The sequence below is a fragment of the Phacochoerus africanus genome, chromosome 4 (genome assembly GCF_016906955.1).
Source record: "Phacochoerus africanus isolate WHEZ1 chromosome 4, ROS_Pafr_v1, whole genome shotgun sequence".
Lineage (NCBI taxonomy): Eukaryota > Metazoa > Chordata > Mammalia > Artiodactyla > Suidae > Phacochoerus > Phacochoerus africanus.
Window position 1 is genome coordinate 119,306,041 of NC_062547.1, and position 69,146 is coordinate 119,375,186.

General features: G+C 40.4%; 1 protein-coding gene across 3 annotated transcripts; it reads right to left on the minus strand.

The window, feature by feature from the left end:
- Positions 1-3,591: 3,591 nt before the first annotated feature.
- TRIM36 (tripartite motif containing 36) lies at positions 3,592-48,880 on the minus strand. 3 transcript variants are annotated; one of them, XM_047778441.1, is made up of 10 exons: positions 37,296-37,587; positions 35,102-35,336; positions 28,149-28,474; positions 24,857-25,003; positions 20,084-20,179; positions 16,789-17,042; positions 16,426-16,550; positions 11,275-11,565; positions 7,370-7,667; positions 3,592-5,697 (listed from the first exon to the last, which is right to left on the minus strand). In XM_047778441.1, the coding sequence occupies exons 1-10, from the start codon at positions 37,320-37,322 to the stop codon at positions 5,343-5,345; spliced, it is 2,154 nt and encodes a 717-aa protein (XP_047634397.1). In that variant the 5' UTR covers positions 37,323-37,587; the 3' UTR covers positions 3,592-5,342. The 3 variants fall into 3 exon arrangements, with proteins under 3 accessions (XP_047634397.1, XP_047634399.1, XP_047634398.1); XM_047778443.1 differs by lacking the exon at positions 37,296-37,587 and adding an exon at positions 48,560-48,880 and having other exon boundaries at positions 3,638-5,697; XM_047778442.1 differs by lacking the exon at positions 35,102-35,336 and having other exon boundaries at positions 3,638-5,697.
- Positions 48,881-69,146: the final 20,266 nt, after the last annotated feature.

The following is a 69,146-nucleotide window of genomic DNA, read 5'->3' on the forward strand; positions in this document are numbered from 1 at the left end:
GGATACTTGCTGGAGAATACGTTTAACTGAAACGAGCATATAAACCAGGTAAAAGAAAAACATGGAATTCAGGAAATTGGGTTCAACTTAGAAGGATAGGTTATTCTTGGTGTAAGGGCACAGGGAAGCCCCCAGAGAGCTATGTAACAGGCCAAGGAACCAACCAGTCCATGTTGGAGCAGGAGGACAAAGAAGAGCCAGAGAAGAGATTCCCCAGGAAAAATAAAAATATAGAAATATGTTTCACCTATCAAAATGCCATATTAGAGGTATTTCAGAGAGGTTTTGGAAGATGTAGGACAACTTAGAGCACCAAAGATAACTAAGTAATGATATGGGCAAATTTTAACTCCAAGAAAAAAAAAAAAAACTTGTATAAGAAATGTCAACCTAACTGACCCACTTAACTGAATACTGAACAATATTTACTTAGAGTTAAAATCCTCATCAAGTTCCTGTTGTGGCTCAAGTCGGTGGTAACAAGCCCGACTAGTATCCATGAGGATACGGGTTCCATCCTTGGCCTTGTTCAGTGGGTTAAGTATCTGGCGTCGCCATGAGCTGTGGTGTCGTTTGCAGATGTGGCTTGGATCCAGCATTGCTGTGGCTGTGGAGTAGGCCAGCAGCTGTAGCTATGATTGGACCCATAGCCCAGGAACTTCCATATGCCACAGATGCGGCCCTATAAAGCCAAAAAAAAAAAATCCTCATTTAATACTACATAATGTCAGTAAGTAGGGTCTAATATTGTTAGAAGAAAATGACCATTAAAATAAGTACAGAAGAATCTAGTAAATGTACAGACTCTAGGGAACTGGAAGAGGTATAAGTGGGAGATTCCTCTGTTTTTTGTTATGCATCTTTTACCATTATTTGACTTTATAAACCCTGCACTTAGTCATTTGGAGATATGTAGGTATTACTTAGGAGAGAGAAAACATTTTTACAGCAGTACTCAGTCAGAAAACCAGTATTGCTCCAGTAGTCTTAAGATCACATGACAGGTATACTACTCCAAACAACATTAGCTCTGCGCCTAAGACCCATGTCTTAGGAGAACAAGACTTAGAAGAAAAGAAAGCAGATCTTCGGAAGCAGTCCTATTATCTGGCCAGTGAGCACAGACAGATTCAAACTACATTTGAATCACATCCCAATGTAAACAAAACCAAGCAACCCTTTTTAGGGGGGCTGCACTCAAGGCACACAGAAGTTCCTGGGCCAGGCAGTGACCTGAGGCACACACAGGAGTGACAATGCCAGATCCTTAACCTGCTGAGCCACCTCAGAATGCCCTAAGGAACTTTTTTAGGGCTTCTAAAAGCATGTCCTCTGGCATTTGAAAAACTAACAAGCCATTGAGTTCAGATAAGATAAACAAAAGAATCTAGGAAAAAGGGAAAAGAATTTTATTTAAAAGTATTGTTTATTATCCAACAGCAGTCAGACTATGGTCTCTGAATCACTTATGGCACATTTCCATTTATGGTGACAGTGAGTTACAGTCTTACTTCTAACATGCAGGTATCTGTCTGGCCAGAACTTTAAGGACAGTTTTTTCTTAACCATAGCACTGAATCATTCTTCTCCTTTCTCCATGAGACGGCAAACTCTGAAAAGAAGCCACTCCTTTAGTATCAGAGGTAATCTTAGCATAGAATGGCCAAGAGGGAAGAAAAAGACCAGAAAACTGAAAGGGAAAAGGCATTCAGCTTTCCAAGTCTTTAGGAACAAAAAGGATTGTTTTTTTGTGTGTTTTAACATTTTGGGATATTATCAATACCCTCATTTAAGCCCCCAGTGCAATGGCCAATAGCCTCCCTTCGTTTCCCTCAAATTTACCAAATTCCTCCCAATTGTGCCAGTTATTGTCCCTTTATGCCACCTCCAGATCCCTGCCTTCCAGCCTCTGATTATGATCCCCTGCTGTATGCATCCCTAGAGAGTGCTGGCTGGCTGGCTTGCTGCCAGGTGGTTTGGTCAACAGGCAACCCCAGCATATCAGGTGGAGGTTCTTTCTGACTCCTTCCATTCTTGGCACCACATCTTTGGCAACAGCTGCCTCCCAGAGCAACCCTCCCTTCATGTTCCCACTCTCCCTGAGATCGAATTCCCTGAGATCTCCCTGAGATGGAATTCCCGTGTCCTCCCTGCTCTAGAAGCAGTAATGGCTTCAGGCTGTGGTTAGTCCCTTGCAGCATCTCACCACTGCTTGTTTCTTCAAGGCTGCCTATATCTCTAAGCAACTTTCATTAACAACGTCTCACTTGAACCAGCTGGGATAATTCTAGTACCAATCACAGCTCAGATCAATTCATTATCTCCAGCATCCATCCACTTCGTGTTCGGTCTGCTAAGCATGCTCTTCACTTAGCCCTTTCTTTGTACACAGGCTCCAACTCAGAGGGGCTTCCCTGACCACCATATCCAGTATTAGCGCACATCTCAAGCACTCTTAGTCCCTTCCATTTTTATCATCTCTCCTTTCTAAAAATCAAGCTCTTTTAGGAGCTTTTAGGCAGGAACCTAACTAGCCTGTCTTGTTCACCTTTTACCCAGTGCAGAGCATGGAGTCGAACAACAGCAGGAGTTAAAAACTTGTTAAATGATGTAGTTCCAAATCAAACTGTAAAAAAACCTAAATTCCTTTCATTTTTAAAGCAGAAGAGTCCCAAGATAATCTCTGACCCTCGGGATGCCATTCCCATAAACAGGTAAAACATTTAAAATGAATATATATCTGCCTGGTAGAACATAATGTCTAAAGAGCATTCCTGCCTAAAACATTAGCTTTCATAGTAGCAATCCAATGTTTGACCATATTCCTGTATGGGATACACCCTCAGCGCCTATCAGAAGATGGGCTAGTCCAAAGATTTCACAGGCTCAGATTGCATTCAAGCCACAGACGGTAGCTCCAATTCCCACTCCTTTCAAGAAAGCAACTCCAAATATGAGAATTAAGGTATTATGCCCTATCACAGGGATATTTCTGAGTTTACTCTTACTTATTTTGCAATTAAGACCCATCCAACAGTAGTAACAATTCACTCTGATTCAAACATATCAACTACTAGAACCCCATTACCTAAGAGTATGAATATGAGCAAAAGGGCCATTCATCTGATCACAATCTGATCAATTATGGATCAGAAAAGAAATATTAGACAAATTGATCAACTGAAGTACAGTTGGTCCTTCAATAACCCAGGTTTGAGCTGCATGAGTCCACTTAGATGGGGATGCTTTTCAGTAAATAGGCTCCACAGTACCACACAATCCCCAGATGGTTGGATCCTTGCAGGTAGAACCGAGGACACACAGGACCAACTGGAAAGTTGTACTCGATTTTCAGCTGCATGGAGGGGGTCATCCTTAACCCCACAATATTCACGGGTCAATTTAAATTAGTTTATGTTAAGCTCTTCTAATGATCACTCCCACAAGAATTAAAGCTAGTAAATGCCCCCAATAATTTTATGTAAAACTTTAGCTCTAAGTTAATACACTCAGTCAAATATCTTTTCATAAACCGTTTCCATTTTCCATACAAACACAGTGAAAATTCCTGGAATGCAGATTTCAATAATTACACTTGACTTACTTTTAATTTTTATTAAAAATGAAAGAAGCCCAGAACAATTTATATGCAACTATACAACATTTTAAGCGGTTTTCCTACTCCTATTAAAGCTTTATACTTAAAATGTCTACATGATATGTGCTTCACAGGCTTAAGACTACCAAACTTTACCACACATGTGACTTGAGCAGCTTTATTGCACAATGATCCACAGAACACTGCATATGTGTTTAGTTCAGCCTATGTCATAAAGTGCTATTCAGAGGTGGGAAAGTAACAAAGCTTACTAAACACCAAAATTGTCCATGATATTTTCCTACTCAGGTCAGGTAAAAAAAAAAAAAGCTAATTTAGTGCTACCAGCCTAAATAACGGATTTCCATTTTAAAAAGTATATTTATAATGAAAAAGAAAAAAAAAAAACAAAGAGCTGAGGGTTTTGGTTAGTCAACTGAAATACATCAAAAACATTCAAAAGTGATTAATGCTAAATGCCTAACAATCTAGTTTCTGAATACCCAACTTCAAAAAAAACCTAACCAGCTTAAATAAAACCACCCAAGAAAGAACATCTTTCAAAAATGAAGATAAAATTTAGATAACATGTAATTCCACAAATTCAAAGAATCTGCAATTTTTAAAAGGGTACACACAGTCATTGTGATTTTAATTATTATCCCTAAACAATTAAATGTGTATTTTCACTTATCTTACAATGCTTACTACCAATGAGCCACAGAAAATGCCATACAGCTGATCAGACAGTTACTCCTTCACATTTTATAGTATATGTAATGACACTAAAAATAGATCATGAACTTTTCAAATTTGTAAACATAAACCAGGACAATCTGATATGTAATAATTGGGCCAAAAAAATGAAAATTACAAGACAAAAAAAGAGAGCAAAAGAATATGATAATTATTAGTACCTTCACTAATATTTATGAAAAATAATTATCTGTATAAGCTCAAATATTTTCATAGAGCAACTAACAAAAAAAATTTGAAGAAAAATATTTCCGAAAAAATCATATGAAGTGAAAAGCTTCATGTTTTAGCCAAGAATTTGGTGTTTCCTGCAAGAAACCATGTTTTCCACACATGCAGGTATGGGCATTACAGCTAAGAGAACTCTTAAAAATATCCTTAAGAATACAGTTTGTGGTCTTAAAAAAAAAAAAAAAAAAAAAGGTAGTATTCATTTTCCAGGCAATATATCCTTACTATTAAATACATAATTTTCCATTTAAATATACTACCTTTTCTATGGCCTTTTTCTTTTTAGCTATATCTATACCTTTGTTTTCCTATTAGAAACAAACACATGACACAATGCTTAGTACTAATTTCTATCCATAAGGCTTTTAAAAAATATCTTCTCTTAGGACATAAACATGATATTAAAAAAAAAAACACAAAAGAAGAATAAATATTCTTGCAGCCCTCTGTCCCCCACCCCACAAAAAGGAATGTAGTATCAGCAACACAAGCTGACATAAATAAATGGATTTCCCGTGCATAAAAAGACAATATCCAGTTAACCATTTCGGTGTTAACTAGCATAGAGTATCTTCTCCTCATCATTTGTGAAAGGCAGAAGGGCTGTTTAGGTTTGCTTTGTTTTAGGAAGAAACATACACAAAAAACAAGTGTGGTGACAGAACATTTAGATGACATGTAATTAGTTACGAAGGTTAACACCAAGGCATTATTTTGCTCACATTTTTTATCCTTAAGTCACATCAGATGCTTAAAACTACATGTTCTCTTGGTATTCTAGATATTTTGCTGTGATGGGTTCTTCAAGCTGGATTCCGCCACTGCCCATTAATGCAAATGCTGGATACATAGTATGCGAACAATCCACTTGGCGTTCGTAAAGGCATTTCATGTGATCCATATCATAAAAACCCACTTTGCCTTTATCATAGTCGAGGAAAACCCCTATACTTGTTGGCATGGGAAGAACTCTATTTTCAGGTTCATTAGAAGAAGTAGGTGACTTGGGTATAAAAAATTTCTTCATGCCTATAGTAACTAATGTAAAGGGTTGTGAAGAATCAAAACAGGCATCTTCACTGCCGCTGTCATGCCCACTGTCTTGCTCGTACCTAAAACACAAAGCAGAATCTTAGCTGTCTCATCATCCCCATGCCTTCAAGTAGCTTCAAAACATTTTCACAGTATACACTGAGTTAAAATGGAAATAATTTGTACATCAAAACCTTTCTGTTAAACTATAATCACTTAAAAACCTAAGGACTACACACTGCCACTTAGAATTACACCACAGATTCAGCCCCAAATTCTCATGAAGTATCCATTTTTACCTAGATATATATACAGATGAGAACCTTAAAAAATTAATAATTTTGGCATATCAAAAAATAAAGCAAGGGAGTTCCCATTGTGGCTCAGCAGTAACAAATCTGACCGTTTCCATGAGGATGCGTGTTCAATCCCTGGCGTTGCTCAGTGGTCTGAGGATCCAGCGTTGCCATGAGCTGTGGTGTAAATCGCAGATGTGGCTCAGATCCCACATTGATGTGGCTGTAGCTATGATTCAACCCCCAGCCTGGGAACTTCCATATGCCACGGGTTCAACCCTAAAAGGCAAAAAAAAATTTTTTAAATAAAAAAATAAAGCAGGGGGAAGAGAACTGAAGTGCCTTGATAAAGACTGAATATTTATTGCACAAAATCATATATGAAAAAATAAAAAATGAAGACAGGCCCCCTAATCCATGAAATTACCAGACTAAGTAAAATAAACGGACACTGCAAAATAACGCAGGAGAAAAAAGCATGTCTCCTTCTCCCCTCTAAGAATTGTATTTCCTGGTTGGAATTTCTGTGTAGATCTATGATGTAAGCAAGTATTATGAAGAGTCCCCCTCACCCCTTGATTATAAAACAGTAGCACCTTAAAAGAAAATTTTGATACAAAGTTTCTTCCACTGTTTTCTCTGTGCCTAGTTTGGTTCTTACATACTTGTGATTATACTACATGAACAATTTTAATCGGGTCTTTTCACTTCTAACATTTCTCATGTTATAAACTCTTTTAACATTATTAGTAATAATCTACCAAGTAGACGTACTAGTGTGTTTTAGTAACTATTTCCCTATTTCAATTTTCATTGTTAGTTCAACTTATCATCTTGGTGCTACAAGTTCTTCCTATCACTCAGATTGGTGATCTGGGATTTCTGTAGACATGAGTGGTCAAAAATGGTTTGTCTGGACTGGTTCACCCTACACCTTCTAACAAAACTGAACTGTACAGTCTCAACTAAGTGGTCAATCTCAAAAAAATGGAATTCTTCATCATGGAAACACACTGACCATGACCTAATTCTGTAAACACATACGGGACAGTTTAAAGTAACTGTATTCCTTAACAAAAGAGCAAGTTAATTATCACAGTCATGAAATATGGCATTTAGAGGCATTTCACTATTTACATAATTTTTAATCACATAATTAGGGTGACTGACGTCAAAGACTTCTAAATTCTAAATTGCAAAACTACAAGATAACCAAGAAGAACCTAAAACAGGCTCATGTCCTCACAGCATCCAAAATTAACTGCTGAATCTCATTATTCACTGACTCCTTTTCTTAGCCAGCCACACAAGCTTGGCCCAAACACCTGAAACTAAGAAATGCATATTCTAAAAACTAAATATTCTAAATGCAATAAGTAAACCCAGGTCTATTTTCTATGGTTAGTTTTGAAAGAATCAAAGAAGTATCAAGTTCCAGATCAATAAAAGAATCTACCTTGGACTAACTGCATCTCGGGGAGACCGAAGCCATTCTTGGAGTTTATCACTGGAAGCAACTCCCACTTTTACCAGGTAGGAATATGGTTCCACTCGGAAGGCCCAAAAGTGTTTTCCTTTTGTAATTCCAACATCTCCAATGATGTAGTCCAGAGTTGTGTAATAACCCACTTGGATCCGTTCTGCAGCAAGCAGAAGGTTAAATCCAGCTCTGCTCTCTACGCGGTCTCTCTTCAAGTTCAGCAAGAGGTGTTCATTATTATAGCCACATTTCTCATCAAAAAGGAAGCTGAAAACTGTTAAGAGAGTTCACAATTAGCCTGCAAATTATTTATTAGCATTTCTGCAGTTCATGGCTAAATTTGACAGGTTTTTCAGACAGAAATGATTAAAAAGAAACAAGAAGAGGACTACCCTAGGCAAACAATAACAAACCAAAACCCCAACTTAGAAATAATTTCCACTAAAGTACCTGAAAATCTTCAGAAATTTCCAAACAGAAGAAACATTTTAAATGTATGAGAAATTTATGAATGTAGCCCCTTGGAACAGATTCAGCAAATCTATCATATTTTACACAATTGAATCTGTCCTTTCATCTCTAATATAAGAGTTGTACACTTTCAAAAATATCTATATGTTTTCTTAAAGTTTTATTCCAAATTTTAGAAATCTAAAAAACACTGGCAATTTTAATAAGGTCTTTCCCTTACTAATTAAGATGGCAGACATGAGAAAGTGTAGAGCATTAAGAAAAAAAAAAAAAGCACAGGCTTTGGGTTCAGAGACTTGGGTTTGAGATGCCAGCTCAAGCATTTAATCAGGGTTGAACCTGAACTTTAATTATTATTATTTTTTTTTTTTGGTCTTTTGTCTATTTAGGGCTGCACCCGAAGCATATGGAGGTTCCAAGGCTAGGGGTTGAATCGGAGTTACAGCAGCTGGCCTACGCCACAGCCACAGCAACGCCAGATCCGAGCCACGTCTGCGACCTACACCACAGCTCACAGCAACACCGGATGCTTAACCCACTGAGAGAGGCCAGGGATCGAAGCCCCTTCCTCATGGATACTAGTCAGGTTTGTTAACCATTGAGCCATGATGGGAACTCCTGAACTTTAATTTCCTTAATTACAGAATGGCGATAACGACTTTCCTAAGTCTATCAACTCAAATTCATTAAGCCTAACATCTACGGATGTTAGCCCCAAAAGTAGAAATGATCCAAATGGCATCGACAGATGAACTGATAAAGAAAATGTTGTACATACATACCGTGAAATACTATTCAGCCTAAAAAAGTAAGGAAATTCTGATACATATACTACACGGGTGACCCTTAAACCATTCACAAAAGATCGTATTAATCCACTCACATGAGACACTTACAATAGGCAGATTCATAGAGGCAGAGGTAGAACAGAGGTTACCAGGTTCTGAGGGGGAGGGAGATGGGGAATTATTGCTCAAGGAGCATAGCATGTCAGGTTTGGAAACATGAAAATGTTCCAGAGATTATGAATGGTGATGGTTGCACAACACGGTTGAATGTAGTCAATGCCACTGATCTGTACACTTAAAAATGGTTCAAATGGAAAAATGTTAACTATATTATACCACAATTTTAAAAGACTGCTAACAAAGAACTCCCACTGTGGCGGAACGGGATTGGCAGCATCTTGGAAGTGCTGGGATGTTGTTAAATTCCTGGCCCAGCACTGTGGGTTAAGGATCTGGCATTGTCACAGCTTCAGCTTAGACTGAGACTGCAGCTAGGATATGATCTCTGGCCCGGAAGCTCCTTATGCCTCTAGGCAGCCGAAAAATAAACAGAAAAACTGCTAACAAGCTAAAACCATTCTCCATATGTGATGCTGAGATGTGACCATTCTTCCAGGTTATATCTATGGTCCTGGCATGGTAATTCATGCTTGCTTCCTTTCAATTTCAAAAGTCTTCCAGTTTGCAAAATAAGTTTAGATGGTCACCCTACTCATATGGCTTCTCTCAGAGAAAAGGCAGACAGCTTTTAACATTTCCTTTTCTCCTTCCCCCTCCACTTTGTCACTGAAAACAGCAGCTACTTCCAGATTTCTTTTTTCTTCCACTTCTAGTTCAGAGGGACTCAAAAAGAAAGCAGAAACTGCATAAGCTATAAAATATTTACTTAAGTCTTGCAAATGCATCCTGAAGCTCTCTTTTGGGTTTTATTAAAATTCAAGAAAAATAACTTTAGCCAACCCTATTAGTTTTTTTTTTTTTTTAATTAGCCACAATGTATATGAAAAACAAAGAGTTAATAGTACACTCTGGACCAAAAGAGAAGGAAGGGGAGAGCATACAAAATATAGGAACAGGGAGTTCTCTGATGGCCTAGCGGGTTGAGGCTCCTGCGTTCTCACCGCTGTGGCTCTGGTTGCTGCTGTGCGGCGTAGGTTCAATCCCTGGCCCAGGAATTCCCACATACTGCCTGTGTGGCAAAAAAGAAAAAAAAATACAAAAAAAAAAAACCCAAGAGAACCTGAAATAAACGTTGCAACTCTCATTAAAAAAAAAAAATATATATATATATATATATATATATATATAGAGAGAGAGAGAGAGAGAGAGAGAGAGAGAGAGAGAGAGAGAGAGAGAGAGAGAGAGGGAGGAACATAAGCCACTACAAACAGGTAGGAGCAACAGGGTCTAAAAGCCAAGTGCAGGGACCTCTAAGGCAGTGACCAACAGGGCAGAATGATTTTTCCACTCACCAGAATGAGCACAACTTTGGTTCTAAATGTCCCTTATCCATGGAAATAGCACAGTGAATATCAACTGGCCTGTTAAGTCTCTCATTCTATAAAAAAATCGGTAACATTCTATCAAAACAGACACTGTTGTTTTGTTTTATTTTTTTTTTGTCTTTTTGCCTTTTCGAGGGCCACTTCCTACGGCATATGGAGGTTCCCAGGCTAGGGGTCGAAGCAGAGCTGTAGCCGCTGGTCTACGCCAGAGCCATAGCAACTCAGGATCCGAGCTGCGTCTGCAACCTACACCACAGCTCACAGCAACACCAGACCTTTAACCCACTGAGCAAGGCCTGGGATCAAAGCCGCAACCTCATGGTTCCTAGTCGGATTCGTTAACCACTGCGCCACGACAGGAACTCCAAAACAGACACTGTTTAAGTAGCACCAGCGATTTCTAACTTGGAAAGGGAAAAACGAGGGTTGCTGGGCAGGAGCAGCTTTTAGTATGGGGAAAAAGCTATCTGTGTGGTTCTTTGTTTGATTGATTGATTGATTGATTTTTGCCACATCTGCACCATGTGGAACTTCCCATGCCAGGGATCGAACCCAAGCCACAGTAGCCACCCGAGCCACTGCAGTGACAACACCAGACCCTTAACCCACTACATCACAGGAGAGTCCCATGTGGTTCTAATACATGCCTTCCAACCCCATGAGCTAATCATCACTGACTTAGAAAAGCCAGACAAGTCAGAATTAGGTAGTTAGAACTATACTTCATGTTATTATACCATTTTTAAAATATCTGCTGAGATTCTATGTGAATAGAGATGTCTATAAAGTGATCAAAAAATAGAGAATTATACTAATTAAAACCTAAGGTAGCATTTGTTATTTCAACCCCAAATTAACAGCCCTGCTCATTCAAATGTCTTTACGTTTTTCTATCTCTGACGTCAGTCAGAAATCGAATCCTGTTCTCAGGCAACATGGTGAAATTCAAGTATTCAGTCTATTTCTAAATCTCAGCTAGGTATGGAATCGAGTTTTCTAGACTCTTTTACAATAAAGGTGGTTTAATGTAGGTCTACATGGACACATTAACTGGCTTATTTTTTTTATCCTGGTCTCTTTCAACCCCACGTTTTTCTGTTCCCAGCGTTCACATTACCTGGAGCTGGAGGAGTATGAAGGATCAATTCTCTGCTACAAGGACTGCAGATTGAGCCCTTGTAGGCTCTTACTCTGAAGGCATAGTTACAATTGCTTTCAAGATCCGAAATAACTTTACTTGTGCCAAACACTTCTGTCTCATTCCAAGACAACATTTCTTCATCTCTATTAATCTTCCGATACTCGAGGACATAGCTATCAGCTTTATCCTTTCCTGGATGGTACCAATTTATCAAAGCATTGTTATAAATTTTGCTCTGTTCCTCATTGATCTCTGGCACATCTATGCCTGAAAGAATTATGAAATAGAAAACAATGTTAAAATACTATTTCAGAACCCTTTTCCTCAGTAAAAATGGTATATTGACAATACTTCTAGGATTACTCTACTATCCAAGAACTTTCTAAATGTATAATACTGTGTATAAGAAAAAGAGTAATTCCTGCAAATACAACAACGTCACAGACTCTGAGGACATGCTAAGGGAATAAGCCAGACATAGAAAGACAAATATTGACTGCGTGGTTCCCCTTATGTGAAGTTTTGTGGGTTTTGGTTTTGGTTCTTTTTCTTTTAAGGGCCGCAACAGCAGCATACGGAGGTTCCCAGGCTAGGGGTCTAATCAGAGCTGTAGCCACTGGCCTACACACAGCCACAGCAACACTGGATCCAAGCCATGTGTGCAACCTACTCCACAGCTCACGGCAACGCTGGATCCTTAACCCACTGAGCAAGGCCAGGGATCGAACCTGTGTCCTCATGGATCTTAATCGGATTTGTTAACTGCTGAGCCACGACAGGAACTCCTACTTGAAACAGGCATATTCATAAAATGAAAGATTGGAATGGTTGTTACCAGGGGCTGGGGGGCAGGGAGAAATGGGCACTTAGTAACCAACAAGCATAATGTTTCAGTTAAACCATATGCACAAGCCTTCAAGACCTGCGGTACAGGGGTTCCCATTGTGGTTCAGTGGAAATGAATCTGAACTATGAATCTAAACTACCTTTACATTGCTGGGAAAATCTAGCAACCGTGAGGATGCATGTTTGATCCCTGGCCTCAGTGGGTTAAGGATCTAGCATTGCCATGAGCTGTGGTGTAGGTCGCAGATACCGCTCGGATCTGGCGTTGCTGTGGTTGTGGTGTAGGATGCAGATGTAGCTCCTATTCTACCCGTAGCCTGGGAACCACCATATGCTTCGAGTGCAGCCCTAAAAAAAAAGACAAAAAAAAAAGATCTGCGGTATGACACTGTGTCTCAGACAACATTGCTGTACTGTACACCCAAAGTGTGTTAAAATAATAAGACATCAGGATAAGTTTTATCACAATAAAATTTTAAAAGAAAAATCAAGATTTTAGAAGATATATTTATGTTTATAACTGAAAGGGGAAAGACAAGAGATAAAATTAGTAAGACTCAGTTTTACCTTTACGTATTAACTCTGAAACACTGTGTTAAAATTTTTAACCATAAACCCTTCAATTTCCATCTACTGAATAACAACCCCAGACTTGAAATTTCTAATATATGTCCTCCTATGAATATATATATTTTTTTGGTCTTTTAGGGCCACAGCCACAGCATATGGAGGTTCCCAGGCTAGCGGTCCAATCGGAGCTGTAGCCACTGGCCTACACCACAGCCACAGCAACGCCAGATCCCAGCCGCATATGCATCCTATACTACCACTCACGGCAACACTGGATCCTTAACGCACTGAGCAAGGCCAGGGATAAAACCCACGTCCTCATTGATACCAGTAAGGTTTGTTAACCAGTGAGCCATGAGGGGAACTCCCCCTATAAATAATTATTTTATTTATTTATTTGTTTTTTGGCTTTTTGCCTTTTCTAGGGCCGCACCCACAGCATATGAAGGTTCCCAGGCTAAGGGTCGAATCGGAGCTGCAGCCGCTGGCCAGTGCCACAGCCACAGCAAAGAGGGATCTGAGCCATGTCTGAGACCTACACCACAGCTCACACAACGCCGGGTCCTTAACCCACTGAGCAAGGCCAGGGATCGAACCTGCAACCTCATGGTTCCTAGTCGGATTTGTTAACCACTGAACAGTGACGGGAACGCCATATAAATAATTATTTTAATAAATGTTTTAACATCTAAGTTTGGTGAGTATAATAAATAAGCTTGAATAAAACATTACATAATTTTCTTTCATATTTTTTTCCACAGAGTTGCAAAGCAATTTAAATGACTTTTTCTTGGTATAAATGAGGTGTGTATATTTGTGTGTGTGTGTGTATGCCACACCTGTGGCATATGGAAGTTCTCAGGATTGAATCTGAGCTACAGCTGAAGCAACACCAGATCCTTAACCCACTGGGCCGACCTGGGGATCGAACCTGCACCTCAGCAGTGACCCCAGCCACTGCAGAGACTGCCTGATCCTTAACCTGCTACACCACAGCAGGAACTCTAAACAAGGCATGTATTTTTGTGAGAGAATCCGAACCTACATAAAACGTACACACAAAAATTAAGTAACTCAAAGATAATCACTTCAACACTTTTGTACAGCTCCTGCCAGTATTTTCCTCCCAGTGGCATTCCACTATATGGATGCATCAGCACTTATTTTTAGAAACATGCTTCTAATTTTTCACTAAAAACAATGATTAAAATATCACAGCTAAATGTGCACATTCATAATCCTTTCCACAGACTAAATTCCAAAAAGCTTAACTGCTCTGGTCATATGCTAAGAATAAACTGTAAGAGTACATACACACACACACACACACACATATTTATGTGATCAAATGACAGAGAAATACATGCAATGAAAAGTAGAAGTCCCCGTCTTCCCCTTATCCTCCAGTTATGTATAATCAATAGTTAAGCATAAACATGTCTCTGTGTGCATTTGTGCAACTAAACGTTATGCAGCTATGAGATCAGAAAAGTCATCCAAACTACATTTTTGGTTTTTTGTTTTGCTTTTTAGGGCTGCACCCATGACATATGGAAGTTCCCAGGCTGGGAGCAGAATCAGTGCTACAGCTGCTGGCCTATGCCACAGCCATGCCAGATCCGAGCTGCGTCTGCAACCTATACCGCAGCTCGCGGCAACAGCAGATCCTTAACTCACTAAGAGAGGCCAGGCATTGAATCCCCGTCCTCATGGATACTAGTCGGATTCATTACCGCTGAGCCATGACAGGAACTCCCAAACTACATTTTGAAGTTAAAAAAAAAAAAAAAAATCTAGTTACAGAATAACACAATTGGTATGCCCTACCTTATACTCCTTTCTTTTTTTGAAACAAAGCTTACTAAAAAAATTGGCATGCAGGAAAAAATGAGGAGAGCATCCACCAAACCAGGAAGCAAGGGTACTACTTTCCACTCCAACCCATCCATGTTACTGGTTCTTTCTATGCGCTGGCATAACCCGTGATGAGCCACCCTCAAGCTCTTCTTTCCAAAGTCTGTTAGGGGGTCCCCAGGGGAGGGAGGACTTTGTGCTCCTTGGTAAACTAGCATATAGATGAAAAACAATTCAAGTATACATTGTGAAAAAAAGGGGGAGCACAAACTATGAAACAGATTCAGCATTTCAAATACCACCACATATTTGGAAAAGCAAGATCATCAGAACAGACAAGATAAGTCTATAACTGAAAGGGGATTCAGGTATTGATTTGAAGAGAAAAGCAGTCACAGTAATAATCCTTCAGAGTTTTTACCTTTCAACAAAACAAATTTCCTTTGACTGAAAATCTACACATCTATACCTATATGGTCTTTAAATTCTAAGTATTCTTTTGCAAGGACTAACTGCTCGCCCTGACCAGAAGAGGAATGTGAGGGAGATGAACAAGGTGTGAAGAGAGAAAGGAAAGAAGGCCTCCCTACTGGGCAGCAGCAGAACACAAACAGGAGCAAATGTGAGGGGCTAAACTGTGTGCCCCAAAATTCACATGATGAAGTTCTAGCCCCTAGTACCTCAGAATATGGCTTTATTTGGAGAGAGGGTCTTTAAAGAAGTAACAAGGTTAAAAATCAGGTCATTAGGGTGGACCCTAGTCCAGGATGACTAATATGGCTGGAACCCTTACAAGAAGAAATCTGGACACACATACGTATAGAGGGACAACCTCCACCTAGACGCCTGAGTGAGGCCTCGGAAAAAACCAACCCTACCAACAGCTTCATCTCAGACTTCCAGCCTCTAGAGTCCTAAGAAAATTAATTTCTACCCAGTCTATAGCAGCCCTAACAAACGCTGCTCTAGGGGAACTCACACACGCAAAAGAATTCCCTGACAAAGATATTCAACGGGTGGAGTTCCCACTGTGGCACAGTGGGCGAAGGATCTGAGTTGCTACAGCTGCTGTATGAGCTGCAACTGCAGCTTGGATTTGATCCCTGGCCCAGGAACTTCCATATGCTGTGGGTGTGGCTGAAAGAGAAAAAAAAAAAATGTTCAACAGAGTATTGCTTACAGTAGATAAAAAGCAGAAAGAGCCTGTCGCTCAGAAGGAAAATTTACATAATACAATACTATATAGAGTTAAAATACAGCAGCTGTAAACCAGAACTTCATGTATTAACAAATATTTATCTAAAACTTGAATTCTCAAAAAAGCATTTTACAAAAAAAAAAAAATACAATGAGATGCCATTCACACAGTATTCAAAAACATACAAACTAAGATAATCTAGCTTTTGTGCATAAAAATATGGTTATAGGGGAGTTCCCGTCGTGGCGCAGTGGTTAACAAATCCAACTAGGAACCATGAGGTTGCGGGTTCGTTTCCTGCCCTTGCTCAGTGGGTTAAGGATCCGGCGTTGCTGTGAGCTGTGGTGTAGGTCGCAGACGCAGCTCGGATCCCGCGTTGCTGTGGCTCTGGCATAGGCCAGCAGCTGCAGTTCCAATTAGACCCCTAGCCTGGGAACCTCCACATGCCGCAGGAGCAGCCCAAGAAATGGCAAAAAGACAAAAAAAAAATATGGTTATAAAAGCATAAATGGGATATGAATTTAGGCTATGATGGTCTAGACAAGTGAGATGCCGCTTTATATAAGGTCAAACCGAAGAGAATTTGTGTTTCTTTGCCCAGTTCGAACTAAAGAACTAAAGAGACTAAAATAGCGAGGGTTTGCCATTACTAAACTTACCACTAGAGAAAAAGGACAATTCTCCAAGCAGCTCTGTTTGTTTAGAGGTATTAACAACGTAGTCTTCAAAGGAAGTCTGAGCCGCAGGTCTAAAACTCTTCAGGGATTCTGTAGCTTTCTGGATTCTACAGACAGATATAATACATTTTATACAAAAAAAAAAAAAAAGATTCTTTCAAAAGGCAAATCAGATCAAATATGTGCAACATATTAAGAGAAGAAAACCTCACTCGACATTCTAGTTAAGAGTGAAACAAGAGGTAGGGCCCACAAGAGCATTACGAGCCCCTCAGAGCTACTGCTCAAAACACAGCGGCATCTGAGGATGGGGTCCTGAAGAGATTCTTGGTCAAAACCAAGTACCTGAGGTGGAGCTGTTTGGCGGTCTGTACAAAGCAGGACTGATCTGTCTCCTTCAGCACTTCCTGAGCATATCCCACGAGCCCACTGTTCTCCAGCAGCCCCTGATACTCTTCCATTTGAGTCTGAAATTTGTCTAATCTGAGTTTCTTAGATGTATCAATTGCTTTCAAAACAGACGATTTCCTCTCTTCTAGGACTTCAAAGAGCTTTTCAAAATGTGTAACTGCTTCTTCTTTAGCCCGCTCTCCATTACACTGTTTTAAAACAAGCGAAGTGTTACCTCATCTGCTAAGACCAAATGTCTTTGCACAGCAGAGCCAAAATTCAACAAGACAAACCCAAACGCTGCAAAGAAAAAGATTTTGTCTCTTTGAAGTTTTCAGAATAATTTGGCATCAAATACACTTAGCTAGGAATGACCAGCAACTTTTAGACATACTTTGTAATTTTATAATATTGTTTTTCCTTAAGCTTTTGATCTCTAAAGCCCAACATTCAATTTGTATACAAAAAGAACTTGACATAGAAATTAACTGATTTAGTTAAAGACACAGGAAATACAATTCTGCAGTTATTTATATTTATTCATTCCTAATTCAGGAAACTTTACCATTCCACCATATTCCTTTTTTTTAAAGTTAAATCCCAGATACGAAACTAAAAATAAATTATATAAACATACAAAAATGTAACTCTTCTCTTAAATTAATATTGTCATGTATAATTATAATTAAGTTGTAATTTAGTTCATATTGATTTAATTATAAATTATGCAGATTAACTTCTTTCTCTTCTGAAAACTGGGGATAAGACAGACCATTTAGGTTTTTCCAAAGACTGAAATACATGATTTATATAAAAAGCCCACCACAGTGTCACACACTCAATGTTATTTTCACTATACACATTCTTCTACTTTGTCATAAAATTACCCTCTCTGTAGTGCTTGTTAAACATTTTGAAGGTCCATAAAATCAGAGTTTGAAAATAAGACCAGCAAAGCACTCATGATCACTTGTCAGAATAAACTCCTAGCAGCAACCAACAGAAAAGAATCTTCAAGAACATTCTTTTTTTATTTATTTATTTATTTTTTTTATGGCCACACCTGTGGCATATGGAAGCTCCCAGGCTAGAAATCAAATCAGAGCTGCAGCTGCCAGCCACAGCCACAGCAACACTGGGTCCGAGCTGCAACTGCAACCTACAGAACAGCTTGCAGCCAGATCCTTAACTCACTGTGTGAGGCCAGGGATTGAACCCACATCCTCGCAGAGATGATGTCAGGTTCTTAACCCACTGAACCACAAACTCCTTAAGAACATTCTTAAAAGCTGACAATATATGGTAGAAGTGCACTGCAAATTTGCCAGTGGCTTCCGGCCAACATTTATAACTAAAGGAAATTTCTTCCAGATTTCCTTCTGTTTCCTAACCCCCATAGCCAATTTTTTAAAAGCAGGATAGGAGGAGAGAATGGTGGGTGGTGACATTCTGGTAATATTTCAGTGACACATCACTTTAAACTCAGCAATGTCATTATACATAAGGCAGATTTTTTTTTCCAGCTAAGTATGATTATGATAAAAGAGACAGGAGTTCCCACTGTGGCATAGTGGGTTAAGGACCCAATTGCAGCAGCCCAGGTTGCTGCAGAGATGATGGTTCTATCCCCAGCCTGGTACAGTGGGGTAAGGATCTGGCATTGCTGCAGCTGCAGCTCAGATTTGATCCCTGGAATGTACAACTTCTCTGGTACAGAAGATGATTCTTACTGATAATCCTAACAAATACAGCTTAGGTCAAAGGTATGAAAACAAGTTTAATAATTTCTCCAGGATCCCAAGGAATCAGTGTCTACATGAATATTTGATGCCTGAGTTCCTCAGTTTTCAATCTACTGAATGATAAAAACAAGCACTGGGTTTCCTTATCTCAGAAGTAAAGGCTTTTTGACCAAAAGAATCAATAAAGACAAATCTAAAATGACCACAGACACAACCCTTAAAGCAACCTAGGTGAACGTTATCTAGGTGATAATCTGCTGTGTTGGGGGATTACAGCAAACTGAGAGAAGGTCAATCAGATACAAATACAAAAAAAACCAAAATCCCACTTTTAAATTACATGTAAAATGCAATCAGTGTATATTGGAAAATTAATACTAAAAATTAAAGCACTTCTCATAATATGGTGCTAATTCACATAATTTTTCAATAATTTTAACCCATTTTTGAAAAAAACTTCAAAAAACAGTCTCATATTAGCCAGGATATTTTTATATTTAATTACAACTTTAAAGTGATCAAGAGTAATGGTCCTTCAACTTACTCCAAATAGAGAAGATAACTAGGTATCAAAGTCAGTGAATATTTGGAATTTTAAAATAACCCAGTTCTATCCTCTCTCGCTGTATTTTAAAAATGCTATCAATTTCTCTAATTTTTTTACTTAAGTATAATATGCAAAGAGAAAATATGCATGTAAGTGTAAGGATCAGTGAGTCTGTGAACACACCCAAGTAACCAGCATCCAGATTGAATAACAAGACCAGCATCCCAGAAGCCACCCTTACAACCTTTCCAGGCACTAACTCTCCTCCTCTTCAACAGCTCCAATCCTGAGTAACACAGCCTAGTTTCACCATTTTTGGAACCACACAGCATCTGCTCCTTTGCATCTGGCATCTTCCTTTCAATATTAGCGCAAGATTTACCTACATAGTTGCACAAAGTTGTAGATATTCGTTCTTCAATGCTATTTATATTCCACTGGGGATGGGCATCTGAACACTTCATTTTGTGGCTATTATAATTAATGCAGCTATGAACTTCTGGTGAACATATGACAGGTATATACTTAGGCATATCTGGAGATTTAAAAAAACCTGGTCCTATCAACATATAGCACATTTTTTCAAATGCAATCTGTTAGTTTTGTAAAATATAGATATTTATAAATGCTATAATTTTCCTTGTATTTCTACTCTTGAGACCTTGTAAACTGCCATGTAAAGAGTTAGTCATTCTTTCCTCTATATTTCAGCTTTGCACAGTAGCAGTAACCTAGCCAACAAGGTTTATATAAGGCATCATTATTGCTAATTGAAAACTCTCCTCTGAGTTTCAGTATCATTTAATCGCTACCCCTATCAGCAGTGATCACATAGCATTCTACTTGTCTAAAATATTTGTTTTTCTACTCTCAGCTCATTAAATACCCTCAGGATATTATAATGAATAAATGAACACCTAGATGAATAAATGAAAAATATACAAATCAGCCTATCACTTACCTCTGTTTCCTTCATTAACAAGTTTAGTTCAGAAATTTGACTCTTCACTTGGCTCTCCTTGCCAATAAGGTAATCAATATCTTTTGAAAGCTTTTCCTGTTGGAACATATTAGAAACACAAATAAGCAGAAAGAGAACTACAACAAAGGTCTTGAAGAATTTTTTTTAACACAGTATTCTTTTTAGCTTATGATGAACAGACAGTAAAATCAACTACAATAATTATTATCATTAACCCAGAGTCACTGGCTTGAGGCGGCCCAAGGATATATGAGACATTAGAAACAGATTAGAAAAAAGAACAAGGAAGTGATACTCAGATTAGTTAAAAATCCTCCATACATATACAGCACACTTCTGTGGTCTCATCATCACTCCCAGAACACTTCCTCCCAAGTCTTCTAAGTAAATGGAAGAGCTGCAATTCAAATCATGTTATCTTCATCAGATTTTATAATTCTCTCTCACACACACACCCACACACATAGCAGGAAAAACAACAAAGACCCTTCCAAAATACTCTTCATAGTCCATTCCAGCCTGTGTTCATTAAACAACTACACAGAACATGATAATGAAATACAGATTTACAGATCCAGTGTTGCCGTGAGCTGTGGCGTAGATCACAGATGGCTTGGATTTCACGTTGCTGTGGCTGTAGCAGAGGCCGGGGGCTACAGCTCTAATTAAACCCCTAACCTGGGAACTTCCACATATCATGAGTGTGGCCCTAAAAAGCAAATATATATATATATATATTTATAAAAATTAAATGTATATATATATATATTTGTAAAAATAGTTAACTTCCAAAGCTTATTGAATAGCTTGTTTATAAAACAGTCACTTCAAAACTGGTATAGTTTATCTTAGAGTAATATCATAGGTTTCGGTGAGGTCACTAGTGTAGCCCAGAAAACATAATATGCCTGAAATACATTTTGATATATTTACAAAAAATAATACCCTGAAGCACAATGGAGTACAAAGTTGCAGCAAACAACATATTCTGGGTCTAAGCAAGAGTACAGCCATCAAGAAAACACCACCCAAGCTGCAGTCCTGACAAGAAGATCTGAGCATTTCTTGGTCACAATTGGTGACCCAGTGTTGAAAAGGATTATTAAGAAAATAAGGAGTTCCCGTCGTGGCGCAGCAGTTAACGAATCTGACTAGGAACCATGAGGTTGCGGGTTTGGTCCCTGCCCTTGCTCTGTGGGTTAACGATCTGGCGTTGCCGTGAGCTGTGGTGTAGGTTGCAGACTCAGCTCGGATCCCGCGTTGCTGTGGCTCTGGTGTAGGCCAGTGGCTACAGCTCCGATTCGACCCCTAGCCTGGGAACCTCCATATGCCAAGGGAGCGGCCCAATAAACAGCAAAAAGACAAAAAAAAAAAAAGAAAGAAAATAAGAGGGGCAGAGATGCAACTTTTAGGAATTAAAAGAGTCTGCTTCCTACATTATCTTCCTTTTTTTTTTTTTTTTTTTTTACTTAGACTATAAGAGAACGTATGTAGAAATCAAAGTGACGGGGTTCTCTGTCAGGACCCATCTTTAACTCTTGGGACACCCAGCAACCAGACACAGTGAGTTTGCTTAATGGCTCACTGGAGGAACAGAACAAAGACCTGTTAGACAAACAAGATTTCTGAGGACTCAAGGCAGGATGGGTCCAAGAAGGAAATACTGTGGGATATGAAGAATAAGAAAGGATATTAAAATCTTGCATCTTAATTCAGCATTTTACAGACAGGGAAACCAAAGCTGAGTACAAATATCACATAGCCCATAGCTGAACTAGAAACCTCTTCACTGCACACTAACCATGATGCCACAGGCTGAGAGCTACTTCCTCAGCAGCAAGCCGCGAGCAAGAAGGTAGTTCCTCCAAGACCACCACTGTCAGGCCCAGGTAGGGGCCGGGCGTGCACGGTGTGAGTGCTGGTGTTTAGCTACAGCAGCAAAGAGAGGAATTTGGCCGCTTAAATTGAAGTAGGGCTTAGTGCTAAATCAGCTTAAGTTAGAAGTGTTAGGCTAGAGAAGAACAAAGGACAGAATTCAGAGGTTCCAGGGAGCTGTGATGCTTAGACCAAGTCTGAAGCCAACCACAGCCCTTATCTGAGATGGTTCAGTCCTCTGAGTCCCCTGAAACCTAGGCAGTCTGTATTAAGACTACTGTCTTAACCAAGAATCAGTGTGTCCATTTATTCAAAGGCCTCCAAAATGCATATGTGACAGACACTGATACTGGGCACTTTATCCAGGGAGTTCATCTAAGGCAGGAGGTCAGTTTAAACCCTTTACTTCTATTAGGACCCTAGTTCTCTGGGAACTGATCAGAGGCTGAATTCTCAAAGACCCCAAAATTGCTCAAAGCTTTCTCTCAAGCAGTAGTTCTCAAATGCTGAGAGTTTATGAAGAACATGGAGGCCCAAGCTCCTTGAAGTAGGACAGGCTGGCCTCTGTACTTCTACCAAGTGTTCCAGGTGATTCTAACGCCCACCAGAGTTTGAGCTCTCTCCTTGTAGCAGTCAATTAAGGAAAAATGAAAATGATAATATAGACCTGTCACCTAGATCATGAAGCCATCCAGCTTAAAATCTAGAACCAAGTGAAAAAAAAGGAAGAAGATCCACTTGGTACTTTTAGCAATTCTACACAATTTTATCCTTCCTAAAAAGTGAATAAATTGAAAAACTCCATTATGGAGTCAATTTTTATTAAAGTGTTAAAACATAAATGGGAGAAGTTAACAACAGAACTCAAAGGGTAACTTAAGTGTATGCTATCGTCAAAGACTGATTCCAGGTAACAGAAAACAACTTCTGGACAACTTGCATAAGATCAAACCAATGAGAAACGAACAAAAAAGGTGTCAAAATTTGCAAATACTGGTATTGCCACCGTGGGGCACGAGCGAGAAATAAAGACTAGGTTTAGTCTCTCACTTGAGACAATTAAAAAAATAACAGAATACATGAAACAGTTCTTAAGACACTGGACATCAAGAAACAAGGGCCAAGCCTCTGAAAGATGAGAAATAAGACAAGCCTATGCTTGCCCCGGCTTATTGTCAGGAGTGGGCTTCCCAGGCCTGGTGCAGAGAACTCAAACAGGGCCTGGAACTCCCATGAGTTGAGGAGATGAAGCTGGGAGTCTGGGGAGGCCAGAGTTTATAAAGCATAACACCTAAGAACAGATAAAGAGAAAGATCTCCAGAAATTTACTAGGCCTTCCCCCCCTTGCTTATTCAACAGAGTTTTGATCGGTTCATACATGTGAACAAACTGCCACAGGCCAGGGAAAATATCACCCAAAAGGATTAGATGAAAAAATTTCAGGAGCTCACACAGGCTGAGAATAGTGCCTGTTCCCCGCTAGACAAAGAGAAAAAAAAAAAAAAAAGCCACAGGTGAGGCCCTATAAAACAAAAAATTAATTACTTAATTTACAATTTTTTAAAAACTTCAAAATTCACAGGGCACTGGGAAGACTAAAGAAATGATTTTACTTCAATAGATAAAATTCATCCTAGAAAAAATGCTGCTCTGACCTGCCTAACAAAGCTTAATATTAATAGCAAGACTCAAAAGGAATAAATTATTCCCAAGTAACTTAATCATACACCAGAAGAAAACTCTAGAATATCTGTAGGAATGCAAAAATACCCAGTATCCAAGAAGGTAAAATTTACAATACCTGTCAGCCAATCAACAGTTTCCAGGTATCAAAGGAGGAGAATACATTCATAATGAGAAGAAAAATCAGTCCAAACTGACGTAATGACACAGATGACAGAATTAGTAAATAAGGACAGACATTAAAACAATGACACCCACAACCCATGTGTTCAATGTAGAGGGAAGACTGAGCAAGACAAACATACAAAATTCAAAACTGCATATATGTAAACTAGATACAGGCCAAAAAGTGCACACATACATAGTGCTGAAGACAGAAAGGAAACAAAAACTTAAATGGGAGTTCCCATCGTGGCGCAGTGGTTAACGAATCCGACTAGGAACCATGAGGTTGCGGGTTCGGTCCCTGCCCTTGCTCAGTGGGTTAACGATCTGGCGTTGCCGTGAGCCGTGGTGTAGGTTGCAGACGCAGCTCGGATCCCACGTTGCTGTGGCTCTGACATAGGCCGGTGGCTGCAGCTCTGATTCGACCCCTAGCCTGGGAACCTCCATATGCCGTGGGAGCGGCCCAAGAAACAGCAAAAAAAAAAAAAACTCAAATGGGTGGTAGATTTATGAATGAATTAATTCCCTTTTAAAAAGGAAAAAAGAATGAAACAACAACAACAAAAAGAGCATTATACCACTGCCTGTTTGGCTGTGGCTTATCAATCAAATGCGAAAGTTTTAAAAGGGCTGTCTATAAGGTTGATAGGCAGCAATTAAGTTTTAGCCCATACCCATCTGAATAAACAAAAATGTTTATACTAATTCCACTGGCAAGCAAGATGAATCAAGTGTCTGAAAATAGCTACTACCCTTCAAAGTGTGTCACTCCCCTGCCCACATTCAGTGTCAAGGCACTGGGCTCACCTGGAGATCATAATGAAGTGTCCTTCAGCCCTCTCCTTCCTCAAACCTCAGAACCACACATCAGCAAGACAAGAAGTTAAGTTGCCTGATCACTAAGTAACACTTTAGATTATTAACTCATTCCAGCAAAACAGGCCACACAACATGCCATGATTTATAAAGAAAAAGGTAAAGGTCTGAAGGTAGAAAGAACCAAAATTTAGTTCTGCAAGTCAGTCCTACCTTTAAGGTTTTGTAGGCACTGCTCATAGTGGTTACGCGGTGATTGGAATGGTTACCACCCAACTTACAGAGATGACACACCGGCCTCCTACATAATTCACAGTACATGTTTATTCTCTCTGTTTCATGTTCTGGGCACATTAAGATCTATTGAATAAAGAAGAAACATGTGGTTAAAGGTCTTTACAGCTTACATGCACTTAAAAAATTTCAAGTAACTAAATGAACTCCCAAAACATAAAGCTAAGGTTTATAAAATCACTAAAGCCATTTAAAGTAATAATAGTGCAGGAAGAAATAAAAGCTTTTGGTACATTGTATGAAAATTCTCTACATGACAATTACTGATTTTCAGCTTGAGAGTTTAAACGGTCAATTAATTTTATGTAGATGTTAGTTCTCCTAAACTTGGTAAGAAGGTGAAAATTTCTTTCCTATCAGACTTAAGTGAAATGCTTAAACAAGCTAGAAAGGCTCTATGACCACAATTAGTAGGCAATTCTTAATAATCATGATCAATACTTTTGTAAGGTATCAAACAAATAACATACTAGAACGCAGGGCCTCACTATCCTCACAAGAAATCTGTTATTAAGAGAGTCTTGGAATACTTTGTAAGCTCCCAGATGTTTGCTTTTCAATATTAACTGTACACACATTGACCAAATTTAGAACGGTATTTTCCTGATTTAAATTTCTAACTTTTTATTTGCTCTGTAAACTATCATCACAGGCAAACTGAAAATACAATATAGCTGTTTTCATTTGAAAGGATTCTTTTAAATTAGTGCCTTAATGAAATCAAAAAGTTGTCCATTATTCCAAGATTAGATTTTAAGCAATACAACTGGTCTGATAACTCAAAGAATTTTTTTTTAATTCCATCGCGCAGCTCCAGGAGAAAAACTAGAAAAGATGTCAAATTTTTAAGCATGCCCATATTCCTACATTCTCAAAGCCATTCCATTTAAAATAGAATAATATAAAGTTTGGCTTTTGCAAGGAATGCAAGAACTCAAAATTATAAGGCAAATATTCTGTAGGATGAAAGACACTTTTTATAATTTTACTATAGTGAATAACACTAATGACTTGAAGGAAAGACTTTTCTCCTCAATATTACCTGTTCACATTCGGTTCTCTCTTATTAATCCTAGATTTGATTTTCAATTTCATGAAATTCTTAACTCATAAAAACTCAAGCACAATATAATGCATTTAATAATCATAGATGTATGCATTTAATAATCATACTTTCATGACAGAAAAGTACAAATCAATTTAATATTTTAAGACACTAAAACAACAGGTTGAAGTTACAAATTTTTAAAAATCTATGATCTTGAGAATTTAAACGATAAGGAACATAATACAGAATTAAAGAGTATTTGATAAATCTATTGCATAAATTAAGAAAAAAAAGTCATTCAAAAAAGTATAAGCACAGACTATTCTTGTTTTAATTTACAAAACCTACAGCATTTAATATGATGTGAGAAATACTCAGCTCATAGTTTTAAGATAATTTTGAGGATTCTTTTTTTTTTTTCCTAAATTCTACAGAAATATCTTATGCTCAAGGTCTTTTGCTTAAGAACGCAAATAGAATTTATACTCACACATGTTGCTAGGTTGTAAGGAATAAGAACATTAATTGAAAGAACCAATTACAGTTTTTTATTTTTTTTATTTTTTTTGCTCTTTCTTGGGCCGCTCCCGCGGCATATGGAGATTCCCAGGCTAGGGGTCCAATCGGAGCTGTAGCCACCGGCCTACGCCACAGCCACAGCAACGCGGGATGCGAGCCGCGTCTGCAACCTACACCACAGCTCACGGCAACGCCGGATCCTTAACCCACTGAGCAAGGGCAGGGACCGAACCCGCAACCTCATGGTTCCTAGTCGGATTCGTTAACCACTGTGCCATGACGGGAACTCCCAATTACAGTTTTTTAAATCTATGTAAGTCAGAAAGCATGGAGTTTGGCGTGAGCAGATGCAAACTATCGCATTTAGAATGGACAAGAGGAGTTCCTGTTGAGGTTCAGTGGGTTAAGCGGCTTGGATCTGGTGTGGCTGTGGCTGTGGTGTAGACTGGCAACTGCAGCTCCAATTTCACCACTAGCCTAGGAACTTATATATGCTGCAGATTCGAACCTAAAAAGCAAAAAAAAAAAAAAAAGAATGAATAAGCATGAGACCCGACTGTCTAGCAAAGGGAACTATATCCAATCTCTTGGAATAGAACACGATGGAAGACAATATGAGAAAAAGAATGTTTATATGTCTATGCCTGGGTCACTGTGCTATAGAGCAGAAATTGTCAAAACTGTGAATTACACTTCAATTTAAAAAAATAAAAATGAAGAAAAATTTTTACAACATCCTGCTTTTCAGTCATATAGCAGGTTTAAAGAACAATATTTATTTGACAAGATAATATAATAAATCACAATGTATCCTTCACTTAGCCTCAACAGTTATCAACAAGACAAATCTGTTTCACCCAGAACTTCATTCATTCATAAGGTTCTTTTGAACAATTATTTTTTTTTAAGGCCACACCCATGGCATGTGGAGGTTCCCAAACAAGGAGTCAAGTTGGAACTGTAGCCACCGGCCTACTCCACAGGCACAGCAACACCAGGTCCAAGCCGCGTCTGTGACCTACACCTAAGCTCATGGCAATGCCAGATCCTTAACCCATTGAGCACAACCAGGAATCAAACCTGCATCCTCATGGATACTAGTCAGGTTTGTTAACTGCTGAGCCAAGACAGGAACTCCTTGAACATTATTTTAGATATTACCCAGAATATTTAAAAAAGGCAACTTCTACTTCAGATACCATATAACCATTATATCATAAGGTTCAACTATTAGGCTATAATTACTATTTATTTATAATACAATGTTGGTAACTAAAAATGTTTGCATGTTTCCCAAACAATTCCTCTAGATCATTATGGACTTGCCATACTAAAGCACAAAAGCTTTTTAATGATTTCAATCTTAGAGAGTATATCTCAGACAACCTTTCCGTTATTACTCGGGATTACTATGAACTTTCATGTATTGTATGACATTATATTGTAATGGAGTGAACCGTAACACTGCCTTCTAAGCTATGGAGATATTTAATAACATACTAAGTAACTCCAACTACTAGGCCTTAGTTTCTCCTACCGGCCTTTATTAAAGTTATTTCCTTTCTTTCTGCCCAGTTCTAGACATGCTATAACTTAGTTATCACACTAAGTTTAATATTCTAACTTAAAAAAAACTTCACTTACCTTGGGTCTAAAATTTGTAGTTGGGCCCACATACTCATGCTGAGCTTTTATAGTACCCCAAGGATGATAAATTTTGAAGCATTCGTTGCAGTAGCTTGCACTACAGTCCATGCAACTTTTTGTGGATTCTTGAGGTGGTGGTTTACAGAGGTCACACATAATGGCTGTGGCTGCCCTTGCTGCCTGCCGATATCTTTCAACAATAGTTTCCAAAGTGAAATTTCGAAACAGACCATTGATTCCCCGTTCTCCAAGATCCACATCATGCTCACAGCCAGGACAAGGAAAAGTAGTTGTTCTAGGGGTCAATGAATTGCGCTTCCAGCCTGTGTAATTAGTAAGTCCTTGTTTAGTTACATCAATTAGAAAACTAAAAGAATGAAAAACAAAGTCATGTTTTCAAAAGATACACATCTACAAATATTTTCAAAATCATAATACTCAGAGTGGCTCCATATGAATCAATCTGCAGTCTGAAAATGCTTTTTTAAAAATGTTTTTTCCTTGGCATACAAAAGGTAAGCCCAAGATACTAAACAATTATTAATCAAAGAGGAAAGAAATTATTCTACAGTAAATCCCATATAAAAACCAGATTAAATCAAATAGATATGTGGACAAAACATATAATACAATACTACAGAGGATCAGGACCTTTTGAAATTACATAATATTTTAAGTTGTTTTTATATATCATACCCAAATGTATTTGGGCTTGCATTTAAAGGAGCACAGCATCAGCTGATTGATAGGAACTGAGTTTATTCATAAGAGAGCAGGAGTCCTTAATCCAGCCAAGGTCCATGGACTAACTCCAGGAAGATTCAAATAGTTTGGTAAACTACTTGAAATTGTATGCAAAATTTTGCATCTGTGTACCTCTGCACATTTTCTAAACAATCCACAGCTCTTATAAGATACTCAAAAGAATAAGCGACCACAATATTGTTAAAACACACACACACACACATAAGAGGGCATCCCACTGTAGTATTGTTTTATCTGAGAAAATTCAATAGGCAAAAATCATTAGATAATTAAGTGCAATTTATAAAAGAGGGAAAAGTTCATTCATAGACCTAGAATCTAGTGACTTTAAGAGGGACCAACCATTTAATATCTTCTTATGACCTGAAAAAAAGAATCATTAAGATTACTTAATTAGTGAGCCAAAAGGTTCCCCAAAAATATTACAAATAATTTACAATATATACAATCTATTGAATGACCTTAAATGTCACACTTTTCTTCAGTATTATCCTGATTTTAACAAATCAAGAAATCAAGGCATGACAGTCCTTCCCCACAGGTTCCCAAGACTAGGGTGGTCTGTTTAACACAGGTGCATGCCTGTCATGATACCTCCTTTTCTGTATAAATTTGCTCTGAGCATGTAGCCTTGGTTACCCACAAAATAACTCCTTAAATGTAAACACAAACTTCTTAACCTACAAGTCTTCTTTCATACTACTATGTATCCAGTACCAAAAATGAATGGTTAAACTTAGCATAGCACACATTTAGAAAAGGTCTATTAATATTGCCTTGGCAACTTACTATCATCACTGAAGACTGTCTTCAAAGACATCTAGCATGATATCACCACAGGTAAAATTTAGCAATCAGCCCATGATTTTATTCATTTGAAGTGACTTTAAAGCATGCTAAACAGCACTGGGCCCCCAAAGCTACTTAAGCAACAAACATGCAGCTGCCATTATTTAAAGTTTTAAATATTTTTAAAATATTTAAAGATATTTTTCATCTTTAAATTGTTAAACATACCATAAAAAGCATACAAAAAAAGCTGCCCCATAAAAATTTGAAAATCCTGTATCAAATACACTCTTGTAATAATTATACAAACATGCAACACAGTCCAAGATTTTTCACACCACAGCAGGCACATAATAAAATAAGCAGCAGAGCTACTTTTAAAACACATGCCAATGAAAATTTCATTTAGTGAAAAAATTCTGGAAGTGATATACTGCAGTGGTCAAGTTTAAACAAATGGAAATTCATATTTAACTGCATGCCTCCACACATGAACTAAGTGATGGAAATTAAAGTGAATAATTTCAACAGCCAATGTTTTTAAAAAATGGATTATTGGTTTATGAATTGAAGGCTGTGAACAAGTGAGTAATGGGAAAAAACCAAAAGTACACTATGACAATAAAATCATGCTTTAATATGTACACTGGTGACACCCAAATTTTGGTCTTCATGTTCAAAAAATTTTTTAAAATGTTTCATTCCTTTTCTGTAAACCTCTTTTGTTTTCACAATAAAAATGCAAGGTGTAAAGCATCATATGAACTTTTTAAATCAGACAAAATATTAAATCAATATATCATGGCTATTTTTCTAAACAGCTCTTAAAAGCCCTCAAATTTTTCCATGAATGCTCAAGAACTTACATTTTGTTTCATCAGTCTTAATTTCTACCACTGCTTTCATCAAAGCAAGCAATGGAAAATAAGTTCCGGGCAATAAAGAAAACAGAACAGATCTAAGGATATTCTGAGAAGTAAACCTGACAGAAAAAAATCAGGACAGTAAAACTAAAGTGTAACAGAATCAATTTTTCTCTATAGCTCTACTGTCTAATAGGGTAATCATTAAATTCAAATTCAGCTCCTCAGCAATAGCAGTCACATTTCAAATGCTCAAGAGCTACATATGGCTAGTGGCTACCACCTTGTATGTTGAAGGGTCAAACATTTCTAAAATCATAGAAAGGTCTATGGGATAGTATGGGATAGTACTACCCAAAAGCATGATATAATGGGGTTAAAAAGAAATCATGGCTTAGAAAGGTAAAGAAGCAACAGAGGCCAGTGACGTAATTTTCTATGTCAAACTTCATTTGTGGGGCCAATAATACTTGCTAATTATTTAAACACTGTCACCTTACATAATCAATTCTTTCCCCCATACCTTAAAGAGAGATTAAACTAATTAAGCATAAGTCATGACACAATTGTAAAAATGAAGACAAAAAAATTTCAAATTGGTTTATAACAAAGACCCACCCAAAAGTCAGCTATCATTCATGTTTTACCATGTGAATTATCAAAGAGAATACTAAAGCATTTTAAGACAAAGAGAGTCAATTCATAACACGTTCCAAATCTGTGATTCTGGCCACAGACAACTTCCCCACGGTTACCTCTTGGCCAGTTAGTGGACTATTTATCCTCAGTTTGGACATTCATGCTGGGCGGATGCCTTATGCTTCCACCTTAATGTTTCTTTGGGCCCATTCTGACCATCTGACACCTGTGAGTTAAATTTACTCTTCCAGTTACATTTACCCTTTGAGTATTAGCCTTTAAATCTGCAGAAACTTTTCCTTGACTACCCTTTGAATCAAAAGTGGATAATAAGTAATTTTTTAAGCCAACTGTTCTTACTAAATTTCAACACTTAAAATTCTTAGTGACCCACTAAAATCTGTTAGAGAAAGGATGACCTGTGGCTTCCAGAAGTGGCTGTAAGATTTTAAAAGTAAGGAAAACAGAAAAGGGATAACTTTTTGGCTGTTTATTTTCTCCAGTAAAATTTAAGGTATCACCAGCATCCCTGCAAAATAGCCAATTTTACTTTAAAGGTCAACTGGAGTAAAAAAAAAAAAAAAAAAACCCAAAACCAAAAAACTTATTATAATAAGATAGATTGGCCCATATTTCACATAAAAGTAATGTAAATCATTTACTCACAAGTGAGTAAGACCTAGATGTTAAAACTGTAAAATATTAACAAAAAAGACACCATATGCATAAACAAGTAGAGATTATGTTATTAACTACACAAATACCTTTAAGCACATTTTTAAATACATTGAAAAGTACTGGCTCATTTAACCTCCCCAAGGTAGCAGTATGGCTGTTATCATAAAGCTTTGTTCCATTAAGTAAATGCAAAAGGATTTTTAAAGTAACATTAAAAAAAAACAAGGGATGTCATTTTCTTTAAAAATATCCCATCATGGATGTGTGTGTGTGTGTGTGTATGACAAGACGCAATCACTAATAAGCAGAGCTCCCTTTAAAAAATCAGAACTTGCCTGGAAATTTAGTCCTGTTGACCTTTAAGTCATCTCAGCCCAATTTGTTCACATGCTACATAATTTTGAAGACTTGACCACTGATATTTATTTAAAAAAACCTTATCTATGTAAAGGTATATAATTTAAATCTAACACTATACTGCCTGCGGCCACACAAGCAATAAAGCATTTTCTACCTCTCCACCCCAAAGATCTCCGTTGTGATGCTGTGAACAATGAACAGAAAGCTGGATTTAGAATTTAATTTCAAAGAGAAGATTCACAACTTGTTAACAAAAGATAAAGCAGTAACTGTGTCCCGCATATAATGCAATTATTGAATTAAGAGCAAAAAAAAAAATGTGCTTTTCCTGGTACACACAATATTTACATAAAGCTACCAATGTAAACCATTCATCAAGCTTATTACAGTTCAGAATTAACCACTACTGGTGCAGTACTTAACAGACTTATACTTCACTCTATAGATCTGTATTTTTAAACATCATACTTCTGGTAACTGTCAAAAATACAAAGTAAAAATCAAGCATTTTTTTTGTGTTTGGCTTTTTTAAATGACCTAAATCAACAAAGTAGGTAAACATGACTAAAGTCAATTGTATCTTTCTGATAATACAAAATACAAAATGAGAGGAAAGCTTGCATAATAACCAAAAAATGAACAAAAATATAGCTCTTATTTTTGCACAATTTAACATGCTAATGATATACACACCAATCTTACTCTCTTTTCAAGGCATCCTTTTATTTTAAAATCTGTCAAATGAACCATGCAATGTTATTTGAAAGGAGTATGTACAAAAGTCCCACGTCTTTTTTTTTTTCATTTTTTTTTATTTTAATGGCTGCACCTGCGGCATATGGAAGTTCCTGGGCTAGGGGTAGAATCGGAGCTGCAGCTGCCCGCCTACACCACAGCCACTCGGGATCTGAGCTCCATCTGCAGCCTACCCCACAACCTGTGACAATGCCAGATCCTTAACCCACTGGGTGACAGGGATCAAACCCACATCCTCATGGACACTACTTTGGGTTCTTAACCTGATGAGCCACAATGGGAACTCGACATATCAATTTTTATTTTCCAGTAGCCATATTAAAAAAAAAGTGAAATTAATTTTAGTAACACATATCTAATACATCCAAAAACTATCATTTCAAAATGTAATATGAAAATTATTCAAGAGATACTTATATTCTTTTTTTCATTCACAAGTTGCAAGTGTTTATCTCAACTCAGACTAGCATGTTTCAAGCACTCCATGGCCACACCTGGCTAGTGTAGTGGACAGAACTGCTATCTCTGCTGTGAAGATAATCAGAGTACTACTACTCTTCCACTAGACAGCTAGCACATTCATCCCTTCTCCATGTTAATTATTCTTATTTCCTGTAACTACTCTTGACAGAAAATTTTTCTAACTTGCCCCCTCTTCAGGACATAATCCAGCTCAATAGGTAGGGCTCTTCCTAAAAAAGAGGGAGGAATAACTCAGTAAATCTATTTCTGATCTTTGCCCTGGGCGGAAAAAAATGCCATCATTACTGAATGCAAGCCACTATGGCATGCTTTGTACAAATCTTAGAGAAGGGGTTTGTCATTCAACAGCCACTCCACAAATAATAAACATCTATCAAGTACTGTGCTAGGTAAGTTCCTGAAAACAGAAACAGTTACTGCATTTCATCTGAATTTCATTCCGACTTTATCTGTATTTCATTCACCCCTCATATCGATCACATAAAAACTAACGAAATCTGAAAAGTAAAAGCCTATATAAAATACAGAAATACAGATGTGAGCTCCATCTAATGATAAGTAGAAATACTATTAAACTAAAATTCCATTTAATGGTCTGTGCTAAATATTAATATTTAAGAAAATGAATTTTCTTTGTCAATCAAGCCAAGGCCCCTAACTAGCCAATGAGGATCTACCAATAGAATGTGAATTTTTATCTGGTAGAATGATTTCAAGCTATCACTGTCTTTGCTCCCCATCCTCAGCATGACAGTTTCCTAACAGAGAGGAAACCATAAAAGTGATGACCTCACAAAGAGCATAACCCTCTCCAACCTCACATACCCTGCACTCCCATAGTTACCTAATGCTCCTTTCTTTGTACATACACATAATTTTTATGCGTGCAAAATATCTTCCAAGCAAGTGGTGATGACCACTTAAAGAAAAATTCTTATTTTTAGGATTACTATAATATCACTCCACTCTCCAGTGGAGCACACAGACACACATACAGCCCAAGGAGATTGCCATACCACAGCATGGACCAAAAAAGATAATATTCTCTACAATGCAAATGAGGAGGAAAAGATGCTTTTCTGATTTAAAATATTTTTTTAAAACACGATTACGAAGTTATTCCTCCTATACTAAGAGGGAGAAAGGGACAGAGTAGACGAAAGGATTAAACTGAAAACCTCAAAGCCCAAATGGGCAGAGAAGCCCTTAAGTTTGGTGCAGAGGACTCGTCACTACATAATCTCATCCCTTCATTCTGCATATTTATTTACCTAATACCATACACAGATGGTTCCCTAGTTAGCGCTTCAGTAGTCCATTATTTCATTCCTCATACATAGGGCATCACAGGGCCAGAACACCCCCTAAAACACAGACACAGTTAATAACAGCTTTAACACAAAGCTGGTGTTTAATATCCAATATCCACTTTAAATGCATACTAAAAGACAATAAAAGTTCATCTGCCACTTTAAAAGAGAGAGGGGTTCTTTTATAACTGCAGTTCTAGTCACCTGGAAAGATGACCCCCCCCCCCACAATGACAAAAACAATTTGCCTTCTGCAATTATCACTGAATATATAACTAAGCTCCCCACCCCAGGTTCTGCCACATACCTGGTCTGCTAATTCTGTCAATTTTATCCATGCTAGGGGAAGGAAGCCGAATTCGAGGACTACTCTGATTGGAGTTGTCTGATCCCACTTCATTGAATGAATCGTCAAGCATCAGTAAGAGTTCTTTTACACACTTATGACAGATACTATGTTGACAAGGGAGAATCAGCGGGTGGGTAAACAGCTCCTTGCATGCTGGGCAAATGAGCTCTCTTTCGATATTCTTAATGGTAACCTTGAATTGAAAAAAAAGAAATCATCATTAAAGGCTTTTAGTGTGTAAATACATTAACACGCCTATACCTCATATAAATATATGTGCTTACCTTTCAAAAAAGAAAAACATGTTTTTTTAATTTGAAGTTTCTTTTCGGCTATGAACATCTATACCATTAACCCCTCCCTCCTCATCAACCACTGCCTAAAGATAAAGGGTCAGGAGACGGTTTTTTTAAAAAAATGAAGTTTGAGAAAAACTGGAAGAAAATATTAGGGGACCATAACAGTCGATCAACAATTAGGAAGTTATTCAAATCATTATTAACTCACTTACTTAGGACTTCAATGAAATCCTGAAAGTAGATTACTTCAATAAAAACTAAGAATACAGCACTAAGAACGGGACTATTCCCATTTAGCCAATTAATTCTGTAGATTGGCAAGTAGCAAGAGCTGATAAAACTGGGTTAGCCATTATGTTCATGAAACCCTACGTGAAATCTACTTACAAACTGAACTATCAGCAATTTTCTACATTAAACGTGACCATTTTCCAAAGGCTACAAGTGTAATGCAGGTAAAATACTTGAGGTTCTCAGGCTACATATCAAGGCATTTATCTTAAAAGCCCTTTATGAGTACCTAAGTGGTGTAGAAGATTACAAGGAATCAAAAGTGCTCTCAATATTACAGGCTTGCATTATTTACAATGAGAAACATTCAGACTCATCACAACTAAAAAGGTCTGACGACCTCATACCTTTACAAGCATTTCAACTACCGGAAACACACAGGAAGTTAAAACTGAATGAATTAACTTGTTTTAGTTAAATTAAAACGTTTGTGAGTCTATTTGCCCTGAAATGACACAACGTTTTTAATAATCCCTGACTGTAGCACTTCAGCCACCTGGCTTTATCACTGTCAATGGCTCTTGCGTTGCAGCATTTCTTGCTGCATCACTCAATAGATACTTAGTAAAAGTCCACATCATGTCACAGTTTTAGTAAATTTGGAAGACATCCACACCTCACAATTCGCATCGAAGAATACAGAATATTCACATTCTATCTCATTTCATTTAAAAAGATGTGACATCTAATTCAAAGGGAAATACTGTCTTGAATGCCCAAAATAGGTTCCCAAGCCCCACTTTATGGAAGGTTTGCCTTCCACTGGAAGATCTAAAATCATTTTCACTTTTCTTGTACACAGAGTAATGCATAAGCTTTCTAATCACCATAGATATAAAGCACTTCTTACGCAAAAGAAAAATTACCGTTCATTTTAGATTCATTGAGGGGAGGCAATGTGATTAAGAAGCAAGTGATGTGGCGGTTTCCCCAATTATGGTATTTCAAAATAAATTAGGTTCGACGGAAAACAAGTTCGAAAGATCTGTATATCCAAACCCTTGAAAAACAATAACACTTGCACCCCGACAGCTGTTGGTCAGGCCCGCCTCCCGCCAGCAGGCAAAGCCGGGGAGGAGCCTTTGATCACGGCGAAGTCTGGCCGGGCCCCCAGGAGTCTGAGGGGGCCTCCAGCGCCCGCCCCACGGCGATGCCAGACAAAGGGCGGCCGCACACGCGCGGGGCACGCGCCCCCGGCTGCGACTGGCGCCCGACTCCCTAAAGCGAATTAATTCTACCACCTGAACACCATTAAAGAGCCCCGCCCAGACTCCTCGAGGTGCTCAGGTGGGTGATCACCTCACCCGAGTGGCGCCCTCTTCCGGGCCCAAGTGACCCCGAGTCCGACCCTCCCCTCCCAGGGGCAGAAAGGGGGCGCCCCGGGTTGCAGAACCTGGCGCGGGCCAGGGAAGACGAAGAGGAAGCAAGGCCACCGCACGCCAGAACTCGCTCCTCCGGAGGAGAGGCTTCCTCTCCGCTCAGGGCAAGGAGGAAAGAGGGACCTAGGGGCCCCGCCGCGCCGCCATCGAGGCATGGGGCGGCCTTCCCTCTACCCCACTCACCAGCGAGTCTGAACCATCCCCCTCCATGGTAGCCTTCTGCCAGGTGTCATCAACGGCAGGGTCCAAACAGGCAGACGGGTGGCCCTGGCCAGGGTCTGGTGGGAGAGTCCCTACGTCCGCCGTGGAGCCTCGGTTCGGTGCCGGAGGGCAAGCTGGTCAGCCGGACCCGGCCAGCGGACCGACGCGCCAGGAGGCGGCCAGGGCGGGCGAAAGCACAGGCGCGGAGAGCCGAGCTTCGCTCCCTGCGACGGCCCCGGGAATGCCGCCCCGCTGCTGGCTTCGGCGACGGCTCCTGCGGACTGCGGCTGGACTGGCGGCCGCACAGAGACTAGGGCTAGGGCGCCGCGGAGGGCGGGGCCGGGGCGGGGCGGCGCCGTCGCCCGGGCAACAGCGCCCACCGCACAAAGGGGGAGGGGCCGCGGGCTGCTGGGAGACCCCGAAATTGAGTCCCTAGGAGGGGGTGTGGCACGTGGCGAGAGCCCCGCCCCCTCCGCCCCCGCCTCTGCCCCGCCCCGCCGCCCCTCACTCTCACCCAGGCCGCAGCCATCGCCCCCTGCCGGGGTGGGAAAGGGCGGAAGTGAGGGCGGTGAAGGAGCTGCGGAGACCGAAGGCTGCGCCTGGGCGGGGCCGGGGTGGAGCCAACCGGCAGTGCGGCGACCGACTGCAGACCTGACCACGGCCCCGCGCCGACCCTCTACCTTTCAGTTTGCTTGCCGTGTGTTTGGGTAAAGCGCGGGGCAAGCCTCACAGACAAGCCCCATCTCCTGACTCTAGACGGGGCGGCGGGGCGAGGGCAGGCCCTAGCCGCCTTCCTCGTGCCGTCGCACCCAGCACAGAGCCGCGTGCAGGGGAGGCGACAAAGGCGAGACGCCGCTCACCCCACCGCTACCCAGGCCGGGGCTTTCCCCTAGTGGGTCCCTGTCCCCGCCTCGCTCCCCTCCTCTCCTCTTCCGGCCCGATTCGTAGGGTGCGCTTCACATTCCTTGACTGGTCACCAACCACTCATATTCTGCTTTCTGCTTCTGCTTTTACACACCAGGGAGCGTCGCTGTCACGCACGACACGATCTTAACAAGTGGAGGGGGGGACAAGCCGCAGGATAGGGGTTTCTCCCTCAGAGTATTGGCCGGGAAGTAGAGACCGCAGCCCCACGCCCCGCCCAAGGTGTGCATCCTGCCCCCGCCGCGGCGGCTGCTACTCTGCGGTTTCCCCCAGGGACCGAGGGTGCAGTGAAATCCGGACAGCTGTTCTTGAGCGGCTCCGGTAGCCACGCACCCACGCGGTGGGCGCCGGCCCACTGTTCTGGCGAGGATTCGCCAGTGCAGAGACTAGCTCCGTAGACTTCACCTGCTACGGCTCGAACGCGTTTCTTCCAGTTTTCAAGGCAAACCAAAAACAAATTAACCTAGGATTGCTAAAAGCTGTATTATTAGATCACCCCAGTGCCCTCGCAGCCGGCTAAATGATTTCATCTCTTACGTATTGACTGAGAATACCGGCGCTCTAAATATCTGGGTGAAGGGACCCCAAAGCTGTTGCGCAAAACGCTGTTTGGGTTTTGAAATGCTTCCCGCTTTTATTTTCTATTTGCGAGAAATCTCTGGCTGCGGCAAGTTTTACCAGTTTAGCAGTGTAGAATTAAGAATGGCAAAGGACCACAGCAATTGTTTTTAACGGAAGATCCTCAATTTACAGAGGAGGTGCAGAGAGGCGAGGGGGGATGCCTTGCCAAGTAATAACTGGACTATTCTGATCCGGATTAGTTTCTCGGCCCCACAAACTGAAGTTGAGACTGCTTCCCTCCTACGGGTTCTGATGAGTCCTAATCCGGAGAGAAATGTCGAAAGCAACCAATGACTGCGTAATTTAGTTCCTATATAGTGTCCTACACCATGTTCTCATATAGAGTTTAATATCTTAACTGTTAAAAAGCATTGTAAGTCAATTTCTGTTTGTAATACTGGTCTTGGCATTCAGTAATACACCTGTGGTGGTAATCTCACATTAGCACACTTGAATAGGGCTTTGGTTCAAAAATAAAGTACAGAGTAAAAGAGATTAGAAGGCTTCACTAACATGAACTAAAGAAAAAAAAATTGTACAGACAATATTTGGCTGAAAACAAATTCCAAAGTGCTTCCACTATGCAAATCAAACTCCACTGAGTTATTGTCCACTTGATTCTCAAAATTCAAAAACTATGATGTGGGAGACTAGGCATTTTCACACTTTTTTGTAACAATATAGATTGGTCCAGTTTACTTGAAGGGAAGTTTTGCAAATCCTATCAAAAACTTTAAATGCTCATACCTTTAACTAAGCAATCCCACTTCTAATAATTTCCCCACTGAAAGACTTGCATGTGTGTGTGCACAAGTGTGTACAAAGATCTCATTGGGACTTATTTTATGGAAACTAAATATCTACCATCCATAATGTACACCCATGCCATGGACTACTATGCAGCAGTTAAAATGAATGCACTGGTGAAAAGGGATTTCTAAAATAATAGTGTTTTAAAAAGTACAAAGCCATATGGATTCTGTATACTGCCACTTTGGGGAGGGGGAGACACAAGCAGTCATATTGCTCACCTAGGCAAAAAAGTAAATAAAAATTAGTCTGAAATAGAACACAAAAAAATGGTAATCATGCTGCAAAGTTAAGGGGATGGAGTCAGGTGTGGAATACACTTTTCATCCACAGTGTTTTGGATTGTTTGCATTTTATAATATGTATAATATGTGTGTCTTTTACTTCTAGAAACTTTTAAATGTAATTTAATCCATAAACTTTTAAATCTACATTTATTTAAACTATTTAACCTATATACTTTTAAAAGCAGAATAGGGGAGTTCCCGTCGTGGCGCAGTGATTAACGAATCCGACTAGGAACCATGAGGCTGCGGGTTCGGTCCCTGCCCTTGCTCAGTGGGTTAACGATCCGGCGTTGCCGTGAGCTGTGGTGTAGGTTGCAGACTCAGCTCGGATCCCGAGTTGCTGTGGCTCTGGCGTAGGCCTGTGGCAGCAGCTCCGATTCAACCTCTAGCCTGGGAACCACCATATGCCGCGGGAGCGGCCCAAGAAATGGCAAAAAGACAAAAAAAATAAGTAAATAAATAAATAAATAAAAGCAGAAGAGGGGAGGGGGAATATTGATAAGTAGATAGCAAATATGAAAACCACCATTACAAACCACCACTCGCCCACCTGCCTAGTCATTTCTACTCTCCTTAGCTGCCACGAGTTGGGTCATCTCATCACTTTTTCTCAACCCATCTCAGCTTCCCATTTGTCAAAGATACCAAGATCTTTTTCAGTTCTTCAATGTAAAATCCTGTGGGTTGTTTTTTTTTTTTTAATCCTTCCTCTCTCTTTCCCCCATACTTCTTTCTGACAGGCTTCAAATCCCCTTGCAATAACCCAAAATGAGTCTAGTACAGTATATGGGGCCTAGAATCACCATGCTGCTTCTCAGTTGACATTGGGAAGCTTTTGAAGGTGTTTCAGTAGGAATGACATGAAAGATCTGTTTGGTTTTGGCTTTTAAGTCATTAGTCCCCCAATCTGTATTGCATATACCATCCCTTGGTGCCTACCCTTCCCCAATTTGGAGACTCCTAGCACCTTCTTTTCCAATTTTCTTTTTAAAACTCAAAAAAGAAATTCATCAAATTCAACTCAAGGAAGCCTTTTCTACATCACCCCCTCCAGTGCACAGACCTTCAATAATCTTGCCTACATTATGACACCTTACGCTTGATGGCCACGTGTAATTGCTCTTCTATCACAGGGGTGTGAGTTGTCTCGAATTTATCCGCTTCATGAAGTCCAAAGGGTCAATTTCTCCTACTTCACCTGCCAACAACTGCCACTCCCAAAACACACACACACACACACAGTTTATTTGGGTCTGGTAAAACAGAGGCTCAAAAAATGTTCATCACCTCATACTTAAAATATAAACCTGATACCCTTAGGCTATACACTGTTCACAAATGTGACCTATTCTCTTTCCACACTGACTCCTAATACCCAACAGGAGATTAAATTCCTGGCCGAGTCAGGTCCTAATGGCCATGAGGCATAATTCAGTCAGTGCCACGAGGCACCACTGGCTCTTCATCTGTTTGGTCTGAGGTCAAATATCCAGAGTACCATTCTGTTAGTATGTCCTGAACAAGAACCAGCAACAGGGTGACATGGCCAACATACTGGTAAACCTTGCCTCCTGTTGGGAACAATCTGGATTTTTCAATTAAAAGGGCCTCTGGACTTAGGGGAAATAGGAAGGTGGCAATGAAGTAAATTACTGAAATAAACCATAGGGCTTTACAGTAAATGGGCACATGCACCAGTTACGCTGCTGGGTATCAGGAGCTTACAGGTGAAGGGACAATAAATGACATTAATCAATGATTGACCCAGGCCTCTGACAGGCCAAGCCTACCTGTCATAAAGTGTTTCTATGGGAACAACCTCAAGGGAGAGGAGTCCAGTGAGCCAGATCAGATTTCCATTGCAGAGCCAAATCCTACTCATCTTTCAAGCTGCCCATTTTGCTGTTGTTGTTTTTGGGCTGCACTTGCGGCATATGGAGGTTCTCAGGCTAGGAGTCGAATTGGGGCTACAGCTGCCTGCCTACGCCATAGCCACAGCCACGCCAGATCGGAGCCTCACCTGTGACCTACACCATAGCTCATAGCACTCCGGATCCTTAACCCACTGAGCAAGGCCAGGGATCAAACCTGTGTCCTCATGGATCCTAGTCAATTTCCACTGAGCCATGACAGGAACTCCTCAAGCTGCACCTTTAGAGCCTCCATCCTTTATTATTCTAGTTCTCATCCATCAGCTCCCCTTTCACTGAACTCCTGCAGCACTTAAGAGTCTTATCGCTCAGTTTAACATAATTGCATACTCTCATTTCATACACTCATGTTTGATGTTTTGTAAGCCTATTTTCCCATCCATTTCAAGCTTTTGTTTAAGTGAAAATCCAGTAGATATTTATCTGCTAACTGGTAGCACCCAAGCAACAACTAGAGCGCTGATGAGAGGAACACAGAGCAGGCATTTTCCTCCTAATGGAAGGAGTGTACTGTCTGCAAAGCAAAGGGGTTCCTGAGCCAACTGGGGGTTTGCAAAGGCAAAGGAGCCCCTGTTCAACTGGGGGTGAACTACACTGATAATATTTACAGGTTGTTATTAGGTCCCCTTTGATGACATTATTCCTACACTTAGGGTTGCTAGGTCTAGCAAATAAAAACACAGAACACCCTGCTAAATTTGGAAGGCAGCTATGCTTATCACTCTACCACCAACACTCCCCTACCCTGTTAAGTTTGAATTTCTGATACATAATACTTTTTTTTTTTAGTATCAATATATTTCAAATATGGAATGGGTTATACATACAGGAAAAGAAAATTATGTGTTATCTGAAATACAAATTTAACTCTACATTCTGTGAGTTATCTGGCACCTGTACCTCCTGTTAATGATCCCAGTTTACGTATAAGGTGTCTCAAGACCCAACCCTTGTTGTCAAAGTTACTACATGTAATAGTTTTCACCTACTGAGGGCCTTGTATGTGCCAATTACGCTATTAGGAACTTACACAAAATATTCATTTAATCCTTGCAATGACCCTGTGAAATGGGTATAATCCACTTGTACCCCTGCAGAGGGGACGTGAAACAATCTCAACTTTTCCCACCTCTACCTGAGATTAAGTTATACCCTCAAGATAGCAAGAGCCAAGATTCAAACCTGGGTCTCACAACAGCATCCCTACTGCGTGCGCTACCCAGGTAAATCTAAAACACGTAATTTACAATTTCATAGAAAATATAATTTAAACATTCTTCAACAAAGCAGTTTTAGAAATAATCCTCTCCTCCAATTATCTGTTGAGCAATGTAGTAAAAACATCAGAGGAAAATTCTGCTGTCTATTGAAATTAGCTGTTTTCAAGCAATATTGCTAATGTCTAAATCATCTCTTTGCCCTTCCCACTGTCCACAGCACACACATTTTACCCAATCCCAAGATATAAAAAAATATTTTAAAGAATACTTTGCAGCAGACACAACCTTAGTATTACCACTCAGTTTAGATTCAGTTGTGTGAGCAACTATCTATTGCACCTTCTGAAACAGATCATTTGGTGGTATTTTTGTTTTGGCCCCAGGAGATTTTTAAGACTTTACATCAGTCTAGATCAGAGGACCTTCTAAATGTAGTTCTTTCAAAGTATAAGCATCTTCTTGTGCAAAAGTGAATTTTGTGCTTATAAAAGTTCTTGACTCTTTCTGTGCCTCAAAGATATTCAAAGTTAAAAGGAGTAGGTCATCAAATAATGGAATCATTGGCTGTTTCTCCATCAAAATTAAATAAAACCTTTCCAAAACCTCTGTACTTTGCTCAAAATACTGTACTCTTTGGACATGCCTGAACAATAACTATTGAACTATGGGAAACAAAAGGCACTTTCTGGCTATGAATACATAAATATAAATATGTTTAAACTCTAAGTAAAGAAATATACTAAGTTTAAATTCTTCTATGCTCCTTGTCATCAACTCTTCATTGTATGATTCTAGAAAAGTGTGTGATGGTGTGAAGAAATGTATGAAGATGATAAAAATTAAAATTAACAAAGCAGGAGTTCCCATCCATTTCAAGCTTTTGTTTAAGTGAAAATCCAGTAAGTAATCCGACTAGTAACCATGAGGTTTCGGGTTCGATCCCTGGCCTCGCTCAGTAGGTTAAGGATCTGGCATTGCCATGAGCTGTGGTGTAGGTCGCAGACTCGGCTCGGATCTTGAGTTGCTATAGCTCTGGCGTAGGCCAGCGGCTACAGCTCTGATTAGACCCCTCGCCTGGGAAACTCCATATGCTGCAGGAGCAGCTCAAGAAAAGGCAAAAAGACAAAAAAAAAGAAAAAAGAAAAAAAATTTAACAAGGCACACCTTTCTAGAGACCAAAACAGTTTGAAAATACTGTTCTGTGTAAGGCTAGATATTGATCACAGATTTGGGAAGCTCTCTTTTAGTGCAAAAAAAAAAAAAAAAAAAGTTACAAAAGAAAAACAAAACAAATTAAAAAAAAACCTCAGAAAGCAGCTCAGAAATGTCACGAATTTCTGCTATAGTGAAATATTAGGAAATCCACTTCCATTGATTTTTAAACCTCTTGAGAATTATAGGAATTAACTATATTGTTACAGGGTATTGTTTGATGAACAGAAAGATCACAGTGGTAGAGGTCACTGCATACTTTAAATCTTAAAGGAAGCATCACAACAGAGTAAAATAAGCTGATCGAGTTTGTCTTGTGGGTTTTAGGTTTCCCTAAGATGAAAGGCTCACCTCCCACATTCAGAGAACACAAAAGTTAATTTCATTTGAAACAGACACACAGCAAATTGCTGCCACTAGGAAATGCAGTATATTAGGAGTGGGAGTGAAGCTCCATCTTTTACTTTGTAAAACTTTCTGTAAAGTTTGAATATTTTGCAACAAGCACTACTAAATGCTGTAAAATGTTAAAGCCATCAGAGAAAAGTGAAAGAAATTATGATGATGGTCAACCCACTAGTCTCAATTTTAAAAAGAAGCCAGGGCTGCACCCTTCACATATGGAAGTTCCCAGGCTAGAGATCCAACCCAAGCTGTAGCTGCTTGCCTACACCACAGCAATGTGAGATCTGAGCCACATCTGTGACCTAACACTGCAGCTCACAGCAATGCTGGATCCTTAACCCACTGAGCAAGGTCAGGAATTGAATCTGCATCTTCATGGGACTAGTCAGGTACATTACTTCTGAGCTGCAACAGGAACTCAGACAAGTGTTTTAATTTTCATTCCGTTCAAAATATTTTTAAATTTCTCTTGAGATTTCTTCCTTGAGTCATTTGTTGTTTAGAGGTGTGTTGTTTAACCTGCGTATATTTTGCAATTTTTTTCCAGTTCTTTTCCTTTCTTTCTTTCTTTTTTTTTTTTTTTTTAAGGAAACTGGTCATTTATTTTTTAAAGTTTCCCACAATCTGGATTTTACTCTTGTTTGACTGGGCTGTGATTTGACATGCTTCTTCAGTCTTTGTAATTCCTATAAATTGGAAATTAGACTTGATCAGATTCTGATTTGATGTTTTAGTTAGTGTCCTAAATTTCTTAAGGGTGTTAATAAAGTGTGGTTGGCTTTTGGTTTTCATGGCCATAAAATAAATTAATTAAGAAATAAAAAGGAAGGGCAGGAAGGGGCAGGGGGCAAGAAGGCAAGGGCCTCTGCTCTTTTTTTTTTTCCCTTGGTCTTTTTAATTTTCTCTTTATGGCTGCACCCGTGGCATATGGACGTTCCTGGGCTAGGGGTCAAGTTGTAGCTGCAGCAGCCAGCCTAGGCGACAGCCACAGCAGCGTGGGATCTGAGATGCACCTGTGAACTAGGCTGCAGCTTGAGGCAACGCTGGATCCTTAACCCACTGAGCAAGGCCAGGGATCAAACTCACATCCTTCCGTAGACTATGTAGGATTCTTGAGCCACAAAGGGAAATCTTTTGTTTTCAAATTCAGTGAGCTTGGCCCTATTAGACCCATTTCACATTATCCTTTACATTTCCAACCTGAGCTACAAAGTAGAACCTAACTCCTCAGAGGAAAATAGAACAAGTTAATGTCAAAGGTCTGCTGTCCCACGGCTACTACACAGAGAGGTAGTCCATGTTCAAATCCTGTATAATCATACATATAGGGAGAGTTTTAAATAGAGTTGGGGATGGCTGGAGTTGTGAGGAGAATGGGCAGAGAATAAGCTTGAGTTGAAATGGTCAAGCTGCTACTTCTGACCCCTCACCCTGCCAAATTAAAGGCAGAAAGAGGAAATGTCCTAAGGTCTTACTGTGAGAGCCTGCTTTTCAACCCCAGAGATTTCATAAGGACACCTGCCTGTCTAACTTTGGAGGTCAGCTGAGCTCTTGCTCCAGCTTTTGCTGCAGGCCCAGTGCTGAGGCCTAGTGAAGAGGGTCCTCCAAGTGGAGATCAAGGCAGAGAAATGCAGTGGATGCAGCCAGAAGGTTATGTGGTTTTTGTTTTTTTTCATTACAGTGACCACATCGTGAAACACAATGCTAGCTCTGAGAGGTTTGCTTTTGTTGATCTGACTTTAATGAAGAAGTTTGAAAGGTTCACTAATGGTTCTGTCCTACTTATCCGTTTAGTGTTTATGGGAAGTTCAGCAGCCTGCTTCATAATCACCTGGGTTGGCAACGCACAGATCCTTGAGTCCCACCACAAAACTATGCCCGAATTTCAAGTTTTGCCTGCTATTGAAGTTTGTTTTGTTTTGTTTTGTTTGTCTTTTTAGAGCTGCACCTGTGATATATAGAAGTTCCCAGGCTAGGGGTTGAACAAGAGCTGCAGCTGCCTGGCTACAGCCTGTGCTACAGCCACAGCAGTGCTAGATCCTTAACCCACGGAGCGAGGCCAGGGATCGAACCCATGTCCTCATGGATATAGTTTGGTTCCTTACCGCTGCATCACCACGGGAACTCTGAAGGGAAGTTTTAACCAACTAATACAATTCTGGCTTAACTCTGAAGAAAGTCTGAGCACCATAGTCCTAAACTCACCTCTTAGGCATCCTATTCCCAATCTCATCAAAAGCGGTCCATTTATTTTGTAACCAACAAAGGGCATCCTCTTTCCTCCTCTCCCACCCACCCTCCTCCAGGGTTCCTGGGCAGCCAGGGTCCTGATGTGTGCTTTAGACAGCCAGGCTCTGTCCCTCTGGTGGCAAGCCTCCCCCGCTCAGAACCAGCACTTCCTTCCGGACGCTTCTCCACACAGCCTGTCCTCCAGAGGGTGGAAAGAGCTGTGGTGCGCACCCCAGGCCCAGAGAATGGCCATGGGGAAGCTGTTTAGGGCTTGGAGTAGCTTGGAGACGCTGGCCAGTATGTCCCTACGCATGCGCTGAAGGCTCCTCGAAGAGTGGGAGGGGGTCATTGAACAAGAAGTGGAACCTGGCTCCTCCACTTGTATTTCTGGTCTGGGGTGTTGATGGTAGGAACCACCCCTACCTTCAGAAGATTAATAAATATTCTGTTTCGGATGAGTGTATTCCGTGTTTGCAGAGCACGAGAGAGAATTCACCCAGGGTGCTGGGCGTTAACCCGCTCCCCAGCCTCAAGGGAAACAGCAGGACTGTGTGGCCTTAAGCATCCGCAGAGTTGAGGTTAGTTAGTGAGGTATGAGAATGACGTTTCAGGTGTTCACATCAGGGCTGCAGATAATCCTTCTTCTTTCTGATGACCTTGCCCAGGGAGGCCTTTTCTCCTCTGTGCCATTATTACCTTTTCTTGAAACTCCAGGTGTAGAGGACAAATGCAGCCGCTTTCAGCCTTAGGCGAACCCTGGTAGACAGCGTACCCCGCAGACTGCATTTCCCGAAACTTCCCGCCTGCAAATCACTTAGGAGCCTCTCCAGGCACTTTCTCGGTTGCAGCGGGGAGGGCTGCCTCCTGCAAGGCTTTCAGTCTTGGCTCGGCGCCACCCAGCCCGGCGGAGGGCGTGGTCACTAGGAGCTGCCCACTGCGCCAGCCTGGGTTTCAAAAGGACTCCCGACAGGTGCCCTGCTGAAATCCGGCGCCTTAGCATCTCCCTCTGCACACCAAAGGAAGGATGCTTTAAATGTTCCTAGCCTGGGACAACGGCCAAGGACCTGGAAGGAGGGCTGAAAAAGCTAAGGCCAGGCGAACTGGGCTTCTGCCCCTGTTTATCTGCCACACGGTCGGAGTGCGCGCTGAACCTAATCCCATTCTCCTCACCTATTCACCATCTAGTCCGACCCTCCCTCCGCGTTCTGTGCCTGGACAGGCGAGGTCACCCACTCGATGTCACCACGCTTGGGAGCTCTGGGTGCGTCGCGGAGCCCTCCTCGGCCAAAGCCTGACCCTTCTCCTCATCCTCGCAGACTGATCTCCCGCCCCTTGCGGTCCCAGAAACCCCCGCCTTCACCCAGCTGGCCAAGACCCTTTTGGCTCATTTCAGAGACGCCGCTCAATTCCAGGGGGGAAAAAAAAAAAAAGCGGCTACTTTGCATTCTGCAGCTGCTGGGACACACAGACTGAGAGCGCGGCCCTGGGATTCCAGCCCCGCCCTCCCCGGCGGCGGCAAGGACCCGGGACGCCCACAGCCTCGGACCAGGTAGTGCCCGGGGTGGGGTCCCAGGCCTGGGCTCCACTCCACGCGTCCCAGCACTTACCTTGCCTCTGGCTAGCAATTCCATGATGTAGCCAAATTCACTTATCTCCCCTGACTCGGACATGGTTACGACCCTTCACAAACTCTGGAGGACCGAGGCGGGTGCATCGAATTTGTTTTTTCTGTCTTTCTCTGTTTTGAGTCGGAGTTTTGCCAAGCGCCCGCTAGTATGCTGTTAACGAGGAAAAATAACGCAGAAGAAAAAGGCAAAAAGCGAGGTTCGGCGGGATGAAGGCCATAGAGGGCTCCGGGAAAGCCACGTCCAGCGTTCTTAGTCTGGATTGAGCTGTCGGGACAGGACGATGTAACGGAACAAACGAGGGCGGCGACCGCGGTGGCGGCCGTGAAATCCTCACCAGGCGGAGCCCGGCGCGGAGGCTCCGCCTCCTCGGGGGTCTCTGCCCGCGCCTCCTGCCGGGGGTCTGGCGGCTGCAGAGACAAACACCCACACAAAAGCCGGTCTGGGCTCCCGGCCTCTCGCCGACCCAGCCCAGTCACCCACTGGATGGTTAAAGCTGTCCTTTATCCGATGCCAGGACGGACGGTAGCTGTCCGGAGCTCTGGGCGGCGCGAGGACCAGGAAAAATCCCCACCCCACTGTCTGGAGGTGCGAGGGCAGGGAGAATGAATGCAGAGCAGGGACAACAAAGGATCTGGCTGACAGCGCCGGAAAAAAATAAATAAATAAGTGAGGACCCAGGAAACGGCAACGACGCATCTCAAGTCAGCCTTCCTGAAATCCAATAGGTAACAAAGACCAAGCCAGTGCTTCTGAGATGAGAACAAACACCAGGATTGTGTTTTAAACACTCTAAGTGTGTAAGGTCGATTGTATCTCTATATCCTCTTGATACTCAACTTTCCTTTAATTAAAAAAAAAAAAAAAATCCATTCCTGCCAGCAAGATACCTGGACAAACATTCTCTTAGTTACAAATAACTCACTTTTCCTATTATTCATTTCACTGATTGAGTTAGACATTCAGTGAATGTTTCTTATTTTATACTTCTTTTTAAAATAGCAGATCGCCTAGGAGGCTGCAGCTGAATTGGCCTCTCAGTTTTCCCCCTGCTTCCTTCACACCTGACAATCTTTGCTTCTCTTGAGAAGTTGACTGAACAGAGTCAGGCCTACTTTATTCTTCCACGACAGGCAGTCCTTTATTTTTCTTGAAAAGGAGCTGAGTGATGAAGGCATGAATTTTTCTTTAAAGCATGATAATGTGCGAAAATAGAACGTGTACATGTATGTGTAACTGGGTCACCATGCTGTACAGTAGAAAAAAAATTGTATTGGGGAAATAACTACTAAAAAATAATAATAGTAATAATAAAATAGGAAATTCCCATCACGGTGCAGTGGTTAATAAATCCTACTAGGATACCATGAGGTTGGAGTTTCAATCCCTGGCCTTGCTCAGTGGGTTAAAGATCCTGTGTTGCCCTGAGCTGTGGTGTAGGTCAAAGACGCGGCTGGGATTCCACGTTGCTCTGACTGTGGCATAGGCCCGTGGCTACAGCTCCGATTAGACCCCTAGCCTGGGAACTTCCATATGCCGCGGGTGTGGCCCTAGAAAAAGACAAAATAATAATAATAATTGAATTGGACACAACTGGAATATGTACTGCAAGAATGAAACCACTTCCCTTGGTGGTTTTTCTTGTTTGCCTTTTATTTGGTGATTTTCTGATTTCTCTTGTCTAGAAATCCAAAAGTATATAAGGATTTCTTTCTTTCTTTCTTTTGCGTGCGTGCGTGCGTGTGTGTGTGTGTGTGTCTTTTGAGGGCCACACCCGCAGCATATGGAGGTTCCCAGCCTACACCAGAGCCACAGCAATGCCAGATCTGAGCCGTGCCTGCAACTTACACCACAATTCACGGCAATGCTGGATCCTTTAACCCACTGAGCAAGGCCAGGGATTGAACCTGTAACCTCATGGTTCCTAGTCAGATTCCTTTCCACTGCACCATGATGGGAACTCCAAGGATTTCTTTATTTCCATTTTTCCTGCACACCTCTCCATAAAGCTCCCATAAATTTGCTCCTTGATTGTTCTTCCATCAGGCCTTTGCTCCTTCCTCAGTGTGTTACTTTTCTTCCTGAGGTGCTGATAGCCTCTCAGAGGGAGCAGCGAAAGCTCATGTGCTGGGTTGGGGCTCACCCAGGTAAGACGCAATCATGCTACTGCTTGTATAGAAGCTCCTTGTCCTTTTCAAGTGCTGTAGAACCTTGTGTATATTCTTTGCGTCTATAAGAAAAGCTAAAGAGAATTCAAATAAGGTCTGTAGCGTCCATGAATAGATTCCTTCGTAATGTTAGCAATACTTGACAGATTGCCAGAAAGAGGTAGTGCTTTGAAAGACAGAGTTTTTCACAGCTGGGAGAATTCAAGCACATCATAAAAATCACAACATTAGAGCCAAATAACTAGTCTTAAGCATGCATTACCAGGAGGAAGGGAGAGACAAAGGAATAAAAAAAGCCAGTGTTTCCCCTCAAAAAGCTTTCCCCCAAACCCTATCCAATGACCTCCACTTATATCTCCCTCGTGAGAACTAAGGCATATGTCCACCCCTAGCTACAATGAAGGCTGGGAGGGTGACTATTTCCCTCTGGGAACATTGCCACTACAAACAAAATCAAGGCTTTATTAGTGGGGAAGAGGAAGAAACAGGTATTGAGTAGGGAACTGTCAGTTTCTGCTCCTCTGGGGCAAGTCCATTCAGTTTCCTGCGTTTCAGTTTTCTCTTCTGTAAAATGGTTTTGCGCTAAGTGGTCTCTAACCTCGTCCTGCTCTTAATGCTAATATCTCCAATCTAAGGATCCCTTTGCCATCTGGCAGCTCTAGCTGCTCTTCTTTTCCCTGGAAAAAGTGGCTGTTATAAAAGATCTGCTGCTAGCAAAATGGTAAGTTATCACTTACTACTCCAGAAAAAACATTCTTAACAGTTACCTGGCCTGGTGGATAAGACCAAGATGGGGTGAGGGGCAAAGTTCTTAAAATCAGCTGCTGCAGTGGTGACAGGGAGTGGAACTGCCCATGAGAGTCCAGATCAGTGTCCGCAAGTAGGACACTGAGCATTTATTCAGATGCCTGGTGGTATTTACCACTTTATTTTTTAAATTTCTATTTATTTATTTATTTTACTAATGCATCTTGTGAATGTCTCCACAGAATGGGCACAGCACAGGGCAATCTCATGATCACAGCATCACTTTTTGCGGGGGTGGAGGGAGGCATCTGCAGCATGTTGAAATTCCTGGGCCAAGGACTAAACCCGAGTCATGGCAATGACAATGCTGAAGCCTTAACCTCTAGGCCACCAGGGAACTCCCTTTACCACACTTTATTTAGTCAGTGTGTAAATAGCATTATGGAGCATTAAAGACCTTTCAAAAATGACAGGCATACATAATGAAGACCATATTAACATTTCTCCTAAAATTCTCCATATGGACTTCGAAGACACAGGGTCAGTCAATATGAGCCACAATAGGGACTCAAAAAAGCCCCAATTTTTTAATAGCTTTATTGAGGTTTGATTTATGTACCATAAAAATCCACCAGTTGTAAATGTACAGTTTACAATTTTTATTAAATTATGGAGTTGTGTGACCATCTCATAATCCAATTCTAAAACACTAGAATGTCTCTCCATTTATTGAAATTTTCTCTGGTTTCTTAGCTACGCTCTATAAGCTTTTAGTGTTCATATATATTGCACTATTTTTGTTAAATGACTTGCTAACTATTTCATTATTGTGAGTGAAATTGATATCTTAATTTCGTTCCTGGGTTGGTTGTACTCAGAAATGCAACTAATTATTGCATAATGAGATGTATCTTGCAAAGTTATATAATTCATTAATCTGTAATTAAAGAAAGTTTTGCTTTTTCCTTTCCAATCTGTATGCCTTTAATTTATTTTTCTAGACTTATTGCTCCAGTTAGAACCTCCAGCATAATGTTGCATAAAAGTGACAAGAGATGACATTTTTGCCTTTTCCCCAAAAGTAAGAGAGAAGCATTCCATCTTTAACCATTAAGTATTGGTTTAGCTACATTCCACAAATTTTGATACATTGTGGGTTTGTTTTTATTCATTTAGAAATATTTTCTCATTTCCCCGTGTGATAGGCTTTTTAGAAAAATGTTTGATTTCAAAATTATTCTAAAGTTCTAAATAATGTAGATTTCCCATATTTTTCCTGTTTATTTCTAAAAATAATTTCATTTTAAAAATTATTTCAATATTTTAAAAATAAATATATTGAGGCTTTTTATGGGCTAATATTGGAGTCTGCAAACTTTCTCTTAGTGGGTGAGATACTAATTAAGCATTTTACACTTGTAGCCATACGACTTCTTTTTTTTTTTTTTTGGTCTTTTTTGCTTTTTCTAGGGCCGCTCCCATGGCATATGGAGGTTCCCAGGTTAGGGGTCTAATTGGAGCTGTAGCTGCTGGCCTATACAGAGCCACAGCAATGGGGCATCTGAGCTGTGTCTGGGACCTACACCAGAGCTCAGGGCAATACCGGATCCTTAACCTATTGAGCGAGGCCAGGGATCGAACCCGAAACCTCATGGTTCCTAGTAGGATTCATTAACCACTGCGCCACGATGGGAACTCCATAGCCATACAACTTTTTGTACACACAGTTTATCATCTCTGATACTCATCATTTCCTCCTGTTTGCAGTCATTTCCTTTCATTCCAAATCGTTCATTAGTACCTTTGTAAGAATCTGTTAGCAATGAATTTCTTCAATAATACATAAAAAAAAAAAGTGGATTAGGCTATTTTCTGATAAACATTTATTTACAAGAGTAGGCAACTGACTAAGCATCTGAAAAGGTGCTCGACATCATTAGTCATTAGAGAAATGCAACCCCAAACCACAACTGATACCACTGCACATGTATTAGAACACATATAGTTTTTAAAAAATGGAGAGTAAGTAATGTGATGATGTGGAGAAACTGAAAGCCTCATACATAGGTAGTGGGAATATAAAATGAGGCAGTGGGAAGCAACTTGCTGGTTACCTCAAAAAGTTAAACATAAAATTACCAGCATTCCCACATCTAGGTAGATACTCAAAAGAACTGAAAGCAAGAACTCAAAGAGACACTTGCTTGTACATGAGTGTTCACTGCTGCACTTTTCAAAATAACCAAAAGAAATAAAGAACCCAAGTGTTGATCAACACCTGACTCGATAAACAAAATGTAGTATAAATATATAATGGAATTCTATGTACTGATAATATAGAATGAGTTTCTGATATATACTACAATATGAAAGGACCTTGAAAACATTAGGCTAAATGAAACAAACTGTACACAGAGGACAAGGGTGGTATAATTACAAAAACTTATAGATAATTATGTAAAACTTATAGCAAATGTCTAGGTTAGGTAAACTCAAAGGGAGAGAAAGTAAATGAGGGGCTGGAGGGACTAGGGAATGGAAACTTATTTGGTTTAATGGGTATAGAGATTATATGTGGGTGTTGAAATTTTGGGGGTATAGATAATGGTGATAGTTGCATAACATTATGAATATAAATAATGCTGCTGCATGGCACACATGAAAATGGTTTTAAAAAATTCAGTGTCTGACTTAGAATAGATTTACAAGGAGATCCTGCTGAATAGCATTGAGAACTTTGTCTAGATACTCATGTTGCAACAGAAGAAAGGCTGGGGGAAAAATGTAATTGTAATGTATACATGTAAGGATAACCTGACCCCCTTGCTGTACAGTGGGAAAAAAATAATAATAAATAATTAAAAAAATAAAAAATTCAGTGTCTGGCCCTTGGGTTGTAGTTTACTGACTCTTTCCTAAAATATCGTCTGTTTGGGGTCATATTCCATGTGTGTTTAAAAAGCATGTGTATTCTAGGAGTTCCCTGGCGGCCTAGCAGTTAAGGATCTGGTATTGTCACTACTGTGCCTTCGGTCACTGCTGTGGTGTGAATCTAATCCTTGACCTGGGGACTTCTGCAAGGCATGGGTGTGGGGGGGTGGTTGGGGGGAAGCCTGAGGAGATGTGGGATAAATAGGTGGGAGTAAGACATGGCACTCACCTTCTCCCAGAAACACACACAAAAAAACCATTTACATGTAGAATGATTCACACAGAACATCTATTGAATGCCAGCAGAAGGCCTTAAACCTCTATAAAGGGCAAGAAACCCTCCACACAACTGGGTAGAACAAAAGGGGGGGTGGAGAGAGAGAGAGAGGGAAGGAATCAGGATGGGACTAGCATTCCTGAGAGGGAATTGTGAAAGAGGGAAGGAACCCACACACTGGGAAGCAACCTAACAGGTAAATCAGCCAAGATGGAGGGATCTCAAAGCATCAGAGAAAAGTGCAGCAGCTGTACTGAAGAAGGCAAAGCAGAGAGAGAGCCACACAGACCATCAGTACCACCTTCCAGGATTCCACAGCCTGAGATGCTCAAAAGAGGGCTGGGGAAGTTCCCGTCGTGGCTCAGTGGTTAACGAATCCGACTAGGAACCATGAGGTTGTGGGTTCGGTCCCTGCCCTTGCTCGGTGGGTTAATGATCCGGTGTTGCCATGGACTGTGGTGTAGGTTGCAGACATGGCTTGGATCCTGCGTTGCTGTGGCTCTGGCGTAGGCCGGTGGCTACAGCTCCGATTGGACCCCTAGCCTGGGAACCTCCATATGCCGCGGGAACGGCCCAAAGAAATAGCAAAAAAAAAAAAAAAAAAAGAGGGCTGGGCCATGAAGGTCAGTTCCAGGAAGAGGACTAGGGTCAGCTGTATGTAGACAGCCTGAGGGGCTAGGCACCAGTGCCTCTAGAGCCGCAGACCTGAGCACCACAGTTGAGGGAATTTGGGAAGACGTTTGGGCCTGCAGGAGAAGCATGGTATCATTGTTAGGAGGGCAAGAGAAAGAGGGGGGTACCCCCATAGGAATATGTTTCTCAGCACATGTGCAGACTCTCAGAGGGCGGGGTTATGGGTGGTGAGGTGCCTCTTACATGGATGATGGCCTCTCTTGCATGGACTACGGATGGCAGCACTCCTCTGTGGACTAAGAATGTCAGGGACTCTTCTGTGGTCTACAGGTGGCAGGGGAAAACCACTACATTCATCTCAGACTCCAGAGATGGGCATGGCCTGCCACCATTAGGGGTATGTGAATAGGCACAACTTGCAGCCCCAGTCAACTCAGAGGTAGGCATGCAGGAGGGCAATGCAACTGAGCACCATCCATTGTTGCTCTCACTTCCTTGGGAACATATACAACCTGCTACTGCCACTGCCAAATGCTCCAGGCACCACCTATGCCTGCCTGAGGGTCACTGACACTTCCCAGGGCCCAGCAACTAGGAGCAGCCTGCACCACCTTTCTGTAGGTTCTTCCACTGTCAAGGGCCCAGCAACCAGGCATTGGCCACTAGCCCTGCCCACTAGCCCTGCCCAGTGCCTCCATCTCCCTGGAAATACATGCAGCACCCTAGCAAGGCTGTTATCCTGCACACACTGAGGAAAGAGAGAGCAAGCATCCAAACCAAAAGTACCCCTCATGCCAAAAATAAATAGTAAGCCCTCACAAAATACCCAGGAGTGCTCATACATATAAATAGCCTTCCAAGACTATAGTACTTTCCCCCCTAAACTCTCAGAATAAGAAAATATAAGCAAAAAGAAGAAGCTCAGGAACCATTCCCAATTAAAAGATCAGGACATTTCCTCTGAAGGAGCAAACAACAAAACAAACCTCTGCAGTCTAACAGATACTGAGTTCAAAAAGGAGATAGTGAAAATACTGAAGGAATTAAGAGCCAGTATGAAGGAATTAAGAGTGGATATGAACAGTAATGCAGATTACCTTAGAAAGGAATAAGAAAATGTAAGGAGGAGCCAAGAAAAATTAGAAAATTCATTTGCAGAGACATGAGCTGAGTTAAAGCCACTGAAGAACAGAATGAATAATGCAGAGGAATGTATCAGTGACTTGGAAGATAGAATAATGGAAATCAGACAGAAAACCAATCAGGACATCAGACAGAAAACCAAATTTAAAAAAAAACATGAAAGTGATATAAAAGATATGTGGAATAGTATAAAATGGGCCAATCTAGGCATGGTAGGGATTCCAGAAGCAAAAGAAAAAGAAAAGGGGACTGAAGATATATTTTAAGAAATTATGGCTGAAAACATTCCAAATCTAAAGGAAACAGACACAGACACAGAAACTTTTTCAAGTGTACATGGAACATTCTAAAGGACTGACCACACAGTGGGACACAAAACTAACCTCAACAAATTTAAGAGTATAGAAATTATTTCAAATATCTTCTCTGACCACAATGGCATGAAAATAGAAATCAACCACAGGAAAAGAAATAAGAAAAAACTGACTACAAGGAGATTAAAAAACATGGTACTAAAAAATCAATGGGTCAATGAGCAAATCAAAAGGAAAATTAAAAAATACCTCCAGGGAAGTTCATAGCAATACAGGCCCCCCTCAAAAAGAAGAAAACTCTCAAATCAAAAACTTAATCTACCACCTAAAAGAACTGGAAAAAGAAGAACAAACAAAACCTAAAGTCAGCAGAAGGAAGGAAATCATAAAGATCAGTGAGGAAATGAATAAAATAGAGATTTAAAAAACAATAGGAAAAAAAATCAATAAAACCAAGAGCTTGTTCTTTGAAAGGGTAAAAAAAAAAAAAAAATTTGACAAACCTTTGGCCAGACTCACCAAGAAGAAGAGGAGAGAGAGAACTCAAATAAATGAAATAAGAAATGAAAAAGGAGAAATCTCAACAGATACTGCAGGAATACAATAAACTGTAAGAGAATACTATAAGCAATTATATGCCCATGAATTTGACAACATGGAAGAAAAGGACAACTTTCTAGAGACATACAGCCCTCCAAAACTGAATCAAGAAGAAATACATCAAGTGAACAGATCGGTTACTAGAAATGAAATTGAATATGTCATAAAAACACTCCCTACAAACAAAAAGCCAGGACCAGAGGGCTTCACAGGCTAATTATATGCAACATACAAAGAAGAACTTATACCCATCCCTCTTAAACTTTTCCAAAAGGTTGAAGAAGAAAGAATAATCCCAAATATGTTTGTGAAGCCACCATCACCCTAATACCAAATCCAGACATAGATACTACCAAAAAAGAAAATTATAGGCCAATATCTTTCATAAATATAGATGCAAAAATTCTCAACAATATTTTAGCCAACTGAATCCAACAACATATAAAAAAAGATCATACACCACAACCAAGTGGGATTCATCCCAAATTCAAAAGTATGGTTCAACATACACAAATCAATCAATGTCATACACCACATTAATGAAAGAAAAGTCAAAAATCCCATGATCACCTCAATAGATGCAGAAAAAGCATTTGACAAAATCCTACATCCATTCGTGATAAAAATTCTTACTATAATGAGTATAGAGGGAATATACATTAACATAATAAAAGTCATTTTTGACAAACCCACAGTCAATCTAATATTCAATGGAGCAAAGCTGAAAGCCTTCCCGATCAAATCTGGAACAAGACAAGGGTGCCCACTCTCACCATTTTTATTCAACGTAGTTTTGGAAGTCCTAGCCACAGCAATCAGACAAACGAAAGAAATAACAGGTATCCAAATTGGAAGAGAAGAGGTAAAATTGTCACTCGATGCAGTTGACTTGATACTATATATAGATAACCCTAAGGACTTCACACAAAAACTACTCAAACTGATCAACGAATTCAGCAAAGTAGCAGGATATAAGACTAACATTCAGAAATTGGTTACATTTCTGTATACTGACAATGAAATATTAGAAAAAGAATATAAAAAATACAATAGCTTTTAAAATCACACCCCCCCCAAAATTAAATACCTAGGAATAAACCTGACCAAGAGGTGAAAGGCTTATATGCTGAGAACTATAAAACATTAATCAAGGAAATCAGAGAGGATTCAAAGAAACAAAAACATATTCCATGCTTCTGGATTAGAACAATTAATATTGTTAAAATGGCCGTACTACCCAAAGCAATCTACAGATTCAGTATAATCCCTATGAAATTACCCATGACATTTTTCACAGAACTAGAACAAACAATCCAAAAATTTACATGGAATCATAAAAGAACCAGAATTGCCAAAGTCTAAGGAACAAAAACCAAGCAGGAGGCATAACTCTCCCAGATTTCAGACAATATTAAAAGGTCAGTAATCAAGACAGTGTAGTATGGGCACAAAAACGGACACACAGACCAATGGAACAGAATAGAGAACCCAAAAATAATCCCAGACACCTAGGGTCAATTAATCTTTGATGAAGGAGGTAAGAATATCAAATGGGAAAAATAGTCTCTCTTCAGCAAGTGGTGCTGGGAAAACTGAACAGCTGCATGTAAATCAATGAAACTAGAACACACCTCACACCATGCACAAAAATAAAGTCAAAATGGCTTAAAAGTAAAACAAGACACCATCAAACTCCTAGAAGAGAACACAGGCAAAACATTCTCTGACATTAGGAGTTCCCATCTGGCGCAGCAGAAACGAATCTGACTAGGAATCATGAGGTTGTGGGTTGGATCCCTGGCCTTGCTCAGCGGGTCAAGGACCTGGCATTGCCGTGAGCTGTGGTGCAGGTCGCAGATGAGGTTCAGATCTGGCATTGCTGTAGCTGTGGTGTAGACCGGCGGCTACAGCTCTGATTAGACCCCTAGCCTGGGAACCTCCATATGCCGTGGGTACAAAGAAAAAAACAAAAATACATTCTCTGACATCAACCATACAAATGTTTTCTTAGGTCAATCTCCCAAAGCAATAGAAATAAAAACAAAAATAAACCAATGGGAGCTAATTAAACTTTAAAACTTTTGCACAGCAAAGGAAACCATAAAAAAAAAAAAACCAACCACTACAGAATGGCAGAAAATAGTTGCAAATGATACAACTGACAAAGGCTTAATCTCCAAAATATACAAACAACTCATACAACTCAACATCAAAGAAACCAACAACCCAACTGAAAAATGGGCAGAAGATCTAAATAGACATTTCTCCAAAAAAGACATACAGATGGCCAGCAGGCACATGAAAAGATGCTCAACATCACTAATTATCAGAGAAATGCAAATACAGACTACAATGAAGTACCACTTCACACCAGTCAGAATGGCCATCACTAGGAAGTCTACAAATAAGAAATGTTGGAGAGGATGTGAAGAAAAGAGAACCCTCCAACAATGTTGGTGGGAATATAAATACAACCACTATGGAAAACAGTATGGAGGTACCTCAGAAAACTAAATATGTAACTACCATATGATCCAGCAATCCCACTCCCAGGCATATATCCAGACAAAACTTTCATTGATGAAGATACATGTACCCCTATGTTCACTGCAGCACTAGTCACAACAGCCAAGACATGGAACAACCCAAATGTCCATCGACAGATGAATGGATTAAAAAGATGTGGTACATATACACAATGGAATACTACTCAGTCATAAGAAAGAACAAAGTAATGCCACTTGCAGCAATGTGGATGGAACTAGAGACTCTCATACTAAGTGAAGTCAGAAAGACAAATACCATATAATATCACATATCTGGAATCTAATATATGGCGCAAATGAACCCATCTACAAAACAGAAACGAACTCCTGGACATGGAGACAGACTTGTGGCTGCCAAGCAGGAGGAGAGGGAGTGGGAGGGACTGGCAGTTTGAGGGTAGTAGATGCAAACTATTGCATTTGGAGTGGATAAGCAATGAGATCCTGCTGTATAGCACAGGAGCTATATCTAGTCACTTGTGATGGAACATGATGGAGGATAATGTGAGGAAAAGCATGCATATATGTGTATGATTGGGTCACTTTGCTGTACTGCAGGAATTGACAGAACATTGTAAATCAAGTGTAATAAATTAAAAAAGAAAAAAAAAACCATGTGTATTCCGCTACTGGGGGGAGTGTTCCATGAATCAGGTAAACCTGGTTTTCTATCTTAGATCTTTTCTTCTTCCGTTACTCCTTTACTATATTCCTTTGTATTAAATATTTTTGGTGAGCCTATTTCATTCTTCTGTTGATTTTTAATAAAATTTCCATCTCTTAATAGTTATTCTAGGAATTACAAATATTAACTGATCACAATATACTTTAGGTTAATAGTGACTTAATACGAGTAAAATGGTGCAACTTAATAATATAGCCCCAACCCTCCTCCTCCACTGTCATACATATTATATATATATAGCACCTATGTATGTTATAAACTCAAGAATACATTCTTAAAATGATTGCTTTACGAAATCTAAGAAGAGTGTTCAAATCCCACTTTCTTCGAGGTGAAAAGAATATTGTTATCTTCTAAAAGTTCCCTTTCTTCAGAGGTTTATCACATACGATCTTTGGCTCAAACTGTTTTGGGATGTTTTAAGGACAGAGGATCAATTCTTGTCTCTGATTTTTCCCACATTGGAAAGTTGGAACTGCATGCACATATTCTAAATTCATCCTCAGTCACAGATGGTGCTGTTATTTCTCTAGCAAGCGAGACCTGGCCCAGGAGGAAGCCTAAGATGGCTCAACAAGGCTCTCTTAGGAGCCCACGGCCCCCTAAGATACACTGCTGAGCACATGGACCTGAATGTCTGTGTCCCATGTCCCTTCATACCAACAACATTCATTCGTTCATTAAATATGACTGACCACCTCCTGTGTGCCCGGCAGTGTGCTGGCAGTGCAGATTCAGCAGTGAAAAAAATACACAAGGTTCTTAAAATATACATGTCCTTTTAATACCATGCTGTGTTTTGAAAGCTTAAATTTTGTATTAGACTTTCTGATACTGAGGTAATATGATCTTGGTAGAGAGGGCAGAACCTTTTTTTCCTGCAAGGCACACTGTGAAATGATATATCACTTCTTTCCTAGGAAACGAGATATGCAAAGAGATCATCGGTTTGTTTGTCATTAGATATGGTAGAACTATACTGGGTAACCAGGCTTCTCTTAACAAAGGTCCTGACCACGAGACCTGCCCCATTCTCAACCTGTTCACCTGGGGCCTAATTCCTTGGGGAATGCCACCTACTGTAGGTACGGGTAAGCTAGGGTTAAGAGAGAAAACTGCCTCTGATCAATACAGCTGCGGCATCATCATAAATAATTTAACCACACACTCCGTTTTTAGTTTCTTTGAGCTGCTTCTCTCATCATGCCTGATTGTGTTACTGCCACAAATGTTTGCTCTTTGGGAGGCTGAGGATGTTTCTGCAGGACCTCAGTCATTTGCTGGGGACAAAAGTCCACCTCATATTATTCCTCCTGCCTCAGCATCAATGGCTTTTTTTTTTTTTTTTTAAACCATCCTGGAAGCATCTCGAGCACTTTGTAGCTCTGAGATGTTAGAAGCCAGAGATAAAGGAAGTTCCTTATTAGTGCCAGTAATAAGATCAATGGGTTAGCTCTAAGGATCATCTTTCTCTAGTTCCTTATTTATTTTGGAAAGTCATTTTGTGAATGTTGGGGGAGGGACGATATGAGGAGGAAGGAGAAGGGATAATTTTCAGGATCTCAGATTCGGATCTGGTACTGGTTTTGGTGGCAGTGAGTAGGGAGAAGGGGGTGTTTGTAAGAGAAAGTAATTAGTGTAAGATCATTCAAATAGCAGAGTTGATTGCCTCTGACAAAGCTGATAAAATATAGCTATTGTTCTATTTTGCCACCAAGACATATTTAAAAAATCTTCTTCTTGGGCCAGTGTTCCTCAACAAAGAGCCCAGATCATATCTCCATTAATTTGAAGTTAAAAATATTAAAAACATCAATATAGGCCACTGATGTATTGGTTAAGTATTTGCTAGGGTTTTGAGCGTTGCTGTTCTATTACAGAGGAGTGAAATAATCTGGGAAGAAGTTTGCAGAGTAGAAAAAAATGCTAAGAAAGGGAATTTATAAGCATCACACAATAAAAATAATGCTGACTTTGAGTGGCAGAGGACAAGATTTTGCCCAAGAGGTAGGCACATTTTCACCTACAAACTGGTCAGTTAAGGAAGAGGGGAGCTATGGTGTATTTTTTTTTTTGGCTTTTTTTTTTTTTAGGGCTGCACCCGAGCCACATGAAGGTTCCCAGGCTAGGGGTCTAATCCGAGTTGCAGCTGCCAGCCTACACCACAGCCACAGCAACACCAGATCTGAGCCGCATCTGCGACCTACACCACAGTTCACAGCAACACTGGATCCTTAACCCACTGAGCGAGACCAGGGATCCACCCTCAACCTCATGGTTCCTAGTCGGATTTGTTTTCGCTGCACCACAATGGAAACTCCATGTTCTCAGTTTTTTTGAAAAGCACCTTTTTCTGAGTAAGATTGGGCACAATGGGAAACATGCTGAGAACTGTATCTATTAATCTGTTTGCTGCTTTTGTGCGACTGACATCTTGACTCCCTTCCCACAGAACACTTTCCTTCAGAGTCTGGCTACTCCTGCTGCCTCCCTTCTTCTTATTGCCTCTGCTTTACCCCATCTGCTTATTCAAATTTATAATCTAAGTGCAGGGATCTCTATCTTTTGTGGTGTGAAATAGACAAATTCTCTTTTAAGGACTCAAACTGTTTTTGCGGCCCCTTTCTTAAAGCCCACACCTGGTGACAGGTCTTCAACTGCGTCTGGAAGCGCCCAGGAGCTCCAAGGTTCTTCCCACAGCTACTTGTGGCCACGTACTCTGGCAAAGGAAAGTGAGGAATTCCATAGTATGACTGGCTTGGCCGCCGTCATAGGGTAATCAGAATTAGGAACAAACTGAGAATAAATCACAGTACCCCAGCCATAGCCTTAGGCTCTAACTCTGCACTCATAGCTGTTTACTGAGACATGCGACATGTGAATTCAATCAGGGGAAACATTATGATGACATTTTTCCATTGTAGCCAATTCTCCTATGATCTTCTTTCAATGCATTTCTGGAATACAGCTACAATATTCATAAGTATTTCCGTAGAGACACAGCAATAGAGCTAATTAATATAAAGAAAAAGAATATTTTCCACAAAAATGTCTATTCTAGAGAAACATCAGGTTGCTAGTATTTCACAGAAGCATTTCAGAATATACTGTTTAATCTTAAAAAGGAAAATTGTTGGTATCTATTTTCTAGTATCCTTAGATGTAAAGATTCATGATATAGGCTTTGTTGTGTGTAATGTATACTTAGTTGAACTATTTTATCTCATGATTCCAGGAGAAATTTTGTTTCTTTTTTCAATATAGCAAATTTGGTTTACCTGTATTAAAAGAAATACTTTCTCTTTAACTGTACTCACTGAGTAATAAATGCTAAATAATTTGTTACACATTACCCCATTACTTTATTAACCATAAACAAAAATGACTATCACATATAAAGTTTCCAACACCCATTAAGCCCAAAAGTACACAGCCAATGAATGAATGAATGAATGAATGAATGAGTATATTTACTTTAAACTGGAATAAATGAGGTGAAAAGAAAGGTTTTAACCATAATCATATATAACTCAAGAAATTCTCTGAAAATACGATTCAAATATTTTTTTCCTTTCTTTCCTTGAAAGGCAAATAAAAACTTTAAGAATTTCAGTCTTTGCAAGGGAAATCTAAGAGTAATGAGAGTAATGTCTTGTAGATTAAAAAGCTTCAGATTAAAATTTCAGAATAAAAATAAGGAAGAAGAGTTCCCATTTTGCTCAGTGGATAAATGACCCAACATTGTCTCTGGGAGGATGGAGGGTCCATCCCTGGCCTTGCTCAGTGGGTTAAGGATATGGCATTGCTGCAGCTTAGGTAATAAACACCACTCAGATCCAGTGTTGCCATGGCTTGTGGCGGAGGCTGCAGCTACAGCTGCAGCTCCTATTCGACTCCTGGCCCAGGAATTTCCACATGCTGCAGGTGCCACCATAAAAAGAAACAAAAAGAAAAAAAAGAAGAAAATTTTTTCATGGAAATACCACTTCTTTCTTTTACTTTTAATTGCAAGAGTCTAAAATCACCATTTAAATCTATAAAGTTACAAAATCTCATCAGTTATAACTCAAAATTGCAGAGTAAAAAAAAAAAGCTGGAAATCTCAGTAAAGTTCTAACTTTTAAAAATTGGTATACACCACTGCAAGTGGGAAATAAAAACAATAACACAGCCTCATCTTCACCTGCCAGCAAGACCAGAGTTCTAGTTAGCGCATGAGTCCAAAATTTATTTTCTCTTCCTTCTTCGTTACAGAAGCTTGAGAGATATGCCCAACTTAAAAAAACAAAACAAAACAAAACAAACAAACCAAAAAACCCCAAACAAATCACATTTCACCACCTACTTTGCAGCGAGGGGTAGCTAGTGAGATGTCACCAGAAGCTGTTAGGCAGCGCTTCCAGAAAAGCCCTCTGTCAACTCCACATCTTCTACTTGAAACGAATCTGATGCCTGGCACTCCAGTCCCCACCTTGGACTCCTGAGAAGCTGAGAAGAGAAGTCATGTGCTAAGATGACTGGAGAAGAAAAAGGGATGAGCCCAAGTCTTTAGGAATCGTGAGGCTTCCATTCCGGCTTTGGACTACCCACCTCCCACCTTCCTTTCCTCAAGAGAAAATCAGACCCTAAATTATTTAAGCCATGTGTTTGAGTTTTCAGTTATAGGCTAGCAAACTTTGTCCCAAAGGATAGAGCTGCCTTAAAGCTATTTGACCTTTAGCTATTCATTTAATTTCTCTGTATCTCAGTTTACTCATCTATAGAGATAGCCACAATAATAGTACTGGCTCAGAGTTGTTATAAGGATTGAATGAATCAATACATGGAAACAGCTTAGAATCAGAACCAGAGCAGACTGAGCACTCAATGAATCCTGGCCGCTACTATCATTTGCCTGCACCATCTATAATATCATACCTGGAGTATATACGGGAAAGGAGAGGATGTGTGAGGACGGGAAATCATTGCATTCGTTTCTTTCTTCCTCTCCCTCTCTCTCTCTCTCTCTTTTTTTTTTTTTCCTTTTTGCTTTTTAGGGCTGCACCTGTGGCATATGGCGGTTCCCAGTTTAAGGGTTGAATCAGAGCTACAGCTGCTGGCCTAAACCATAGCCACAGCAATGTGGGATCTGAGCTTTGTCTTTGACCTATATTGCAGCTCATGGCAACGCCAGATCCTTAATCCACTGAGCCAGGCCAGGGATTGAACCTTCATCCTCATGGATACTAGTGGGGTTTGTTACCACTAAGCCACGACATGAACTCCTGTATTAGTTTCTTGCCACATTCTTGAGAGATAGAGACCTGGGCAAAGAGCTTAATAGAACCCAGATGATGCATACTTCTCAATTAACATCACTTTACAGGTTACCAAGCACTTTTCAGATAAGTGAGTTTCTCTAAGCCTTACCAGAGTCTGAGATGAGGACAGATATTGAAGCTTGTATGTGTTTACAGGTCATTAGCTGACTAGCTCAGTGGCCGGAGTCCAAGTTCCCTGTTTCAGTAAAGGCCAGTTGGTTGGGTTCCATTAATGGCCCTAGACAGTGCAGCAAGTTTACACATGTTAGTGAAGAACCTAAGGGAGCATAACTCAAGCCACGCTGGAGAAACTGTATGCTGTCTCCACCTGCCAGCAGGTGGCTGTGGGTTTTCTGTTTGTTTTTTTGTTTTGTTTTGTTTTTGGTGGGTTTTTTTTTTTTTTTTTGAGATCTTTTTCAGAAATCTGACTTGTTCTTTCTTTCTTTCTTTTTTTCCTGGTTTATTTAGAAGGCATCTGAGCCTTAGGGTTTTAGCTCTAGAATGCCTCCCAGGTTAGCTCCACCCTAATCTTAATAATGATGGTAATAGCTGATATGGCCTGAGGCACTCACTCTGAGTCAGCACCATTGCAAGGGCTTATTCCTATCATCCTGTCTGATTCCCAGGAATCTTTACAAGGCAGGTACTCTCTTACCCACCCTTCAGAGAAGGTTGCCCTGAGCCACAGTGGAGTGACTTGCCCGTAGTGGCCAAAAAGGCAGTGGCAGAGCCAGGGGACAGCCCATGCTCTTATCCAGTGCCAGGTATCTGTCTTAGATTCGCAGACTCTCAACTTTCTGCCTTTACTCTCGAAGCTTCAGCCCCTGTGGAGGGAGGGTGTGGGTGTAATTCTCTATCCAGGTGCCTCTGATTGTGGCCATATTTTTAATCACCTGTTATTCCATAGTCCACTCTTTCTTTACTCCCAAAGGATGATAAAATCCATCAGGCAGGGCCTCTCCCAGGTGAGATACAGAACTGTACTGTTTTTTCTGTGCTGGGGGCATGTTGCTTTTAGTTAGTCCTTCATGAGAGCTCATTGTCAAAAGCCCATGAGACTCTCTGGGCTGTGGCTCCAAGGCCAATTCTCCAGGGAGATTTTTTTCTGAAGAGTCCATTCCTGCTGGTGAGAGCCAATCAAGGAGAATGATTTCCTCTAACACATGCTAGAATAAAGTCTATTTCCTTGATCCTAACAAGTGCTATCAAAGTATCGCTTTGAGGGAGAGACAGGGGGAGATTGGAAGGAATTGATGCAGAATTTGTAAAAAGTTAAAAAGTCTAAAAATCACATCTGTGATCTCCCCCCAACCCAAAACCCAAGTCGAATACTGAGAAAACACCAGACAAATCCCAACTGAAGAACATTCTACAAAATACCTGACCATTATTCTCCAGGTCTGCCAAAGTTATGAAGAAAAGTCTGAAAACCTGTCACAGCTGAGACCTGACAAATACATGTAATGTGGCATCTGTGATGGAATCCTGGAATAGAAAAAGGACCCCAGGCAAAGCCTTCAGGAATCTGAATAGAAATAATAATAACAATAATAATAATGCATTAGTATTGGTCAATTGTAGCTGCTAATATAAGATGTTAATGATATGGGAACCTGGGTGCAGAATGTTTGGGAACTGTCTGTACTATCTTTGCAATTTTTCCGGAAATCTACAACTTCTAAAATAAAAGGTTTCGTTTAAAAAAAGAAGCAAACATGGGCAATGTCATCAAGTCCTATCGTATTTATGACCTTCTATGGGGCTGGCTGACATGCTGTCCCCTCATCTACAGAAACCCTAACCTAAACACCCTGCCTCTCCTCTGAAGAGCTTTGGGCACTCTCATAAAGAGAGGCACCTCAGTTATTATTTGTATGGATCAACGTGGCACATTTTATGATCCCTGTGTTATACCCCATATATGAGATATGGCACAGGCAATGGTGTGCTAAAGGTCACCAGAATGGGGGCAGAGCTGGGCGCGGAGCCCTGACTGTTTACTTTTCCTGGTACCACTGCAGGCTGGGCAGGGAAACTGGCTTAAATGAAATCCATTGCATTAAATTCAACTACAAGTACTGTAAGCACTGGGAATTCTTAAAATGAATGAGACTCAGTCCCCGCCTCAAGGGCTGCGTGGTGTAATTAGGAAGAGACAAATACATCAATAGCTATTTTCAGCGCAAGAAGGTAAGTGCCATGGCAGACATGCGAAGGGCGTTGAGGGAGCTGGCAGGAAAGGCTCCCCTAGACAGGAGGTGGCTATTTAGCCCTAGAAAAAAAATCTCAGCCTGAAGTTCAGTTGCGCCTTGGTTAGAGAAAATGTCTTTCTTGGCTCCTTAAGGGCCCCACTGCATCTGATTTCTTGCAACCCCAAAGAAGAGTCAATTGGCGGCAGGAGTGGGACTGCAGCCATGAAGCGCCTTTTCTGGCAGGGCATAAATCTTATATGCAGTGGCCCAGACCTTGTGAGAACCTGAAAGGGCTTTGATACACAGGAAAAGCAAAAGAGCAAAGAAAAAAAAAAAGCAAAAATGTTATGATCCCAGTAACTTGTCTACTCTTGTGTCTCTGAGGCATACGTGGGGAAGGGCGATCCGGGCAGGCTTTTCTGGACTGTGAAATATGTTGGGACTCTTAAGAAAGCTTGACAGCCCTGAATTTCACATATTTATGTTTTTAGTGACTGAGGAGCTTGTTGGGACTACATAGATTAATGCTCTTTTCTGATACCCTTTGATAGTGGGGCGTAGGCATTTCTTGAGGTTGTGACCCCCTACCTGGGCCTCTTTCCTTCCTGTGAGAGGGTGAAGGAGCCGTGGTAGCTCTGGGCCTCTAGGCCATGGTTTGAGGCACTGTACAAAGCCCATTTTGCCAATGGGGAGATTTTTTTCTCTTGCTTTTTAATAGTCTCTGAATTAAAGAGCAGTTTCCTAAACTGAGGGTTCCAAAGCAACCATCTCTGCTTAAGTTTTCCTCCATGTATTTTTGAAATTATTTCCTCCTTTTCTAAGGTTTCTGAGGACGCGAGCAGCCAGCCAGCTGTTGGGTCCTCATCTCTCTGCTCGGAGTCTTCTTGGTCACCACCGCCCCGCCTCTTGTGTCCTAGAAGTCTCTGCTCGCAAAGACAGATGCTCAGGTCATGACCTGAAAGAGTTAACATCCCTCCCTTCATACTCATTTTCCTAAACTCAGAAGAGGAAAGACGCTCTATTTGCTTGGCTT

Excerpts from the sequence above, each read along its gene's own strand:
- TRIM36 (XM_047778443.1), bottom strand. The coding sequence starts at position 48,622 with ATGTCCGAGTCAGGGGAGATAAGTGAATTTGGCTACATCATGGAATTG. Across the intron at positions 35,337-48,559 it reads AATTGCTAGCCAGAGGCAAG|GTTACCATTAAGAATATCGA; the intron begins GTAAGTGCTGGG and ends TTTCAATTCAAG. Across the intron at positions 16,551-16,788 it reads GCCAAACAGCTCCACCTCAG|AATCCAGAAAGCTACAGAAT; the intron begins GTACTTGGTTTT and ends ATCTGTCTGTAG.